This window comes from Oncorhynchus gorbuscha, unplaced genomic scaffold, assembly GCF_021184085.1.
Source record: "Oncorhynchus gorbuscha isolate QuinsamMale2020 ecotype Even-year unplaced genomic scaffold, OgorEven_v1.0 Un_scaffold_167:::fragment_2:::debris, whole genome shotgun sequence".
NCBI lineage: Eukaryota > Metazoa > Chordata > Actinopteri > Salmoniformes > Salmonidae > Oncorhynchus > Oncorhynchus gorbuscha.
The window spans coordinates 53,937-125,000 of NW_025744845.1; the positions used below are offsets into that span (position 1 = coordinate 53,937).

The window sequence follows — 71,064 nt, forward strand, 5'->3', positions numbered from 1 at the left end:
TGTGTTGTGTGTGTGTGTCAGGAGTGTCTGACTGTGTCAAGGGTGTGGGATAGGTGTTGTGTGTGTGTCATAGTGTGTTGTGTGTGTGTCAGGAGTGTCTGACTGTGTCAAGGGTGTGTGGGATAGTGGATAGTGTGTTGTGTGTGTTGTGTGTGTGTCAGGAGTGTCTGACTGTGTCAAGGGTCAAGTGTGTGGGATAGTGTGTTGTGTGTGTGTGTCAGGAGTGTCTGACTGTGTCAAGGGTGTGTGGGATAGTGTGTTGTGTGTGTGTGTCAGGAGTGTCTGACTGTGTCAAGGGTGTGTGGGATAGTGTGTTGTGTGTGTGTGTCAGGAGTGTCTGACTGTGTCAAGGGTGTGTGGGATAGTGTGTTGTGTGTGTGTGTCAGGAGTGTCTGACTGTGTCACGGGTGTGTGGGATAGTGTGTTGTGTGTGTGTGTCAGGAGTGTCTGACTGTGTCACGGGTGTGGGATAGGGAGTGTCTGACTGTGTCAGGATAGTGTGTTGTGTGTGTGTGTCAGGAGTGTCTGACTGTGTCACGGGTGTGTGGGATAGTGTGTTGTGTGTGTGTGTCAGGAGTGTCTGACTGTGTCACGGGTGTGTGGGATAGTGTGTTGTGTGTGTGTGTCAGGAGTGTCTGACTGTGTCAAGGGTGTGTGGGATAGTGTGTTGTGTGTGTGTGTCAGGAGTGTCTGACTGTGTCAAGGGTGTGTGGGATAGTGTGTTGTGTGTGTGTGTAAGCTAAGGGCTGAGAGATACCCTGGAGCTGAGGGATACCCTTGAAGTCACAGTCACACCCCACCAAGTAGAGAAGGCCAGTTGTATTGCGGCCAGGGACTATCTCATCCAAAATCTGCATGTTTCAGCAGTAGTGGGACACCCATCTGGTTACACATCAGTAAACAAAGAAAATAGGCAGACAGTTCACGGGTGTCCTATTCCAAAATTACAACGAGAGCTTGGATCATAGAACTGTGATGTTGCTGACAGGGCATAGCCGAATAGTAGAGCTCAGTCATGCATAGTTGTATGAAAGGAGAATAGTGAATGCATGTACAGTATAATCTTCTAGACTCTTGCCCTGGATCCACACGTTAACAACACTGTCAAATCTTAATGTGACAGGTCAAATGAGGGTTAGATGGACCTTATTTGGACAGACTTTTTAAGACATTTAAAATGACAAAGATTGATCACGGGCAGGTTTGTGTTTTAGTCTAAGTTTCTGGAAAGTTTTGACAGCAGAGCCTCACAATAATTTAAATTCACCCTCCCCCTTGCAAACTTCCAGGAAGAAAAACAACATTTGTCTTATTCCCAAGCCTCAAGCCCCTCTAGTCTCAAAGAGAGAGAGAGAGAGAGAGAGAGAGAGAGAGAGAGAGAGAGAGAGAGAAAGGTGGCGAGAGAGGGAAAGAGAGAAGGGAGAGAAAGAGAGAGAGGGAACCCCACTAGGTCATCAGGCAGATGTTCACAATTACATGGCACCTTCATGGTATCCATATCACAATGCTCAGGGGACATGGGAGGTCAAAGTTCAGCCTGCCTGCTGCCATTTATTGTACCTTTCAAGTGTAGTGTTGCTAATGCTTTGTGTGAGGCGCAACTCCCAGTCGCTGCACGATAGCCCAATGTGATTATGCAGAGTCTGGGTAGGGGAAGGTTAAATGAGCTGCTACATCGGAATATTCAAGATTTGGAAAGGAAATAGTCCTTCGGAGCCATGTGGGGGAGTTCAAAATAACTCAGGTGGGACGATGGTTTGGTTTGCCAGTGACTAACAGGAGACTATAATTCCCTTAGTGTGCAGTGAGCTAATCTGCCAACAAGCAAAGTGAATTTATGCCCATTGTAACCGCCACATGACCAAAATCAAATGGAATTTGCTCTCCTGTTATATAAAATATGCTTGTGAAAGCATTCAGATGTTGTTCATTGGAAATTCAATCCCCTTAAAAAAAACTTAACATGGAATATGCTGATCATACTGGGAAAAAAACCTTACTGTAATTCCCCTTTGTCATACCTGATATCATGTGATGCTGTCACGCCCTGACCATAGTAAACTGTTTATTCTCTGTGTTGGTTGGGGCACGATCGTGACTGGGCTGGGTCATCTAGGTGAATTGTATTTCCATGGTGGCCTGATACGGTTCCCAATCAGAGGCAGCTGTTTATCATTGTCTCTGATTGGGGATCATATTTAGGTAGCCATTTCTCCGTTGTTATTCGTGGGATCTTGTCTACCGTTCGATACTTTTGTGCGCAACAGTAGCGGCACGTTTAGTTTGTGCTTTGTTGTTTTTTTGTTTGCGTTTCGATTTATTAAAAATATGTGGAACTCTACGCAGGCTGCGCCTTGGTCTACTCGTTACGACGAGCGTGACAGATGCCTTGTTTAGCTACTGTTCAGTCAGGTTTGAAGAATGCAGGGGGTAATTCTGAGACAGACAGATTCTCCTAGCTACCCGCCCATTCACCCGTGGCAAACGCTGCTCCTCTCTGGCAGCCTCTGTATCGTTGGCCCTAGTTATGATGCCATTCTGGCTCTTCTCCCAGTGTCTGGGAGGCACAGCCCTCATAGACTCACCCTCCTCGGTGGAGTATTACGCCTGTCAATACCACTTCAATTCTTGTCAATTCAGGAAGCACACTGAAGCACACTGAAGCATACGTCCAATTCTCTTTTATGCAATTCAAAGATGAACATTTGGAATTGGAATTTTGGTTTACTTTCTGAATTGACTGGAACTGAAATGGAATTGACCCCCAACCTTGACTTATCTGCCCCAACCCCGTAGAAACATAGTATTGTTATGGAAGTTGTTTAGGGCATAGGTAGACGTCCACTCTACACTTCCACTACACGCATCCCAACCCTAGAAGGTGGCAGCAACTGGGCCAGGTACTGAGAGTGATAAGCAAGTGATTGCTCACAGCTCACAGCTAATCATAGAGAAGTGGATTAAGTAGCCTTCCCGAGGTTGTTTGACATGCATTTTTCATGTCTTTCCATTGTTAGTTTGTGTCATTAGCCTCAACATTAATGATCTGCTTGGGTTGGCTGACGACCGAGTCAAGAGAGAGCTCGCCCTGGATCCTGGTATGAATGCTGTCACCTCGGCACGCGTATCTAACAGAATGAGTTACAGTGAGATGGATCCTGGTAAGAAAGCTGTCACATCGGCACGTGTATCTAACAGAATGTGTGACAGTGAGAGAGGAACACTGTGTGCTAATGTGTGTATTAATATACAAACCAATAGATTTTTGTTTAGTTTAGTTCATTAGGTCCATTAGTCCATTAGCTATTTCACATGCAGCAGCTACTCTTCCTGAGGTCCTCCTAAAACGTACAAATACATGATAATGTACAGAACAATAATAGACTAGAACAACATAAGATATTACATTCAATTCCAAATAAACACATTTTTACTCCAAGAGACAACAAAAATACTATTTATACACTATTCATATATACATATTCCTATTCCTATATAAAACACAGTAAAATTAGATATTTGGAAAGAGGAGAGGCGCAGTGATACGAGATGTTTTTTATCCCAAAAATGTTTTACTTGCTTTTTGTCTGAGTAACCTCTGGTGGCAGAGCATTCCACAATGACATGGCTGTATACATAACTTAGCAACGCATTGTCATTTGGGTAACGTGAAGAAACCCATGGTGGCGTATGTATGTCTGTTTGATGTGTATGCAAAATGATTATACAAGTGGTTAGGCATTTTCAACACAGAACCAATTGTGCACCACTCTATGGGACTCCCAATCATGGCCAGATGTGATGCAGTCTGGATTTGAACCGGGGACTGCAGTGATCCCCTCTTGCACTGAGATCCAGTGCCTCAGACCGCTGCGCCACTCTGGAGCCCAGATATCACAGACTATCATGTTGTTGTTAGGTCTGTGTGTGTTAGTCATAATGCTCCATTGTTCTTGTCCTGATCCAATGCCACCCAGAGACCAGGGTGGCACAGTTGGCATTCCAAGCACAAAGCCAAGACATATTTTGTCAATGGTTGGCAGTGACCAGTACCTCCAGAATGCTACAGCATTGTATGATCCGATCCCCAAAGTGCAAACACAAAGAATAACCCTGGTGATAAAATGTGTAATTCCAAATAGGCTGTGAGGCCCATGCTATTGTACCTACTGTAAATCCCCTAGCATTGAAGTAAGAACTGCTGGAAAACAAAGCCACGGGAGCTGTTGCTGTTGTTTTGCTATTACCACCAGTCCCTGTGCATTCTCCTGAAAATAACCCCAATGTCACTCATTGTGTCATTGTGTCATGTGTGACTCTTCGTTGGATGACGTCATTCCAGAGTCATTTCTAGAATTCATCTATTTTTTTCACTTTTTCCGGTATTTCCTCATTCCGTCTTCCCTGTCGCCAAAATGTAGCCCGTAGGTCTATTCCGTGGACTGAATGGAGGCATAGGTTGACCACAGGAGATTGGTGGCTCCTTAACTGGGGAGGACGTGCTCGTGGTTAATGGCTGATGCAGAATGGGTGGAACGGTAGCAAATACATCAAACACATGGTTTCCATGAGTTTGAACGCCGTTCCATTTCCTCTGTTCCACCCATTGTTATGAGCCGTCCTCCCCTCAGCAGCCTCCACTGACATAGATCTAAATGTTTGTGGACATCAAAGCACTTAGAGTAGGAATAACAGAGTAAAACCATGTGTTACATGGCATTTAGAATTTGTTTTCTGCATTCCTTGCGTAGCAACACGTCATACTGCATCACACGTTCATATTAAAGCCATACATGTAGGCCTATCCACACAATGTGAGTTGTATTATCTCTTCAATATGAGTGATTGAATGCGCTTTCCATTTGTTCCCCTCAAATCAAACACATGTAAGTGCACACGTTCTCCCCAGTCCACATACTGTCTGTCATGTATGTCTACTTCTCTCTCCTCCACTCCTTGTTTTGTTGCCAGTGTTTTTCCATATCAGTCGATCTCTGTTGTGTGGTACCAGGAACCCAGACATCCAGTTGTAGGCGTTGGGATTCATTTCCGTCCTGGCAGCCGCCCCGCGTTTCTGTTCTGTTACATGGAGATGTTAATAATCAAGCACAACAATGGGCCGAGTTCATTTCCAGCAAGTCAGTCAGTCAACCTGTCAGCCAGCCAGTCAGTCAGTCAGTCAACCAGCTAGCCAGCCAGCCAGCCAACCAGCCGGCCAGCCAGCCAGCCAGCCAGCCAGCCAGTCAGTCAACCTGCCAGCCAGTCAGTCAGTCAACCAGCCAGGCAGCTAGCCAGCCAGCCAGTCAACGAGCCAGCCAGCCAGCCAGCCAGTCAGTCAGTCAGTCAGTCATTCAACCAGCCAGCCAGCCAGCCAGCCAGCCAGCCAGCCAGCCAGCCAGCCAGCCAGCCAGCCAGCCAGCCAGCCATTCAACCAGTCATCCTGTCAGTCAGTCAACCAGCCAGCCAGCATCAAAGGCAGGCAGCACTGAGAGTGTTTTCCCTTCCACTCACCTGAAGACACCCACCATAGTCGGGGTAATGGTGTGAGGAGGGACTCCTTACCTTGAGTTTTACAGCCAACTTGACTCAGTAAAGTGAAGTAGACCCCTTGCCTTGAGTTATACTGCCAACTTGACTCAGTAAAGTGAAGTAGACCCCTTGCTTTGAGTTTTACAGCCAACTTGACTCAGTAAAGTGAAGTAGTTATTAAACCGCCACAAGGGTCTACAGGAAATTAGGCCAGATGTATAAAGTGGTATGATGGGCTGGTGCTCACATTGTAAAGTCCTGACAGAGATATCAGGTTAAGTAGAGAGCAGTAGACCCACATGCCATCTTTGTATTAGCGAGGCTTATATCGCTGACCCTTTTCCTTAGTTAGTAGACTACCTGCACGAGGCCTCTGTCTGGAACCTGTGTGATGTTTATTAGCACAGAGGAACATTTTAAAATCATTATTAAATCAGAATTTAATTTAGAACAATTTAAATACATGGTTTTCCATTTCATAGCTTTTTCATGAATTGTGTTTTCTTCACCGCCAGTCCATTGGACAGACGGTGCCAAAAGAACAGTCTTTCGTGCCAGACTTCAGCTACATTCACAAACCTGGGCTACATTCCAAATTACACCCTATTCCCTATACAATGCACTACGTTTGAACAGGTCTCAAAGGGCTTCTGGTCAAATGTAGGGAACTATGTAGGGAAAAGGGTTCCATTTGGGAGGGTTCTCTTGTCCAGTTTGAATCTCTTCCTCTTATTAAGGGCTTCTAAAAGCACTATAAATATCCAGTATCAAATTAATTTGCACCATTATGACTGTGATATTTACACAAATGATCAGATTATGACGTGAACATAACTGAAACCTCCATCTTTAAGTGTTTTTGACATAAAACAATATTTCTCAAACACAATCACATTTACTTTGTATTATATCTCATTCAGCTTTTGATTATTTTCTTGGCGTTTCTGCTGTGGACACGGGTAACAAACCACAGTTTGTTTTGGATAGGCAGCCAACAGTTCTAGTTTTGAACTGACAGATTTGAGTTTGTGTTCTACAGTCTACCAAATGTCACTCAGTACTTTATGGAGCTACAAGTAACTGAAATAACATAGAAACAAGTCAACATTTTCAAGCACATACATGGCAACTACTGGCTTCTGAATGCAAAGGCTTTGTGAGGGCTGTGAATTTATACCCCTCCACCCTTACACCCACCCTCTCCATTGTTGTTCGCTGAGTCAAGGACACACCCCGTTCCTATAATAGGAATCCACACCCCTACACCTCCACCCCTTCACAGAGGTCATAAGTCTTCCACAATTTCAATAGCAGGAAGAGCGCATCATAGTAAATAATGGGCACAATGATGTAATATACGGTGTAAACGCTTCGACTGTGCCACAAACGCTTATCTGACCATCAGTAAGACCAAGGCAATTGACACGGTTTCCTTCCCTTGGCGGAGGATATTGATCATCGTTTTAAGAACCTTTTTCGGTGGTTAAGGCGTTTGTTATTGTGAAACCGTATCCAAGGGGACAACCCAGACAACAAACTATGTTCCAAAGACATCCTGTGAAGTTAGATGTGTTCATTGGTTTCAGGATGTGGGTTGGTTAGTTGTAATGGTGGTTATCTCACATTTGATAAGTTCTGCTTTGTTTTATATATTATAATTTTAATTTGAGACTGGTGTATTTTTCTTCAGGACCTCTGTGTAACCTACAAGGTTCTTGCAAAATATTGAAGTTGAGCATTGAAATTTAAAGCAAAACATCTGGATTGGCCAAACTTAATATTCAGCCAATTATACAAGTCATCAAATGTATTATTTTTGTCGATGCAGCCTAATTTTGCAGCTCTTCTGTGGCAAAGGTCTACTGTCAAATAACGAAACTAAGAATGTTGTTTTTTCAATTATGGACTGTAAGGTTCAATGCTGTACTGCCCATTCTCGTTTGAAATGCAATGATGCGCCAAAAGATTGAATAGCACTGAAAAACAAACTGCAGGCTTAATTGGTAACTAAGAGGACTTAGAGACATACAGTGGCTTGTGAAAGTATTCACCCCCTTGACATGCCTACCACTTTGAAGATGCAAAACATTTTTTTATTGCGAAACAAACAAATAAGACAAAAAAACTGAAAACTTGAGCGTGCATAACTATTCAACCCCCCAAGTCAACACTTTGTAGAGCCACCTTTTTGCAGCAATTACAGCTACAAGTGTCTTGGAGTATGTCTCTATAAGCTTGGCACATCTAGCCACTGGGATTTTTGTTCATTCTTCAAGGCAAAACTGCTCCAGCTCCTTCAAGTTGAATGGGTTCCGCTGGTGTACAGCAATCTTTAAGTCATACCACATATTCTCAATTGGAATGAGGTCTGGGCTTTGACTAGGCCATTCCAAGACATTTAAATGTTTCCCCTTAAACAACTTGAGTGTTTCTTTAGCAGTATGCTTAGGGTCATTGTCCTGCTGGAAGGTGAACCTCCGTCCCTGTCTTAAATATCTGGAAAACTGAAACATTTTCCTTGATGGCCAAAAAGCGCAATATTAGTTTAATCTGACCAGAGTACCTTCTTCCACCTTTTTTGGGATTCTCCTACATACCTTTTGGCAAACACCAAACATGAGAAATGAATGCTCTCTGATTAATGCCTTCCTTGCCTGGTCCTTGAGTTTTGGTGGGTGGCCCTCTCTTGGCAGTGTTATTGTGGTGTCATATTCTTTTCATTTTTCAGTAATATATTTAATGTTGCTCTGTGTGATGTTCAAAGTTTTGGATATTTTTTTATAACCCCACCCTGATCTGTACTTCTCAAAAACTTTGTCCCTGACCTGTTTGGAGAGCTCCTTGGTCTTCATAGTGCCACTTGCTTGGTGGTGCCTCTTGCTTAGTGGTGTTCCAGAACATTTCAGAACATTTGTATATATACTGAGATCATGTGACAGAGAACATGTGACACTTAGATTGCACACAGGTGGACTTTATTCAACTAATTATGTGACTGTTGAAGGTAATTGATTGCACCAGATCTTATTCAGGGGCTTCATAGCAAAGGCAGTGAATACATACATTGAGGTAAAAACGTATTTGATCCCCTGCTGATTTTGTACGTGTCATGCAGGTGAAAGAGGACCCAAACGCGACTTAACAGAAACAGAGTTTATTAATGTTCAAAACGGAATAACTGAAATCCTCTAGATTTGTAGAGGGAAAAACAACTGGAGAAGCGGCCACAGACTGCAGGTCGCTTCGGGTTGGCGCAGGCCGTAGTCGACTGAGACACCTGCTCACACGCAGCGTCTGATGAAGGCACAAAACACGACAGGACAGGGTGATACACAATCACGGCAAAAAACACGACAGGACAGGGCGAAACGCAATCACAGCATGGAGAATACAATACAAGGAACCGACGGCACAGGAACGGATCACAAAGGAATAAATAGGGACTCTAATCAGGGGAAAGGATCGGGAACAGGTGTGGGAAGACTAAATGATGATTAGGGGAATAGGAACAGCTGGGAGCAGGAACGGAACGACAGAGAGAAGAGAGAGCGAGAGAGTGAGAGAGGGAGGGGGAGAGAGAGGGATAGAACCAAACAAGACCAGCAGAGGGAAACGAATAGCATGGGGAGCACAGGGACAAGACATGACAATAAATGACAAACATGACAGTACCCCCCACTCACCGAGCGCCTCCTGGCGCACTCGAGGAGGAATCCTGGCGGCAACGGAGGAAATCATCGATGAGCGAACGGTCCAGCACGTCCCGAGACGGAACCCAACTCCTCTCCTCAGGACCGTAACCCTCCCAATCCACTAGGTATTGGTGACCCCGTCCCCGAGAACGCATGTCCATAATTTTATGTACCTTGTAAATAGGTGCGCTCTCGACAAGGACGGGAGGGGGGAGGGAAGACGAACGGGGGTGCGAAGAAAGGGCTTAACACAGGAGACATGGAAGACAGGATGGACGCGACGAAGATGTCGCGGAAGAAGCAGTCGCACAGCGACAGGATTGACGACCTGGGAGACACGGAACGGACCAATGAACCGCGGAGTCAACTTACGAGAAGCTGTCGTAAGAGGAAGGTTGCGAGTGGAAAGCCACACTCTCTGGCCGCAACAATACCTTGGACTCTTAATCCTGCGTTTATTGGCAGCTCTCACCGTCTGTGCCCTGTAACGGCAAAGTGCAGACCTCACCCTCCTCCAGGTGCGCTCACAACGTTGGACAAACGCTTGAGCGGAGGGAACGCTGGACTCGGCAAGCTGGGATGAGAACAGAGGAGGCTGGTAACCCAGACTACTCTGAAACGGAGATAACCCGGTAGCAGACGAAGGAAGCGAATTGTGAGCGTATTCTGCCCAGGGGAGCTGTTCTGCCCAAGACGCAGGGTTTCTGAAAGAAAGGCTGCGTAGTATGCGACCAATCGTCTGATTGGCCCTCTCTGCTTGACCGTTAGACTGGGGATGAAACCCGGAAGAGAGACTGACGGACGCACCAATCAAACGACAGAACTCCCTCCAAAACTGTGACGTGAATTGCGGACCTCTGTCTGAAACGGCGTCTAACGGGAGGCCATGAATTCTGAATACATTCTCAATAATGATTTGTGCCGTCTCCTTAGCGGAAGGAAGTTTAGCGAGGGGAATGAAATGTGCCGCCTTAGAGAACCTATCGACAACCGTCAGAATCACAGTCTTCCCCGCAGACAAAGGCAGACCGGTAATGAAGTCTAAGGCAATGTGAGACCATGGTCGAGAAGGAATGGGGAGCGGTCTGAGACGACCGGCAGGAGGAGAGTTACCCGACTTAGTCTGCGCGCAGTCCGAACAGGCAGCCACGAAACGGCGCGTGTCACGCTCCTGAGTCGGCCACCAAAAGCGCTGGCGAATAGACGCAAGAGTGCCTCGAACACCGGGATGACCCGCTAACTTGGCAGAGTGAGCCCACTGAAGAACGGCCAGACGAGTGGAAACAGGAACGAAAAGGAGGTTACTAGGACAAGCGCGCGGCGACGCAGTGTGCGTGAGTGCTTGCTTAACCTGTCTTTCAATTCCCCAGACTGTTAACCCGACAACACGCCCATAAGGAAGAATCCCCTCGGGATCAGTAGAAGCCACAGAAGAACTAAACAGACGGGATAAGGCATCAGGCTTGGTGTTCTTGCTACCCGGACGGTAAGAAATCACAAACTCGAAACGAGCGAAAAACAACGCCCAACGAGCTTGACGGGCATTAAGTCGTTTGGCAGAACGGATGTACTCAAGGTTCTTATGGTCTGTCCAAACGACAAAAGGAACGGTCGCCCCTCCAACCACTGTCGCCATTCGCCTAGGGCTAAGCGGATGGCGAGCAGTTCACGGTTACCCACATCATAGTTGCGCTCAGATGGCGACAGGCGATGAGAAAAATAAGCGCAAGGATGAACCTTATCGTCAGACTGGAAGCGCTGGGATAGAATGGCTCCCACGCCTACCTCTGAAGCGTCAACCTCGACAATGAATTGTCTAGTGACGTCAGGAGTAACGAGGATAGGAGCGGACGTAAAACGTTCTTTTAGAAGATCAAAAGCTCCCTGGGCGGAACCGGACCACTTAAAACACGTCTTGACAGAAGTAAGAGCTGTGAGAGGGGCAGCAACTTGACCGAAATTACGAATGAAACGCCGATAGAAATTAGCGAAACCTAAAAAGCGCTGCAACTCGACACGTGACCTTGGAACGGGCCAATCACTGACAGCTTGGACCTTAGCGGAATCCATCTGAATGCCTTCAGCGGAAATAACGGAACCGAGAAAAGTAACGGAGGAGACATGAAAAGAGCACTTCTCAGCCTTTACGTAGAGACAATTCTCTAAAAGGCGCTGTAGAACACGTCGAACGTGCTGAACATGAATCTCGAGTGACGGAGAAAAAATCAGGATATCGTCAAGATAGACAAAAACAAAAATGTTCAGCATGTCTCTCAGAACATCATTAACTAATGCCTGAAAAACAGCTGGCGCATTGGCGAGACCGAACGGCAGAACCCGGTACTCAAAATGCCCTAACGGAGTATTAAACGCCGTTTTCCACTCGTCCCCCTCTCTGATGCGCACGAGATGGTAAGCGTTACGAAGGTCCAACTTAGTAAAGCACCTGGCTCCCTGCAGAATCTCGAAGGCTGATGACATAAGGGGAAGCGGATAACGATTCTTAACCGTTATGTCATTCAGCCCTCGATAATCCACGCAGGGGCGCAGAGTACCGTCCTTCTTCTTAACAAAAGAACCCCGCCCCGGCCGGAGAGGAAGAAGGCACTATGGTACCGGCGTCAAGAGACACAGACAAATAATCCTCGAGAGCCTTACGTTCGGGAGCCGACAGAGAGTATAGTCTACCTCGAGGAGGAGTGGTCCCCGGAAGGAGATCAATACTACAATCATACGACCGGTGAGGAGGAAGGGAGTTGGCTCGGGACCGACTGAAGACCGTGCGCAGATCATGATATTCCTCCGGCACTCCTGTCAAATCGCCAGGTTCCTCCTGAGAAGTAGGGACAGAAGAAACGGGAGGGATGGCAGACATTAAACACTTCACATGACAAGAAACGTTCCAGGATAGGATAGAATTACTAGACCAATTAATAGAAGGATTATGACATACTAGCCAGGGATGACCCAAAACAACAGGTGTAAACGGTGAACGGAAAATCAAAAAGAAATAGTCTCACTGTGGTTACCAGATACTGTGAGGGTTAAAGGTAGTGTCTCAAATCTGATACTGGGAAGATGACTACCATCTAAGGCGAACATGGGCGTAGGCTTATCTAACTCTCTGAAAGGAATGTCATGTTTCCGAACCCATGCTTCGTCCATGAAACAACCCTCAGCCCCAGAGTCTATCAAGGCACTACATGTAGCGCCCGAACCGGTCCAGCGTAGGTGGACCGACAAAGTAGTACAGGACTTTGATGGAGAGACTTGAGTAGTTGCGCTCACCTGTAGCCCTCCGCTTACAGATGAGCTCTGGCTTTTACTGGACATGAATTAACAAAATGTCCAGCAACTCCACAATAGAGGCACAGGCGGTTGGTGATCCTCCGTTCCCTCTCCTTATTCGAGATGCGAATCCCTCCCAGCTGCATGGGCTCAGTCTCAAAGCCAGAGGGGGAGATGGTTGCGATGCGGAGCAGGGAAACACCGTTGATGCGAGCTCTCTTCCACGAGCCCGGTGACGAAGATCTACCCGTCGTTCTATGCGGATGGCGAGAGCAATCAAAGAGTCCACATCTGAAGGAACCTCCCGGGAGAGAATCTCATCCTTAACCACAGCGTGGAGTCCCTCCAGAAAACGAGCGAGCAGCGCCGGCTCGTTCCACTCACTAGAGGCAGCAAGAGTGCGAAACTCAATGGAATAATCCGTTATGGACCGTTCACCTTGGCATAAGGAAGCCAGGGCCCTAGAAGCCTCCTCACCAAAAACTGAACGGTCAAAAACCCGAATCATCTCCTCTTTAAAGTTCTGGAAATAGTTAGAGCAAACAGCCCTTGCCTCCCAGATAGCTGTGCCCCATTCTCGAGCCCGGCCAGTAAGGAGTGAAATGACGTAAGCAACCCGAGCTCTCTCTCTAGAGTATGTGTTGGGTTGGAGAGAGAACACAATCTCACACTGCGTGAGAAAGGAGCGGCATTCAGTGGGCTGCCCGGAGTAGCAAGGTGGGTTATTAACCCTAGGTTCTGGAGGCTCGGCAGGCCAGGAAGTAACAGGTGGCACGAGACGTAGACTCTGGAACTGTCCAGAGAGGTCGGAAACCTGAGCAGCCAGGTTTTCCACGGCCTGGCGAGCAGCAGACAATTCCTGCTCGTGTCTGCCGAGCATGGCTCCTTGGATCTCGACAGCAGTGTAACGAGCGTCTGAAGTCGCTGGGTCCATTCCTTGGTCGGTTCCTTCTGTCATGCAGGTGAAAGAGGACCCAAACGCGACTTAACAGAAACAGAGTTTATTAATGTTCAAAACGGAATAACTGAAATCCTCTAGATTTGTAGAGGGAAAACAACTGGAGAAGCGGCCACAGACTGCAGGTCGCTTCGGGTTGGCGCAGGCCGTAGTCGACTGAGACACCTGCTCACACGCAGCGTCTGATGAAGGCACAAAACACGACAGGACAGGGTGATACACAATCACGGCAAAAAAACACGACAGGACAGGGCGAAACGCAATCACAGCATGGAGAATACAATACAAGGAACCGACGGCACAGGAACGGATCACAAAGGAATAAATAGGGACTCTAATCAGGGGAAAGGATCGGGAACAGGTGTGGGAAGACTAAATGATGATTAGGGGAATAGGAACAGCTGGGAGCAGGAACGGAACGACAGAGAGAAGAGAGAGCGAGAGAGTGAGAGAGGGAGGGGGAGAGAGAGGGATAGAACCAAACAAGACCAGCAGAGGGAAACGAATAGCATGGGGAGCACAGGGACAAGACATGACAATAAATGACAAACATGACAGTACGTTTGCCCACTGACAAAGAAATTATCAGTCTATCATTTTAATGGTAGGTTTATTTGAACAGTGAGAGACAGAATAACCACAAAAGAAATCCAGAAAAACACATGTCAAACATGTTTGACCCCTCTGCAAAACATGACTTAGTACTTGGTAGGAAAACCCTTGTTGGCAATCACTGAGATCAGATGTTTCTTGTAGTTGGCCAGCAGGTTTGCACACATCTCAGGAGGAATTTTGTCCCACTCCTCTTTGCAGATCTTCTCCAAGTCATTAAGGTTTCAAGGTTGACGTTTGGCAACTCAAACTTTCAGCTCCCTCCACATATTTTCTATGGGATTAAGGTCTGGAGACTGGCTAGGCCACTCCAGGACCTTATTATGCTTCTTCTTGAGCCACTCCTTTGTTGCCTTGGCCGTGTGTTTTGGGTCATTGTCATGCTGGAATACCCATCCACAACCCATTTTCAATGCCCTGGCTGAGGGAAGGAGGTTCTACCCCAAGATTTGACAGTACATGGCCCCGTCCATCGTCCCTTTGATGCGGTGAGGTTGTCCTGTCTCCTCAGCAGAAAAACACCCCCAGAGCATAATGTTTCCACCTCCATGTTTGACAGTGGGGATGGTGTTCTTGGGGTCATAGGCAGCATTCCTTCTCCTCCACACACGGCGAGTTGAGTTGATGCCAAAGAGCTCCATTTTGGTCTCATCTGACCACAACACTTTCACCCAGTTGTCCTCTGTATCATTCAGATGTTTATTGGCAATCTTCAGACGGGCATGTATATGTGCTTTCTTGAGCAGGGGGACATTGCAGGCGCTGCAGGATTTCAGTCCTTCACGGCATAGTGTGTTACCAATTGTTTTCTTGGTGACTATGGTCCCAGCTGCCTTGAGATCATTGACAAGATCCTCCCAAGTAGTTCTGTGCTGATTCCTCACTGTTCTCATGAGCATTGCAACTCCACGAGGTGAGATCTTGCGTGGAGCCCCAGGCCGAGGGAGATTGACAGGGCTTTTGCGTTTCTTTCATTTGCGAATAATCGTACCCCCCTGTAGTCACTTTCTCACCAAGCTGCTTGGCGATGGTCTTGTAGCCCATTTCAGCCTTTTGTAGGTCTACAGTCTTGTCCCTGACATCCTTGGAGAGCTCTTTGTTCTTGGCCATGGTGGAGAGTTTGGAATCTGATTGATTGATTGCTTCTGTGGACAGGTGTCTTTTATTTTTCCCTCACTATATACACACACCACTTTTCCGTTTTTTTTATTTTTTTTATTTAAAAAAAAAAAGTATTTTTTTTCATTTCACTTCACCAATTTGGACTATTTTGTGTACGTCCATTACATTAAATCCCAAAAAATCTATTTAAATTACAAGTTGTAATGCAACAAAATATGAAAAATTCCAAGGGGGGGTGAATACTTTTGCAAGGCACTGTAGACCACCTGGCACACCATACACCAATTGTCTCATGGGATTTGTATTTGTGTCTGTTCTCAATGCCACAACCCTAATGGGCTCAGGATTCAGGAGTATTGTGAACATGTGACCTCGCCAGGGAAAACTCAGGCCCTAGTTAAGGTCGTTACCCATTTCTCTTCTTAAAATCAGATTTTAAACCTTAACCCTAACCTTAACCACACTGTTAACCTTATGCCTAACCAAAACCTTAAATTAAGGTTATAGCCAATTTTTACTTAGTGGCTGTGGTTACTAGGGACAACCCCTTGTTAACATGTCTTTCCTGGTCAAGTCACGTAGTCAGGAAGAGCTCCTGGCTCATACACACGATCACGTTTTGATGTCGTCTGAGGAAGTTTAAAACGGTGCTGTAGAAATTATGTCCCATCGAGAAAGTATGGCAACTGTCTATTGGCTGGAGAGAGAGAGACCTGTGAAACATAAAGGAACATGGATGACAAAGCTTCTTGTCGGTGGGTGGTGTGTTCCCCTTGATTAGAATGGATGGCCCTCTTCTGCAGCGTGGAAAGGAGCAAAGGGAGAAAAATATAAAGTTAGGAAGTACAGATGTAAGATCTTAATTAGATCACCCTTTTACAGGAGAACTTTCCTGCAATGCAGGAAATGTAAAACGTGTAGTGTATTTGAGGTTTAAATTGGCTAGGAATGGAAATCCGACCTATGCCTGTGGCATACACAAAGTCGTCAAAGGTAACTCAGTTAGATAGTTGGAGGCAGTTAGCTGTGCCAAGCTTCTTGTCTTCCTCTCTTGAGCTGGAAGTTCAAATTCTCACACAGCCCAGCAGTATTGTTTTGGGTGTTGCAGTTTGTGGTCGTGATGAATAGAAATGCGTTTGTGTCTCCCCGTGGCGATATTGGCACGCCGAGGCCTATTCAGGCTTTCATGGTTTGCAGAAGGAGTGTGAGAATGAGATTTTACACTCTGTAGCGAATCAGTCTACAACATAGTGGACCTCTCCACAGTTCCCAACAAAAATACATTTATGCGTGCTGCCCGTAACTTAATAGGGTGCTCATAAACCTCTTATAAGAACCTAAAATCACTATTGCTTAAGCTTACCATGAACTGTATAAGGGGAGACATAGTAAAACTCGTGTTTTGTTTAAAAAAAAGCAAGTTAAAGCATTTTTCCCTTTTCAAAAACCGCATACCAACAAGTGTCTGTGACAATTACGCAGTTCTAAAACGTGAGAGAAGCCATCGTTAGGCAGAGACACAAGAGCCTTTCCTTTCTAAGTAGTGTTCCGTGTTGGTGGCTTAAATAGGACTTACAAGGAAATGAGGCGCATGCCATTGATTCTGTTTGAATTTCTTTCTCAAGTGTAAAAAAGATCATCCTTGATGGGGTGCAGAGAGGGCCAAAAAAGGAGCGTCGGTGTTGTGGACAGATGGAAGCTATCAGATTGATGTGGAAACGCTGGGTCATAACTCAGCTAGAGAGGACTACGATGCACCCCAACGTCTACAAGCGCTTGAGTTATGGAACGAGGCGAAATCAGAGGGAAAATATTCACTTTTTGGAGCGCTTTTCTTTTTCATCCTAAAAGGGTGCCAGTGAATTTTGTATGCATGTAGTTGAAAGAAAATGTTTGGAGGACATGTTTATTTTGGACTTTGACTGTCAATTACTGATAAGATCATGTGCAACTGATACTCGGAGCTAAGCCTCAATCTCTAAACTCATGTTCATACCCTCTTGCTTTAGAGAGTGACGTTACTGATATAATGGAAGAACTATACAATAGAACCTACTACTGTGTAGTCTTACTTTATGGATAGGATTAGGATTCATGTATTCTAATTGGTGTCCATTCTTTGGATGAATTGTTGCTTATATCAGAGTTTTTTCCCCCCAGTCTTGTAGTATTGGTTAAAGCTGGATCCTCACTAGTTCCTCACTGTCGTCTGGCAGGCACACTGCTGGAGTTGACCTAGAAGTCAGGGGTCAGGGATCCATTGCTGAGAAGGTCACCTCAGTTAGCGTCACCAGTGTGTGGCCTATGAGAACGTAGAGCTACAAACCACCCATAAACACAGCGGAGTCTGTTGGGTATAACTCCGTCTGCATGATCTATGGACCACTTGAGGATATGGTCAGATGGCTTTACACCCTGAGAGGAAGTAAGACTGAATCATAGCTGAGTGGACAGAAGATTTGGGGATTTGATGAAAGATGTGTGTTTGGGAAGAAAACGGAATGTTTGCGGTGATTGTCGAGCCGTGCCACAAATACACTTTCTCGTAATCTGTTTTAACTGCTCGGTGCTGTTTTTCTCTCTCCTATGAAAACATTGGTTGATTAAATTCATCCCTATATTTGTTTTACACGGACACAAACAAGAATTGTAAGTGAAAATAAAAACATGTTCAGTTCCAACTTTGTCTGCTTAACTTGTGTTACTTACAGTGTACCGAAATTGGGCTCCAGTGACTTTAGTGCCTGTGAGAAACAGTATGAGTAATAAGGTTGGAACAGTATAACGTCTCTGTCTCTATTCTTCTTCCAGTTGGTCTAAACAATCAGTGGGTTTCCTCAGCTGTCTCTTGGAGCCATTTACGTTGATGAGCAACATCACCGCATCGTTTAAATGGACAGAAACTCTGAGAAAACGGTTAACTTGTAGTGCAACTTCAGCGGACGTCTCGTTTAAAAAGCTATCCATGGTGTAAAATACTAAACAGATGTATTGTATTTTTCTATAGTGGAAACGTAACGGTACACACAGTGAATATTGGATCAGTAACGATGCATTTCAATACTCATCCTTTTCCCCATGACTAATTGCTAGACAACTTTTTGATTCCACTTATGGTTTCCAATGAAAAAGGTCAGTTTTTCAGCTTACACAGCATAGCAAGATGTAATGTATTTAAGTGAAGGGCATTCTAAGAAGATAAAGAAAGACTCATTTGAAAAATGTCCAATTGTATTATATCGTTATCATTGAAAGCTCCAAGTCTACAAAGGAAAAATGTACAAGATTAAAACAACCAATTACAGCCAAATCAAACAATCCAACAGTTGGGAAAAAATATGTCAAGACAGGACAGAAGAACTACTGTTACACAAAAGTAGATGAATTCTGTAGCTCGATTGGTAGAGCATGGCGCTTGTAACGCCAGGGTAGTGGGTTCGATCCCCGGGACCACCCATACGTAGAATGTATGCACACATGACTGTAAGTCGCTTTGGATAAAAGCGTCTGCTAAATGGCATATATATTATTATTATTATTATTACTCCGTTTACTTTTTCTTTTACTTGTTTCAACAGTGTTCTGTGTGCCTTGTGGGTTGAATTTGGTGCTGCCTCTCTTCGCCTTGAAGTGACGAGTGTTTTTGTTTACTCTGTAACCCGACTATTGGCTCATGCTTGGTGGACCACCAACCATCTCTCTCTGTCCATTCCTCACACGCTGGACCTTTCCTTCTCAGCATAACAACACATCCCTGTGGGTTTTAGAGAGACTAGCATGCCTAGTCCGTTACTCAGTCCACCAGTCACCATAACAGTGTCCCAAATTAAGGTCCTTGAATATCCCTCTGTCGGTTTTACTAGCCATCTCCGATTTGGTTTCTCTGTCGAGACTCTCTACCTATTCAACTGTTTCTGAGAGACCCACATCTGACATCAGTCACTGTCATATATATTACCACTAAATTAACAATAATTATCAATTTTACACAGCGTATTTTCGAGATATATGGAGCAAGAAACGGAGCACCAACTGTGGGTCAAGGGTCTAAATTGTCAGGGCGATTTGTGCAGTTTCAGTTTCTGTTGGATGCTGTCTTTTCACAGTGAAATTGAGTCATAATTTACTGCAGGTTTTAAATGTTATAATCACAACATGACCGAGTTACCAAAGGAAACTGTGTCTCTTTGAGATTTTAACAACCAAGCAGCGTTGACGTGAACATAAGGAATACGGCAAGCTCACTGAGAATTCTGCATATGACACATAACCACATACAGATCCACCAGGCACATCATGTAGGAATGGACCCCGAGCAGTAGGCTTTCTGAGGTCCAGTAATCAGAGAATGTGTGCTGGTGGGAGGGAGTGTATTGCAATTATTGACTTTTCTTTACAGGTGGAGGCATGAATGTTTTCATTGCAGAGAGAAAAACACACCCAGTCTCCCACTTGGCAATTTCCACATCCTCCCTTTCTTGCCTTTAGATCAATTTTTCATTACTACTTAATGGTTTCCCTTTCCTACAGCCTAAACAAACACCAACCATTAGAAAAACCTTATGTTCACCCTGGCTGGCCTCAACACGCACGCGTACACACACACACACACACACACACACGCACGCACGCACGCACGCACGCACGCGCGCACACGCATGCGCACGCACGCGCGCGCACGCACGCACGCACGCACGCACGCACGCACGCACACACACACACACACACACACACACACACACACACACACACACGCACGCACGCACGCACGCACGCACGCACGCACGCACGCACACACACACACACCCTCTGATAGGGCTCAAGGTACTCTGACTCTCAGGGTGTTGGGACTCTCCCACAAGGTTCTCTCTTCATTTGATTTTACTTTTACCCGTTAGCGTTCAACATATATCTTTCTTTCAATTGATTTCAATCCAAGTTATTTTATGACTCTGTCAGATATATGGGATTGTAAAAAGGCAGGGGATGGGAAAATATAGTGTTTTTGTTATGAGGTGTGTGTGAGAAAGAATGATGGTGGTTTTAGTTCTACAGTAGAATGTCATGCGGTCATAGCTTTCTTTCGCCTGGGAACCTCTTGGTAGGCGATTGTAGCTCGTATAGACTGGTACATTTCTCTTGTTGATTGTTGCGTGGGTGTAGAAGAAAAGGACTGTGGTCAGAGTACTAAGGCAGGAAGAGGGTGAGGTCCAGAGGCAGGAGTAGTCAGACCGCTGGAGAGTGGAGGAAACTTTGACTTGATCTAGGATCAGTTTAGCCTTTTAGAGCATAATAAATAAGATTATATGGAAAGGGGGGACCTGATCCTAAATCAGCACTCCTACGCTATTAGAATACAGGCCCAGGACTATTCAACAGAGACAGAAAGAGGAGAAGTGAGGGCCGGGCATTGTTCCTCATAACGTACGATTCATTTGAATTCCAAACTCTTTCTATAAGACCCCTGTGGATATTGCTGACTAATTGTGGTAGGCCCAGTTCCACATGAAATGTACCGTTTCATACAATAATAACACAAAAGTCCCATTTTTCCAAAATCCAACAGCTATCAGCTTGAGAGAGATCAATATTACAGCAACCTTATGAGTCATTTATGTCACTCATTTTCTAAAGGAAGAACGTGAACCATAAAACAATAGCAGAACTACACAGCCCGGCCAGATCCATAAACCTACGGTAAGACAGAGGATGCGTCCCAAAGGGAATTCTATTCCCTAGGTAATGCGCTAAAGCTCTACGCGCCCTGGTCAAAAGTAGTGCACTATATAGGAAATAGGGTGCCGTTTGGTATGCACACATAGAGAACAATGGTATTTTCCAACACATCACATAACAGCCAAACACTGACATGATTTATAGGTTCTGAGAAGACAGAAAGACACAGAGTCTGTTTCCCATACCTGTTACTCAGTCTATATCTGATTCCAAGTATATGTTATAGGGATACACGTTCACACCAGCGCTTTGTAGTGGACGATACCAAATGGCAGGATTGTTGTTGTAACTGGAATGCAGTCAATGTGGCTAATGTGTGTGTTTGTGTATGCCTTTGCTTTGCTTTGCTTTGCTTTGCTTTGCTTTGCTTTGCTATGCTTTGCTTTGTGTGTGTGTGTGTATGTGTGTGTGTGTATCAAATCAAATCAAATCTAATGTATTTATATAGCCCTTCGTACATCAGCTGATATCTCAAAGTGCTGTACAGAAACCCAGCCTAAAACCCCAAACAGCAAGCAATGCAGGTGTAGAAGCATGGTGGCTAGGAAAAACTCCCTAGAAAGGCCAAAACCTAGAAAGAAACCTAGAGAGGAACCAGGCTATGTGGGGTGGCCAGTCCTCTTCTGGCTGTGCCGGGTGGAGATTATAACAGAACATGGCCAAGATGTTCAAATATTCATAAATGACCAGCATGGTCAAATAATAACAAGGCAGAACAGTTGAAACTGGAGCAGCAGCACGGCCAGGTGGACTGAGGACAGCAAGGAGTCATCATGTCAGGTAGTCCTGAGGCATGGTTATAGGGCTCAGGTCCTCTGAGAGAGAGAAAGAAAGAGAGAAAGAGAGAATTAGAGAGAGGAAACTTAAATTCACACAGGACACCGAATAGGACAGGAGAAGTACTCCAGATATAACAAACTGACCCTAGCCCCCCGACACATAAACTACTGCAGCATAAATACTGGAGGCTGAGACATGTATCTGTGTGTGTGTGTGTGTATCTGTGTGTGTATCTGTGCGTGTATCTGTGCGTGTGTGTGCGCGTGTGTGTGCGTGTGTGTGTGTGTGTGTGTGTGTGTGCGTGTGTGCGTGTGTGTGTGTGTGTGTGTGTGTGTGTGTGTGTGTGTGTGTGTGTGTGTGTGTGTGTGTGTGTGTGTGTGTGTGTGTGTGTGTGTGTGTGTGTGTGTGTGTGTGTGTGTGTGTGTGTGTGCGTGTGTTGTAGACAGGACAATCCTCTAGAAAAATAAAATATAAGGATAGACCACAGAGTTTGGACTGAGGTGATAACCAGACCTCTCTGGTGAGCTGAGCCGGAGGTGTGTTCCCTAATCAACTCAACAGCTGTTTTAAAGGCAAACAGTACAGACAACAGACTCCTTAGATGCCATAATAACACCATAACCATAATCCAGTTTGTTTTACGGTAATCTGAGAATGTTACTTAAGAAGTAAATGGATATATGTGTGGACATCAACTCTCATACAGTATGTTACTGGCTACGGGCCGTACAGTTTTGACAGTGTTCCATCTGGCCTCAGTAATGCACCAGAGGTTAGTTATCAGTGCATTACAAAGATGAATAATCATTTTTCGGATCATTTCTAGTTGATTGTTGAATTAAGATAAATTTTGAGGAACACATCCCCTTACGACCAAAATACTTTTTGGTTGAACTATTTGCTGGCTTAACAATGTAGCCTGAAACATTAGCCAGGTGGAAGATCTGCCGGTGATTGATAGAAGTTTAGGGTAACAGAAGAAGTACAAGGTGGAAGACCCATAAGGTAGACCAGACCTTAACAGACCTTGGCTAAAGCTCAGCAGTTCCTTTGGAACCATTATTCCAGTAGCAGAACTTTTACAAGGTTCTATTGCTATATAACATACTGGCAACTTGACAGACATGATGTATGTAATATTACACCACACCTGAAAGACATGATATACAGTATATAGTATTAAAAACTGGGTGGTTCGAGCCCTGAATGCTGATTAGCTGACAGCCATGGTATATCAGACCCATATACCACGGGTATGACAAAACACTTATTTTTACTGCTCTAATTACGTTGGTAACCAGTTTATAATAGCAATAATGCACCTCAAGGGGTTGTGGTATATGGTCAATATACCACAGCTAAGGGCTGTGTCCAGGCCCTCTGTGTTGCGTCGCGCAAAAGAACAGCCCTTAGCCACGGTATATTGGCCATATATCACGAACCCGAGGTGTCTTATTGCTATTTTAAACTGGTTACCAACGTAATTAGAGCAGTAAAGAAAAATGCATGTTTTGTCATACCCGTGGTGTACGGTGTGATATACTACGGCTGTCAGCCAATCAGCATTCAGGACTGGAACCACACCGTTTATATATAGTGGTATACACCACAGTGCACCACACCTGACAGCCATGTACCATACATTACACTGGATTAGTGAGAGTGGCTAAATAGAGCAACAATAAATAACATGACTAACACAGGCCTTGTTCACCACAGGAGACCTGGCCCTGGGACTAATAGCAGACAGACACAGAACACATAACTCAGCCCAGATGTAGCCAGGTCACTCAGGTGTGTTATAACTACTGCACAGCCAGACAATGAGACTGGAACGAAAATCATAATGATTTTAGGCCATGAGCACTGCACTTTCACACAGACCACCCAAGAGAGAGACCTCGATGTAGACGGTGTCACATATCACATGCTTGTATAAATGCTCTTAGTTTTTTAAGACTACCCCAAGATGTTTTTATTCTGAATGTTAATCACATTTTTGAATATAATTTTTTTAAACAATTTTATAATACAATTTTATAATTTTTTTCCCACAGTTTTAGTCATTTTTCTACCTAAACAAATCGTGTTCAATGTCTGGAACTGTAGAACAAACCGACGAAACAAGACCCTGGTTTGTTTAGACTGTTGTCTGTTCCATCCTGCAAAGTGTTTGTGTTTCCCGCTCGGCGGATCACACCAATACCAAACAAAGGCCTGATCCCGTTCCCGTGGCGACCCACTTTATTACAGTGGAACGTAAACTTTAATTGTTGACCACAAAAGTCAAGAAGGGTTAAATCAGTGAGACAATGTTTTTTCTCTTTCAGCTTTCTTTCTTTCCTCTGTTGATGCGATGGCTGTTTCTGGATTTCTGTCTGTTTCACGGTCCACAGTCTCACATGTTCTGTCCGACTCCTTCTGAGGTGAACCAATGGGAAAACCATTTGGACGGAATTCAGAGACAGAGCGTGTTCTACCATGTCATTGGAAAGCCCTGTTTCTGGAAAGGAAGGAACTTACTTTGAGCATACAGGTATACTTTGAACAGACATATGTACAGTAGCAGTCAAAAGTTTGGACACACCTACTCATTCCAGGGTTTTTCTTTATTTACATTGTAGAATAATAGTGAAGACGTCAAAACTATGAAATAACACATATGGAATCATGTAGTAAACAAAAAAGTGTTAAACAAATCAAAATATATTTTACATTTTAGATTTTTCAAAGTAGCTACCCTTTGCCTTGATCACAGCTTGCACACTCTTGGCATTCTCTCCACCAGCGTCTGGATTAAGATCAAATCAAATCAAATGTATTTATATAGCCCTTCGTACATTAGCTGATATCTCAAAGTGCTGTACAGAAACCCAGCCTAAAACCCCAAACAGCAAGCAATGCAGGTGTAGAAGCACGGTGGCTAGGAAAAACTCCCTAGAAAGGCCAAAACCTAGGAAGAAACCTAGAGAGGAACCAGGCTATGTGGGGTGGCCAGTCCTCTTCTGGCTGTGCCGGGTGGAGATTATAACAGAACATGGCCAAGATGTTCAAATGTTCATAAATGACCAGCATGGTCCAATAATAATAAGGCAGAACAGTTGAAACTGGAGCAGCAGCACGGCCAGGTGGACTGGGGACAACAAGGAGTCATCATGTCATGTAGTCCTGGGGCATGGTCCTAGGGCTCAGGTCCTCCGAGAGAGAGAAAGAAAGAGAGAAGGAGAGAATTAGAGAACGCACACTTAGATTCACACAGGACACCGAATAGGACAGGAGAAGTACTCCAGATATAACAAACTAACCCTAGCCCCCCCGACACATAAACTACTGCAGCATAAATACTGGAGGCTGAGACAGGAGGGGTCAGGAGACACTGTGGCCCCATCCGAGGACACCCCCGGACAGGGCCAAACAGGAAGGATATAACCCCACCCACTTTTCCAAAGCACAGCCCCCACACCACTAGAGGGATATTGTCAACCACCAACTTACCATCCTGAGACAAGGCCGAGTATAGCCCACAAAGATCTCCACCACGGCACAACCCAAGGGGGGGGGGGGGGCAACCCAGACAGGAAGATCACATCAGTGACTCAACCCACTCAGGTGACGCACCCCTCCCAGGGACAGTATGAGAGAGCCCCAGTAAGCCAGTGACTCAGCCCCTGTAATAGGGTTAGAGGCAGAGAATCCCAGTGGAAAGAGGGGAACCGGCCAGGCAGAGACAGCAAGGGCGGTTCGTTGCTCCAGAGCCTTTCCGTTCACCTTCCCACTCCTGGGCCAGACTACACTCAATCATATGACCCACTGAAGCGATGAGTCTTCAGTAAAGACTTTTTGAGACCGAGTTTGCGTCTCTTACATGGGTAGGCAGACCGTTCCATAAAAATGGAGCTCTATAGGAGAAAGCCCTGCCTCCAGCTGTTTGCATAGAAATTCTAGGGACAATTAGGAGGCCTGCGTCTTGTGACAGTAGCGTACGTGTAGGTATGTACGGCAGGACCAAATCAGAGAGATAGGTAGGAGCAAGCCCATTTAATGCTTTGTAGGTTAGCAGTAAAACCTTGAAATCAGCCCTTGCCTTGACAGGAAGCGAGTGTAGGGAGGCTAGCACTGGAGTAATATGATTTAAAAAATTGGTTCTAGTCAGGATTCTAGCAGCCGTATTTAGCACCAACTGAAGTTTATTTAGTGCTTTATCCGGGTAAAACATGGATTCATTTTTCTGCATCATTTTTGGACAGAAAGTTTCTGATTTTTGCAATGTTACGTAGATGGAAAAAAGCTGTCCTTGAAATGGTCTTGATATGTTCTTCAAAAGAGAGATCAGGGTCCAGAGTAACGCCGAGGTCCTTCACAGTTGTATTTGAGATGACTGTACAACCATTAAGATTAATTGTCAGATTCAACAGAAGATCTTCTTTGTTTCTTGGGACCTAGAACAAGCATCTCTGTTTTGTCCGAGTTTAAAAGTAGAACGTTTGAAGCCATCCACCTCCTTATGTCTGAAACACATGCTTCTAGAGAGAGACATTTTGGGGCTTCACCATGTTTCATTGAAATGTACAGCTGTGTGTCATCCGCATAGCAGTGAAAGTTAACATTATGTTTTCGAATGACATCCCCAAGAGGTAAAATATATAGTGAAAACAATAGTGGTCCTAAAACGGAACCTTGAGGAACACTGAAATTTACAGTTGATTTGTCAGAGGACAAACCATTCACAGAGACAAACTGATATATTTCTGACAGATAAGATCTAAACCAGGCCAGAACTTGTCTGTGTAGACCAATTTGGGTTTCCAATCTCTCCAAAAGAATGTGGTGATCGATGGTATCATAAGCAGCACTAAGGTCTAGGAGCACGAGGACAGATGCAGAGTCTCGGTCTGATGCCATTAAAAGGTAATTTACCACCTTCACAAGTGCAGTCTCAGTGCTATGATGGGGTCTAAAACCAGACTGAAGCATTTCGTATACATTGTCTTCAGGAATGCAGTGAGTTGCTGTGCAACAGCCTTTTCTAAAATTTTGGAATGGAAGATTCGATATAGGCCGATAGTTTTTTTTATATTTTCTGGTCAAGGTTTGGCTTTTTCAAGAGAGGCTTTATTACTGCCACTTTTAGCGAGTTTGGTACACATCCGGTGGATAGAGAGCCGTTTATTATGTTCAACATAGGAGGGCCAAGCACAGGAAGCAGCTCTTTCAGTAGTTTAGTTGGAATAGGGTCCAGTATGCAGCTTGAAGGTTTAGAGGCCATGATTATTTTCATCATTGTGTCAAGAGATATAGTGCTAAAACACTTGAGCGTCTCTCTTGATCCTAGGTCCTAGCAGAGTTGTGCAGACTCAGGAACACTGAGCTTTGAAGGAATTAGCAGATTTAAAGAGGAGTCCGTAATTTGCTTTCTAACAATCATGATCTTTTCCTCAAAGAAGTTCATTAATTTATCACTGCTGAAGTGAAAGCCATCCTCTCTTGGGGAATGCTGCTTTTTAGTTAGCTTTGCGACAGTATCAAAAAGGAATTTCGGATTGTTCTTATTTTCCTAAATTAAGTTAGAAAAATAGGATGATCGAGCAGCAGTAAGGGCTCTTCGGTACTGCACGGTACTGTCTTTCCAAGCTAGTCGGAAGACTTCCAGTTTGGTGTGGCGCCATTTCCTTTCCAATTTTCTGGAAGCTTGCTTCAGAGCTCGGGTATTTTCTGTGTACCAGGGAGCTAGTTTCTTATGAGAAATGTTTTTAGTTTTTAGGGGTGCAACTGCATCTAGGGTATCGCGCAAGGTTAAATTGAGTTCCTCAGTTAGGTGGTTAACTGATTTTTGTCCTCTGGCGTCCTTGGGTAGACAGAGGGAATCTGGAAGGACATCAAGGAATCTTTGTGTTGTCTGTGAATTTATAGCACGACTTTTGATGTTCCTTGGTTGCGGTCTGAGCAGATTATTTGTTGCAATTGCAAACGTAATAAAATGGTGGTCCGATAGTCCAGGATTATGAGGAAAAACATCCACAACATTTAGTCCATGGGACAAAACTAGGTCCAGATGACTGTGACAGTGAGTGGGTCCAGAGACATGTTGGACAAAACCCACTGAGTCGATGATGGCTCCGAAAGCCTTTTGGAGTGGTTCTGTGGACTTTTCCATGTGAATATTAAAGTCACCAAAGATTAGAATAATATCTGCTATGACTACAAGGTCCGTTAGGAATTCAGGGAACTCAATGAGGAATGCTGTATATGGCCCAGGAGGCCTGTAAACAGTAGCTATAACAAGTGATTGAGTAGGCTGCATAGATTTCATGACTAGAAGCTCAAAAGAAAACGTCTTTTTATTTTTTTTTTATTGAAATTTGCTTTCATAAATGTTAGCAACACCTCCGCCTTTGCGGAATGCACGGGGGATATGGTCACTAGTGTAGCCAGGAGGTGAGGCCTCATTTAACACAGTAAATTCATCGGGCTTAAGCAATGTTTCAGTCAGGCCAATCACATCAAGATTATGATCAGTGATTAGTTAATTGACTATAATTGCCTTTGAAGTAAGGGATCTAAACATTAAGTAGCCCTATTTTGAGATGTGAGGTATCATGATGAGATAACGAGTCTTGATTAATATAAAGAGTATGGATTAAGATGAGGAGTCTGGATAAAGATTAAGAGTCTGGATAAAGATTAAGAGTCTGGATAAAGATAAGGAGTCTGGATAAAGATAAGGAGTCTGGATTAAGATAAAGAGTCTGGATTAAGATAAAGAGTCTGGATCTGTTATGCTGGTGAATGAGGACCCAAAAGCGATTTAGCAGAAACAGAGTCTTTATTCCAGTCTATAACAAAAACGATAATCCTGGATAATAATCTCAGGTAAAGTCAAACAGGAAAACTGAATTCCTCTAGGCAGTAGAGGGGAACAACTGGAGACGCGACCACAGACTGCAGGTCGCTTCGGGAGGGCGCAGGCCGTAGCTGATATAGATACCTGCTCACACGCAGCATCTGAAGAAGGCAGAAACACGACAGGGCGGAACAAGGACACAGAACAGCAAACATCAAACAAGGATCCGACAAGGACAGAAGCGGAAAACAGAGGGAGAAATAGGGACTCTAATCAGAGGGCAAAATAGGGGACAGGTGTGAAAGAGTAAATGAGGTAGTTAGGAGAATGAGGAACAGCTGGGAGCAGGAACGGAACGATAGAGAGCGAGAGGGAGAGAGGGAGAGAGGGAGAGAGGGAGGGGGAGAAAGAGGGATAGAAAGAGGGAAAGAACCTAATAAGACCAGCAGAGGGAAACGAATAGAAGGGGAAGCACAGGGACAAGACATGATAATCAATGACAAAACATGACAGGATTACGATAAAGAGTCTGGATAAAGATTAAGAGTCTGGATAAAGATAAGGAGTCTGGATAAAGATAAGGAGTCTGGATTAAGATAAAGAGTCTGGATTACGATAAAGAGTATGGATTAAGATAAGGAGTCTGGATAAAGATAAAGAGTCTGGATTAAGATAAAGAGTATGGATTAAGATAAGGAGTCTGGATAAAGATAACAAGTCTGGAAGGAAAATGAATAGTCTAGATAAAGATACATTTGGATGGAAGATAAAGAGTCTGGATAAAGATAAAGAGTATGGGTGGAAGATAATGAGTCTGGATTCAGATAAAGAGTATGGATAAAGATAAAGGGTCTGGGTGGAAGATAAAGAGTCTGGGTGGAAGATTAAGGGTATGGGTGGAAGATAAATAGTCTGGGTGGATGATAAAGGGTCTGGGTGGAAGATACAGAGTCTGGGTGGAAGATAAAGGGTCTGGGTGGAAGATAGAGACAGGATGGAAGATAAAGAGTCTGGGTGGAAGATAAAGAGTCTGGGTGGAAGATAACGGGTCTGGGTGGAAGATAAAGAGTCTGGATAAAGCTAAAGGGTCTGGGTGGAAGATAACGGGTCTGGGTGGAAGATAAAGAGTCTGGATAAAGCTAAAGGGTCTGGGTGGAAGATAAAGGGTCTGGGTGGAAGATAAAGGGTCTGGGTGGAAGATAAAGAGTCTGGGTGGAAGATAAAGGGTCTGGGTGGAAGATAAAGGGTCTGGGTGGAAGATAAAGGGTCTGGGTGGAAGATAAAGAGTCTGGGTGGAAGATAAAGGGTCTGGGTGGAAAATAAAGGGTCTGGGTGGAAGATAAAGAGTTTGGGTGGAAGATAAAGAGTATGTAGAAGATAAAGAGTCTGGGTGGAAGATAAAGGGTCTGGGTGGACCATAAAGAGTCTGGGTGGAAAATAAAGGGTCTGGGTGGAAGATAAAGAGTTTGGGTGGAAGATAAAGAGTATGTATGGAAGACAAAGGGTCTGGGTGGAAGATAAAGAGTCTGGGTGAAGATAAAGGGTCTGGGTGGAAGATAAAGGGTCTGGGTGGAAGATAAAGGGTCTGGGTGGAAAATAAAGAGTCTGGGTGGAAGATAAATGGTCTGGGTGGAAGATAAAGAGTCTGGGTGGAAGATAAAGGGTCTGGGTGGAAGATAAAGAGTCTGAGTGGAAGATAAAGGGGCTGGGTGGAAGCTAAATGGTCTGGGTGGAAGATAAAGGGTCTGGGTGGAAGATAAAGGGTCTGGGTAGACCATAAAGAGTCTGGGTGGAAGATAAAGGGTCTGGGTGGAAACTAAAGGGTCTGGGTGGAAGATAAAGGGTCTGGGTGGAAGATAGAGTCTGGGTGGAAGATAAAGGGTCTGGGTGGAAGATAAAGGGTCTGGGTGGAAGATAAAGAGTCTGGATAAAGATAAAGGGTCTGGGTGGAAGATAAAGAGTCTGGATAAAGATAAAGGGTCTGGGTGGAAGATAAAGAGTCTGAATAAAGATAAAGAGTATGGGTGGAAGATAAAGGGTCTGGGTGGAAGATAAAGGGTCTGGATGGAAGATAAAGAGTCTGGGTGGAAGTTATAGGGTCTGGGTGGAAGATAAAGAGTCTGGGTGGAAGATAAAGGGTCTGGGTGGAAGATAAAGAGTCTGGATAAAGAAGATCAAGAGTCTGGGTGGAAGATATAGGGTCTGAGTGGAAGATAAAGAGTCTGGGTGGAAGATAAAGGGTCTGGGTGGAAGATAAAGGGTCTGGGTGGAAGATAGACTGGATGGAAGATAAAGAGTCTAGGTGGAAGATAAAGGGTCTGGGTGGAAAATAAAGGGTCTGGGTGGAAGATAGACTGGATGGAAGATAAAGAGTCTAGGTGGAAGATAAAGGGTCTGGGTGGAAGATAAAGGGTCTGGGTGGAAGATAAAGAGTCTGGGTGGAAGATAAATGGTCTGGGTGGAAAATAAAGAGTCTGGGTGGAAGATAAAGAGTCTGGATGGAAGATAAAGTGTCTGGGTGGAAGATAAAGAGTCTGGATAAAGATAAAGGGTATGGGTGGAAGATAAAGTGTCTGGGTGGAAGATAAAGAGTCTGGGTGGAAGATAAAGGGTCTGGGTGGAAAATAAAGAGTCTGGGTGGAAGATAAAGAGTCTGGGTGGAAGATAAAGAGTCTGGATAAAGATAAAGTGTCTGGGTGGAAGATAAAGTGTCTGGGTGGAAGATAATGAGTCTGGGTGGAAGATAAAGAGTCTGGGTGGAAGATAAAGAGTTTGGGTGGAAGATAAAGAGTCTGGGTGGAAGATAAAGGGTCTGGGTGGAAGATAAAGGATCTGGGTGGAAGATAAAGAATCTGGGTGGAAGATAAAGAGTCTGGATAAAGACAAAGAGTCTGGGTGGAAGATAAAGGGTCTGGGTGGAAGATAAATGGTCTGGGTGGAAGATAAAAAGTCTGGATAAAGATAAAGAGTATGGGTGGAAGATTAAGGGTCTGGAGAAAGATAAAGGGTCTCGGTGGAAGATAAAGGGTCTGGGTGGAAGATAAAGGATCTGGGTGGAAGATAAAGAATCTGGGTGGAAGATAAAGAGTCTGGATAAAGACAAAGAGTCTGTGTGGAAGATAAAGAGTCTGTGTGGAAGATTAAGGGTCTGGAGAAAGATAAAGGGTCTGGGTGGAAGATAAAGAGTCTGGATAAAGATAACGAGTCTGTGTGGAAGATAAAGGGTCTGGATGGAATATAAAGAGTATGGGTGAAGTGTAACAGATTGTGAATAGGTGGAGGTAATGGAGGTAATGTCTCCAGATGCATTGCACTGGTGAAGTGAGCAATGGTTAAGGGGTGAGGGTTGGGGGTTCAGGAGGACCAGGCCCACCTGGTGTGTAAATAAGAAAGAGGTGGAGCTCTGTTTAACTGGGGAGACCAGCAATAACCCCCTTTATACCTCTCACAACTCCCCTCTCAATGGAACTATGAATTTACAACATTATTGGGGGGCTATGAAATACTTTATACCGTAATGAGCGGTCTCTCTAGTAGTTGAGGCAGGCCCAAAACGGGAATGTCCTGTCCAGGAATATGGCAGACACACACACACACACACACACACACACACACACACACACACACACACACACACACACACACACACACACACACACACACACACACACACACACACACACACACACACACACACACACACACACACACACACACACACACACACACACACACACACACACTGATGCATTGGTGTGGGACAAGAGCAGCAAATGATTTACTATATTTACAGTGCTCAGAAGAAAAGTGTGTGTGAATATCAGGTGGAACCAGGCCAGTTCCAAAGCTCATAAATACACATTTATTAAGTGCCATCTGTGGTCTTTCACGTACCAACCGGGTGGCTAGCTTGCATATCCATGTCAAGATTAAAGCGTTCCAACTCTCCAGTTAAAAAATAAGCCAAAACCCACAGTCCATCTATCTTGCCTCCTTTCATTGCCCTTCCGCCCAGACGCTTTTCTACGTCCATTTCTAGTTTCTCTGCACACAAGACAAAAGACAGGACAAGTAAAAATCTGTTGAAATAATCTTTCAACAGTCAGTTCCATCAGTCCAATCACTGACTCAGAGTAGCTGTGCGTCTTGCGAAATTGGTGATTTATTTTCTAGTAGAAAAACATAGGAACAATACAAACACAGTTGACGTAGAAAATGACCATGAAATACTTCAGCACTATGACAAGAACTCGACCTGCTCTTGTTTAAACCCATACGGAGTGAGCACCTTCCAAACATCTTAGTAACCATTTGTCCCGATGTGTCATTCATGGTAGACTTTGAAACATCCATTCACTTGTCCAATGAGTTTTGGTCAGAGAATTAGGAGCATTCTCATACTGGTCTTCATTCTGCTGTACTGTAGATTAGATATCCTTGTCCATTTGGCTGATTAGGGTTTTCTATAGTAGTAGTATTCATTCATTGACAAGGCAGGATTCATGTATTAGTTCACCGTATCCCTTCCTTGGAGGTTTACTACTGGTGACTTGGATTCATAGGATATCCTCATCATGTCATAAAATGGTTCAAACCTGGAAAAACGTATGGCCCTGATCCTAGAACTGAGAGTCCAATGTTAGTATGGCTGGTGAGGTGGTTGACCAAAGATAAAAGTGATATATAGTATATTTTCAAGTATCTAACATAAATGTGTATGCTGTGGATGGCAGTTCAGAAATGACATACTATTTTGTGTTAATTCATATGGAAATTTGAATGACATTTTTTGTTGTGTAAATATAGCCTGCCTTATGATCATAATTGTAAGATATGTGTGTACATTAGTTATTTACAATCAGTAACTCCAATTCAATATGATAAACTAGATTAGAAATATGTTAACAATATTCAGCTTTTATTTTAAAGAGGCATCACATGATGCACACATATTGATCACAGTGTATTTTCTTGGAAAGATTGAAATTGCAATAAACAAAGAGGTTGCAAACATTTAGTGGCAATAAATTATATCATCAATATCTGACATACGAATAACAAACAAATACAAAATAACAAAAATAAGGCTTCGCCTTCAATTTCTCCCCATCCTTCAGTCTTTTCATTAGATCCTCTCGTGATATTTGGGGTTCACATCAATATGTCCATAATATTTCCCAAGTGTCACTTTATAATTCCAAAGTAGCCCACAAACTATGTGTCCTTTCAACCATTTCCCGACCTAGGTCCAGGCTAGGTACTTCTCCACACGATTGCGGCTCGCGTAGCAATAGCAATAGATTCTAATCATTATAACCGGGTAGAAGGTCAGCTGCATAATGTGAACTCAAAGTTAATCCTGTCCTCTCCAGTATGTTGGTACGCACCGGCAGACCTCCTCACTGAAGTAAAAACCTGATGCACAGCGTCGACTCCTCCGCACGTCACAAGGTGGTCTGTGGCAGCTAGGGGAAGACAAAAGACGATTCATGTTAAAGGTACATTTCCATTTTTTTTAACTTGATATTCATCATCTCCAGCATCACCCCAACATCAACATATGGGAAAATGGCGCGTTTCAATGACATCATCAACTAATTAGTTGTAAGGGGTGCGTAACTGGTGGCAGTAAAGTCAGACGCAGGAGAGCAGAACTAGGCAATAGCCGGAGCAGTTTAATTTCAAAACCAACGGCATAAAGAAAATACCAACATGGGTACAAAACCCGACACGCACCAGTAACCATGTGCACAAGCACTTACAACAAACAATACCACACAAAGACATGGGGGGAACAGAGGGTTAAATACACAACACTTAATGAGGGAAATGAGAACCAGGTGTGTCGGAAAACAAGACAAAACAAATGGAAAATGAAAAGTGGATCGACGATGGCTAGAAGACCGGTACCGCCGAACGCCACCCGAACAAGGAGAGGAACTGACTTCGGTGGAAGTTGTGACATTAGTAGACAAATAGTAGGCAAATAGTAGCCAATGCTCATAGTTGGTTAAATTCACGATGCACACCGATGATGTCATCAGGAACACTTATTTTCCTCTGTATTTTTTACTACAAAACACAGAACGTGCCATTTTCACATATATTTTCAAATATATTGATGTTGGGTTGGGCAGAAGGTGATGAATATGAAGTAGCATTTTTTGTAAATTTCCCTTTAAATCATGTAACGTGCAGGAGTTTTAACCATATACATAACCACAGGTTTAGTAGTCCATTCTGGTATACTCTTTCTTTTAATATTTGTCCTACGAGGTACAACCTCTTACTCAGTATATGTCAATTGTATGGCATCGATATCAGGAAGTCCCTCAGGCTTCTTCAGGAAATTAACCTTTTCTAGTAAGTTTGGTATCAAATAAAAACTGGAAGAAACGAAAGCTGATTCTATTCTATCGGCCGTGTTCCAGACATTGGATCCTTACTGCAGATGGATAGTCATAAATCATATTAACGTGGGGCTACAAAGGGTCACCGTAGTGGGTTGTGGGTTGTTCCTTCAGGCAGGGGGAACTAGCAGTTAACTGACAGCAGTAAGGCAGTGAAACCTTTTATTTGCAAGTGAAATATGTTGTACTATGACCAATGAACACCAAGCCCTTAACGAGGGCTCATATTGACTAACTGGGTATAGTTTATCACCCTGGCACTGGTTTTAGACCACAGGAGCAGAACTGGCAACATCACCTGAAGAGTGAGATCACTGGTAAATGGGCAGCCCTTATGTCAGTGTTTTTATCGCAGTGTAATGTGCAAGACTTGCAAGTTCATTTACAACTCTGGGCGGATTTGTATTCACAGGATTTCTCTCCTTGCAGACTTCTAAAAAATAAAGGGGCTGTCAGCTTTGAAATGAAAATGATTTATGTCTAATTTGTGTGTGAGGGCATCTGGAAAGTGAACATGTATGTCTTGCTGAAACAGGAAAGTGCCTTCCCCAAACTGTTGCCACAAAGTTGGAAGCACAGAATCATCTAGAAAGTCATTGTATGTTGAAGCGTTAAGATTTCTCTTCACTGGAACAAAAGGGCAAACCATGATAAACAGCCCCAGACCTCCACCATACTTTACAGTTGGCACTATCAATTCGTGCAGGTTGCATTTCCTGGCATCCGCCAAACCCAGATTTATCCGTCGGACTGTCAGATGGTTAAATGTGATTCATCACTCCAGAGAACGCGTTTCCACTCCTCCAGAGTCCAATGGCGGCGAGTTTAACACCACTCCAGCCGACGCTTGGCATTGCACATGGTGATCTTAGGCTTGTGTGTGGCTGCTCGGCCATGGAAGCACATTTCATGAAGCTCCCGATGAACAGTTGTTCTGACATTGCTTCCAGAGGCAGTTTGGAACTCGGTAGTGAGGGCAACCAGGGACAGACGATTTTTACTTGGTACGTGCTTCACCACTTGGCAGTCCTGTTCTGTGAGCTTATGTGGCCTACCACTTTTCTTCTAGATGTTTCCACTTCACAATAACAGCACTTACTGTTGACCAGGGCAGAAATTTGAGGAACTGACTTGTAGGAAAGGTGGCATCCTTTGACAGTGCCACGTTGAAAGTCGCTGAGCTCTTAAGTACGGCCCATTCCACTGCCAATGTTTGTCTTTGGAGATTGCATGGCTGTGTGCTCATTTTTATACACCTGTTAGCAACAGGTGTGGCTGAAATAGCCAAATCCAGAAATGTGAAGGGGTGTCCACATACATTTGGCCATGTAGGGTATATGGTACAGCAGGTCATATGAGTTTCTCTGTGTGCCAATACACATGTTTTTGAGTCCTCAATTGTACTCATCAGTTAATATAATTCATATATTCCATTGGTTCGCTGACACAATAACACTTCACTTTCTATTTGAGTCCGTCATTCTCGCTTTGTTGGCGTTCTCAATGATAGAACACGCCACAGCTCTGGATGTGCGGCCGTATACATTCTCTCCGTTACCCAGAATCTGGACGCTGGATGTCCTGAATCAAGAACATTTAGCATGGCTCTGATAGACACCAGCTGGAGAGGGTTAGTCTTACACAGGCCATGTCATTTTAGGGTTTGGCAAACACAGCTGTGGTACAGCCTTGGGGCTTTGCGGCGTGGATCTAACAGGACTTATACCTAGGTTTGCGTCCCAAATGGCACCCTGTTCCCTATTTAGTGCACTACTTTGACCAAGAGCCCTATGCCCTGGTCTCGTCTCCAGCAGATTACTGGGTTCAACTGGAACTGGAATTCCATTAATAAGTCAGGAACGCTCCAAACCACACTCTCCTCTAAGTCACTTAGTCTCTTCTTTCCACATTGATCAACAGAGAGAGGTTCTCATCCCCCCCTTCAGTCCTTCGTCTTGACTGGCTGCCTGAAATTACCAATGACTACGCTAATGTATACGGTCTGCGATGGAAATATGCGTTTGAAAAGATCTGAAAAGGTTGTCACGCTAGCAATTTGGAATGTCATCATCAGACTTATCCCTATCCTCCACTCTTTCCCTTTCTCCATGTCGTCCTCCTCCTCCTTTTCAACAATCCTTCTCATCATCATCATCATCATCATCAAGCTGCATTTACCTGCAGGTGGCCTGGTGGAACCTTTTGCCTTTCAGGAAGCACCTGTTGGGTGACTCGTTGCACTCGCAGGCACACTTGGTGCGGTTGAGCGGCTGGTGCCTGGGGCACGTCCTGGCGCAGGAGCACTGGCACGTGTCTTTATTGAAAAGCTGGTGCGGCCCACAGGACGAGGGGAGCGTCTTACACACACACTGGCACGTGTTCTTATCCAGGTAGCGGTGGGGTCCGCATGCGCCCGAGGCCCGGAGCTGTCGCCTGCAAACACACTGGCACGTCTCCTCGTCCAACTCCTTATCTGACCCGCAGACATCCGCTTCAAACGAGTCTAGAGAGATACAGGGGAGGAGATTAGATTGGAATTATACTGAACAAAAATATAAACGCAACATGCAACCATTTCAAAGTTTTACTGAGTTACTGTCCATAGGAAATTAGTCAATTGAAATAAATTAATTAGGTCCTAACCTATGGATTTCACATGACTGGGGATACAGATATGCATCTGTTGGTCACAGACGTAAAAAAAAAGGGTAGGGGCGTGGATCAGAAAACCAGTCAGTAACTGGTAACCACCATTTGCCTCATGCAGCGCGACACATATCCTTCACATAGAGTTGATCAGGCTGTTGATTGTGTCCTGTGGAATGTTATCCCACTCCTCTTCAATGGCTGTGAGAAGTTGCTGGATATTGGCGGGAACTGGAACACGCTCTCGTACATGTCAATCCACAGCATCCCAAACATGCTCAATGGGTGACATGTCTGGTGAGTAGGCAGGCCATGGAAGAACTGGGACACTTTCAGCTTCCAGGAATTATGTACAGATCATGCTGAAACACGAGGTGATGGAGGTGGATGAATGGCATGACAGGATCTCATCACGGCATCTCTGTGCATTCAAATTGCCATTGATAAAATGCAATTGTGTTCATCGTCCGTAGCTTATGCCTGTCCATACCATAACCCCACCGCCACCATGGGACACTGTTGAGCAAACCGCTCGCCCACACGACACCATACACGTGGTCTGCGGTTGTGAGCCCCGGTTGAACGTACTGCCAAATTCTCTAAAACGACATTGGAGGTGGATAATGGTAGAGAGATTAACATTAAATTCTCTGACAACAGCTCTGGTGAACAGAGCTGAAAAATGTAGCAACCTCTATATTTGTGATTGCTGCAAGATTCTTTTCCTGCTGTGAGAAACTGATCAAATTAAGATCCTACATCTGTACATAAGAAGTATATACCAATATCCTGCAGACTCAAAAGTTAGCTAGAGTTTTTGTTTGACATCACAGCAGCAAACTATTTGAGATAGATTGAATAGATTCCTGCCCTAAATTCCTCACAATATATTTTTCCCCCCAGTGGAGCAAACAGATGTTTTCTTTACAACACGGGCGAATAAACGAGAGAGAGAGAGAGAGAGAGGAGAGAGAGAGAGAGAGAGAGAGAGAGAGAGAGAGAGAGAGAGAGAGAGAGAGAGAGAGAGAGAGAGAGAGAGAGAGAGAGAGAGAGAGAGAGAGAGAGAGAGAGAGAGAGAGAGAGAGATTTGGCTGCAGTCAGGATCTAAATTCCTGTCGTTACTGTGTTTATGTGTTTGCTGATGAACAGACCCAGATTGCGATGGCAACGCATGGAGATGTTTACCACAGTGAGGTTTTCTAACCCTAACACATTAATGGACTGTTTGCTTGTATATGGGGCTGTTGTGGTGCTTCAGACAAAGAGAAAATACATTTTCACTTTGAACAAACTATCAATTCATAATATGCTTGAATATGCATAATGTTGGTTTATCATGAATCAATGTCAGTTGTCAGTTATTGAGTTGAATTTACAGTAAATCATAAATCAAGTTTGGCTTGATTTGGAACGGTCCAACAACTTTGCAATCTGAAAACAATCACAACTTTTTTTATTTTGTATTTTTGTATTTTTTTTACAGTTTTACACAAAAGATTGACACTGTGCCCGCTGACGTCGACCATAATTAACGATGTGTCGACGGTGTCTCTATGATTTTTGTCATCGTAAGGGAGGTAGTGTACTATAGTTAATGGAGCTAGAAAGGTCTCTCACGGATCTCCAGCTCCTCTGTCTTGTGTAGAGATCATTATAAGCCAATGTTCTGCTTATCTGAAGAGAGAGAGAGAGACAGGAGGGAGTAAGGATCTAGCTGCAGAGGGAGTCACCCATAACTACCATTACTTATGTGACTTGGGGCGGCAGGGTAGCCTAGTGGTTAGATCGTTGGACTAGTAACCGGAAGGTTGTGAGTTCAAACCCCCGAACTGACAAGGTACAAATCTGTCGTTCTGCCCCTGAACAGGCAGCTAACCCACTGTTCCTAGGCTGTCATTGAAAATAAGAATGTGTTCTTAACTGACTTGCCTGGTTAAATAAAGGTCAAATTAAAATTAAATTATGAGATCCCCACAAACCTTGAGACGTGGTAGAAAAAAATGTTATGTTAATTACCTCGAACACGCTCGCTCTTTCTTTCTTTCTCGCGCTAATGTCTCTTTCTCTCCCTCTCTCACGCTCTCTCTCTCGCTCTATCACTTTATGCAAGAGGATGTGATCGCAGAGATTAGGAGCGAGAGCAGTGGCAACCCTGATGCAGTCGAACCAATGAAAAACAAAACCCAGGTCTAGCTACCTCACCCGCTGTGAATGATACCGCACTCTAGATGATGGTTAAACCCGGACTGACCATAACCACGGCACAATGACATATCTGTCTCCCTAAATCAAAGTCCTAATTCCCTAGAGGAGTAATGACCCCAACTGTATATTACACAGGCGCTATAACTGTCCAGCTCTAGGGTTTTGGTGTCTGTTCCTCTGAAGACTTCAGTTGGTGTTTCATACTAACCTGGGGAGCCACTGACTGCATAGTGGATATATTCTATTCCATGGTTGCATCCCAAATGGCACCCTATATTCCCTTTAGTGTGCTTATTTTCAACTGGGCCCATAGGGCTCTGGTCAAAAGTAGTGCACAATCTAGATAATGGGGTGGCCATTTGGGATACACTGTCCCTGTGAGCAGAGCACGCATCTCTAAGCTTCTAGGTCTACCTTCTGATTGGGCCTGTCAAAGCTGGTTCGTGTGAAGAGGAAACCCAAATCAGCTCTGCTGCTCTCATATGGCTATTGCTATCGAGTCCTCTCGATGAATTATTAGTCTGTAATGTGGAAGATATAAGCCTCCCGTTGAATTATTCGTCTGTAATGTGGAAGATATAAGCCTAGCTAAATGTTTCTTTGGGTTCCAACAAATTGTAGAACATGGCAATGGGGTTGAATGATAATCAATGAGAAATTCAATGAATTGTCAGCCAGTAAATGTCATCGGATGACTGGACAATCAACCTACAGATGACCAACACCTTCTTTAATCTGGTAACTGCAGGAGAAAGCTATGCTTCGATCATGAAGTCAATATCAGCTGATGAAAAGGGGTGATCCCCATTCAACCAAATGTTGATGGCTCGATGTCCCCAATTCACCCAGATGCTTTTCAACATGAGTGAGTAAACTTTGAAGCCAAGTCTGTTAAGAGAGATTAACTTTCATGAGACAACAGAGTGATTGGCTTCCTGCTTTCAGTGCTTCATAAACATTGTGTGGCTGGGGTAGAGTGGAGTGAGGCATGGGCTTCGTTCCAAAGGGCACCCTATTCCCTACATAGTCCACTATGGGTTCTGGTCAAAAGTAGTGCACTATAAAGGGAATAGGGTTGCATTTGGGACGAAGCCATGGAATCCAGAGCTCTGGGATTCTTTCTGAATTCGTTGTTCACTCAGAGTTCTCTCTACTGCGTAGCCACATCTGCTGAAAAACAACTGCCATGTTGTGTTTTCATAGTGACAACTCACTGAGACATGCCATAGAAGATTTCAACATCTGTCTTAGAAAGAAAGTGGACTCGGGTTGTAAATAGTGTATGGGGATCACGGGTACGTTCTCGCGTGGAGTGGAATGAGTTGTTCTCTTGTTGGTGAGCTGTTGAAGAGACTCAAGTGCTGGTCTGTGTTTCTGTGAGGATTTTGAGGGCTGTTGTAGAAAACCAAGAGCACATTGTCCTTCTCTGTGTCTGTTTTTAAAAATGTATTATACTCCAGCATGTTGCTTCACTTTGTCACAGTCTTGCCATCAAAATGCCATTAATCATGCTCAACACGTTCTCTTGATTCCACATTTCAATCCACACCACAACTAGGACACCCTCAGAACAGCATAAACCTAATAATTGATAATAATATTGAACTCAAAGAGAAACATAATTCACCACATTAAGTGGTAATTCAGACTAATAAGCGGTAATTCAGTCTAATAAACTGTAATTCAGTCTAATCAGTGCTAATTCAGTCTAATAAGTGCTAATTCAGTCTAATAGACTGTAATTCAGTCTAATAAGGGGTAATTCAGTCTCATAAGTGGTAATTCAGTCTAATAAGATGTAATTCAGTATAATAAGCGGCAATTCAGTCTAATAAACTGTAATTCAGTCTAATAAACTGTAATTCAGTATAATAAGCTGTAATTCAGTCTAATAAGCGGTAATTCAGTCTAATAAGCAGTAATTCAGTCTAATAAACTGTAATTCAGTTTTATAAGCTGTAATTCAGTCTACTAAACTGTAATTCAGTATAATACGTGGTAATTCAGTCTAGTAAGCCGTAGCTAATTCAGTCTAATAAGCGGTAATTCAGTCTAATAAGTGGAAATTCTGTCTAATAAGCTGTAATTCTGTCTAATAAACTGTAATTTAGTATAATAAGCAGTAGCTCATTCAGTCTAATAAGGGGCAATTCAGTCTAATAAGATGTAATTCAGTCTAATAAGATGTAATTCAGTCTAATAAGCGATAGCTAATTCAGTCTAATAAGCGGTAATTCAGTCTAATAAACTGTAATTCAGTTTTATAAGCTGTAATTCAGTCTAATAAGCTGTAATTCAGTATAATACGCGGTAATTCAGTCTAGTAAGCAGTAGTTAATTCAGTCTAATAAGCGGTAATTCAGTCTAATAAGTGGAAATTCTGTCTAATAAGCTGTAATTCAGTCTAATAAACTGTAATTTAGTATAATAAGCGGTAGCTCATTCAGTCTAATAAGCGGCAATTCAGTCTAATAAGATGTAATTCAGTCTAATAAGCGATAGCTAATTCAGTCTAATAAGCGATAATTCAGTCTAATAAGTGGTAATTCAGTCTAATAAGCTGTAATTCAGTCTATTAAGTGTTAATTCAGTCTAATAAGCGGTAATTCAGTCTAATAAGCTGTAATTCAGTCTATTAAGTGTTAATTCAGTCTAATAAGTGGTAATTCAGTCTAATAAGCTGTAATTCAGTCTATTAAGTGTTAATTCAGTCTAATAAGCGGTAATTCAGTCTAATAAGTTGTGCAGCAGGTGCAGTATCAGCATCAGTACGAGGGCCTACTCACCCGAGTGTTGTATCTGGAGCGGGGGAGGGGTGTCGCGTTGCACCGCCATACATCTGCACAAGCGGTTGCTCCAGCTGTGGTTCTTTGGGCAGGTTTTATTGGCTACCAGACATCTGTAAGGGGAAAACAGTTATTAGCATTAGAAGAGGAGAAAACCGACAGACAGAGGCTGCTGACCAGAGCCATATGGGCCCTGGTCAAAAGTAGTGCACTATATAGGGAATAGGGTGCCATTTGGGTGGCAGTAGCTGGAGAGGAAATTCCTCACTTCGTCGACATTCATTAACCTGGCCCAAACAAAGCTATGTAGCATTTGATGTTGTTTTGGTTGTTGGATGAAATGTGACAGGGCTGGACTGGCTATTTTAAGATATATTTTGACAACTCCCACCCAGTACATCAAAGTTGGGTTTAGCAGCCCATCTAATCGCAGAGTGAGAATGAATAAGCCAATTGGCTCTGATGACATGAAACATTTCTGTCCCCTTAAAGATAAGAGGGATGCTGATTGAGTTTAGACAAACAACCATCAAAGAGAGAGGACTCTTGGGAAGACATCAATGGACAGCAATGGAAAAAAAGTCAGAAGAATATATTTGGTAGTCTAGTAAATATTGGTTAACATTGGTAAGACCCTTCACTTTAGCTTAGAGCTGTATTCATGTCTTGCGCTTCCTTTCCGTTCCACATTACACGTCCTAGAATAGAACACTTTGATTGTGAATCACTGCATAGTTCCCAGACAGAAGTCATACTTCAGAACGTGGCACTTCTTTCGCCCTTGGATCTGTCAACGCGGATGATCATTTAGGGGGAGGAAAGTGAAAAGGATCAAAACCGGAGACACTGTTTGTCGCTCTAACTCAAAGCACATGGTGTGGCTAGCACACACGTCACATGACTCTGACCCTCTTCATCTCTCTCTCTCTCTCTCTCTCTCTCTCTCTCTCTCTCTCTCTCTCTCTCTCTCTCTCTCTCTCTCTCTCTCTCTCTCTCTCTCTCTCTCTCTCTCTCTCTCTCTCAGAGTTCAGCGATCATCATCGTCTCTGTCTTCACAACCTCCACAATAATATCCTACTCACACACTTTCCATTGGCTTTCCATTGACAAAACACATTGGACAAATGACTGACCGTCGTGACACTTGCCAGACCAATATGGGTCTATTTAGTTTTTGACATTCCTGATATCATCCATTTCGGAGCCCAGTGCTCTGCTTTTTCTCATACTGTTACACATTAGGCTAGACCACTGCTGAGAATCCAGTTGAAATCACATACTGACTTTATCAGAGCCAGTGTCATGCTCCATCCATCTGTCTTTTTGCTCCGAGACAAACGCGCGGCTCGTGCTACAGTGCAACCGCCAGTGAAAGCACGGCCGCATCCCGAGCTGAACTCGATTCTGGCTGCTTTAACTGCTGTGAAAGAAAAGGGAGGGTGGAGCAGCAGGGTGGAGTTGAAATGTGTGTTATATCCAAGATGTAGTGGGGTGCATTTAAAACACGTCAACTCTACATAAACTTCACGCGGAGAAGGACAGTTGTAAGCAACATCTGATCCACGTGAATGAAACAGCAGTAGAATTGCAAGAGATTTGACACAAAAGTAAAAGGGCAATAAATCCAATGAAAATGTATTGAAGTGAATTGGTATTTACACTGAACATACTGAGGAGTATTTCTGTCTGTTTTTACAGCCCTTTTGTGGGGAAAAACTCATCCTGATTGGCTGGGCCTGGCTCCCCAGTGGGTTGGCCTATGCTCTGCCAGGCCCATCCATGGCTGCACCCCTGCCCAGTCATGTGAAATCCATAGATTATGGCCTAATGCATTTATTTCAATTGATTGATTTCCTTTTAGGAATTGTACAACTCCGTAAAGTATTTCAGCATAGTCCAACTTATCAGGTTCTTTGTAAACACACGGCAGTTTCTTCTTTTAATTAACCCCCGGAAAAAAGCAACCCTACCTCCTAAGACAATAAGCTGCATTTCAGCAGAACCAGAGATATTACATAACCTGTATACTCTAGTCAGTAGTTCCTGCCAGGCTGAGTTTATCACCACTAAGGAAAATGCACTGAAAAGAGAGCCACACTAGCTCCATTCTGCCTCTGAAGAGGGAGCCAACAAATAGCACTTAGCGCCTCTATGGAGGTTCGCTGTTGTATTCCTGTCAAGAGGGGGGAGAATATGAATGGAGCAGGTGGGAAGTTTATGGTAAAGAAAACTAGTGCATGAAATGAATTCCTGCGTTGACTTTCCGTTGTGCTACACACCAGGGTAGGTGCTGTGCTATGGAGCTGAGGCTTCCGCTGTAGCTCCTGGAACTCACACTCGAAGCTTCATGTGTTTAGGTGCAAAAATGCTAACAAACTCTACTACCCCCAGCACGGAACATTCCTAAACAGCTTGATAAGGCTGTGTTCAACGCACACTTGTGTAACTAGCCACTGTACTGTGAGTGCATGCAGGTCTAAGGCTTCATTCGACATGCAGTACAACTGTGTAAAGTGTCACAGTGCATTCAGCTGGTCAGTGAAAGGCATCCATCCGTAAGGGCAAACCCACTGTTAAAAAATGGGCCTCTGGTTAAGTAATGAGGAAATGCCAACCATACACGAGCTCCGCGAGAGGCAAACTAACGGATTGACAGGGGAGCTTAAACATTTTTTTTTCTTGATAACGTAGACCGTTTGTTTCCTCACGGTAGTGAAAAAGCAGGTCTTACCCTTCTCTGGCAGTGATTTATGACTCTCCCCCTCCAACTCAACCTCCATCTCCCCCTCAGTCTCTACATCCGTTTCCTCCTCTGTCTCCCCGTCTGCTCTGGCAGTTTGATTTAAATGGTCCAGTCATGGCAGGCAGCTCCATGAAGGACCAGGGCATCACCCCAATATCAGACCTGACCTCTAATATATCACCCCAATATCAGACCGGATCTCTAATATATCACCACAATATCAGACCTGATCTCTAATATATCACCCCAATATCAGACCCGATCTCTAATATATCACCCCAATATCAGACCTGACCTCTAATATATCACCCCAATATCAGACCTGACCTCTAATATATCACCCCAATATCAGACCTGATCTCTAATATATCACCCCAATATCAGACCTGATCTCTAATATATCACCCCAATATCAGACCTGATCTCTAATATATCACCCCAATATCAGACCCGATCTCTAATATATCACCCCAATATCAGACCTGATCTCTAATATATCACCCCAATATCAGACCCGATCTCTAATATATCACCCCAATATCAGACCCGATCTCTAATATATCACCCCAATATCAGACCTGATCTCTAATATATCACCCCAATATCAGACCTGATCTCTAATATATCACCCCAATATCAGACCCGATCTCTAATATATCACCCCAATATCAGACCTGATCTCTAATATATCACCCCAATATCAGACCTGATCTCTAATATATCACCCCAATATCAGACCCGATCTCTAATATATCACCCCAATATCAGACCTGATCTCTAATATATCACCCCAATATCAGACCTGATCTCTAATATATCACCCCAATATCAGACCTGATCTCTAATATACCACCCCAATATCAGACCAGATCTCTTATATATCACCCCAATAGCAGACCTGATCTCTAATTTACTGTATCACCCCAATAGCAGACCTGATCTCTAAAATATCACCCCAATATCAGCCCCAGCAGGCAGGGGTGCAGGGGTTCAGCCTCAGGCTGACTGTCCACTATAAAGGACAGGAGGACCCAGACCCATGCCCCTCTCCATGCCTCCAATCCATGCCCCGAGGAGCACCCCCCCACCTTTGCACCGAGCCCCACTGAGAAAGTGGACGGATGTAACAGTTAAGGTTACCCCCTCTCTGCGATTGATTGAGCCCCCTTTGTCGGGGGGTGATGGGGTGAGAGGGGTGAGGGAGTGAGACGCAGGGGTTTATCAGACACAGACGTTCAGGGAGGCCTGGGACTCAGGTAGGGAGGCATGAAGCCTCCTTCACCTCCCCCATCTCACATCCGTGCCCTCTCACCACTTCCCTTCTCTCTGCCTTCTTCTCCCCAGGTCTAAGATCATCCTGTCTTCAAATGGAGGTCCTGTCTGATATATGACCCTGGTACAACATTCTGTCATTGGAGGGCGTTGGGGTGAGTAAGGGGGACGGGCAGGCACTTTTATTATGGAAATCCCGGCAACAACAAAATTAATCAGGCCTCTTTGAGGTCAGAACCTCTGAGCCTCCGAAAACATATCTGAGACATTCCACAATTGGTGTGCTAATCACAGAAAGCATCCATATGCTTGAAAGCAGGGGTGCTACTTTCGTTTAAGAAGTGGAGGGGACATAATTCATTTAAAAAATGTATCCAGTCGGATAAACACTCCAAACAGCCTACCCGACTGCTCAGAGGCATCCACATGGTCCTAAAGCACAATGTTGCCTCGTTCTGTATCACATTCCAATGATAAAACTGTGGGGGACAAAAATGCAATTTCAGAACATGTCCCCCCCCGTACCCAGTGAAAGTTGTGCCCCTGATTGAAAGTGAAGAGTGAGCTTAGTCGACCTGATAACAAATTACAGTTAGTGGTTAGAGCACTTCAGAAAAAATCAACTGTTTTGAAATCACAAAGCATTCGTTTCAAATGCCACAATGCAAACAGATGTTGGCTTAATTAACATTTTGGGTTGATTATCTATGGAAAACAAAAACATACCCTTTCGACTATTTATTTGAAATAAAAGCTGCCATGAAACGACCCAGTGGCAGCTCTACACGTTTGAGGGACTGTCAATGTGCTTTCAATTACCATACACACAGTGGCTTAAGCAGACAACACATTCCAAAGGTCTGAACAAAGAACGAAAATCACCCTCCTCCTTCGTAGGAAGCCACGTAATCTGATTAACAACACGTGCCCTGTGCACCTTTCATAACACACAACAGACGTGTCCGTTTAGACAGCCAAGGTGTCACCCCCCTTGATAATACATAGGCTGGGGTAATCCCAGGAACATGTTAGTTCTTCTTCAGCCGGGAAACTTTGCTGCATGTGATTTGATTAACAGAGTACAACTACTGTCTATAATTCACATCAGGATAGGATTTGCATATGGTATGTGAAGGCCTCTCTTGGTATGTGTTGTTTTGATTCATATAGCAAATCAACTACTGTCTATATTTCCTATGAGGAATGGATTGGTATGTACAGGGCTTCCTCTGGAATGTGATGGATTGAAATGAATAATAACTGTGTGCATACAATAGAAGGTAGACTATGCGTTAAGGGGCCATCCACCTGATTTAGTAGCTTTTCTTATGTTAAATTGGTCTGGCGATATAGAGCATCACTGTACATAATGTTATATTTTATAGCTCTGCAGTCTTGGCGGTACCTGCTGTAATGTCATTTCCTGCTCCAATTTATGGCAGAGGTCTACAGAGTACGCACGTCAGCATTCCATATGCCAAACGTCCTCTTCTTGAATAGGTCCCCCATTAAATGTTCATCTGTAAAACTAGCTACGCATCTGTTGCAACAAAACAAATGCAATCTTTCGGAGTAGGAAGACTAGCCTCACTCAACATTTTACCCACACATACTCTACAAGCTCAAGCAAAGATATGTATATTTTAAAATTGGAGAAGCAAAGCTTCAGCAGCACATCTGTGCTGCGTCTCTTGACATCAAGCGTTTTACTGGCACTGAGGTTTTTTCTCCCCTGCCTGACTGACTGCCGCACGCCAGGATCAATGTCATCTTAGGTAACGGCTGGGGTGCCCTTTGAGCTCCTCCTTGCTCCTCTCGCTCGGCTAACGGCTAACTGTGTGCCCTGCGGTATCCCAGAGAGAGATTTGATTTTCATTTGCGCCTGTGAGTAACTCACAAAACCTCCACCCCAAAGAACAAGCAAGCGAGCGTGAAACTCTTAGCCAACTTGTCATAGTTATTACCCGTCCTTCCACCTCACTGCGGTAGCTGCCCGAGAACAGATCGGGACAACACACTCTAATATTTGACATTTGAGGAATTACACTCTCAAGTTGAAAGCATTTCTCTTCACTCTGAAGAGTAGCTCATCGCTCTCATGGTTTATTATGTCCAGTATGTGTGAGGGCAGAGAGCTCCTTCTTTGGCACTTTGTGTTAACGCTGGCAGCCTACAGACTATGTGATCAGTAGATGTTGCCATTTAGACAACAGCATTCTCCGTACGTGTATATTTATATCATGACAGAACTGGCCAACATGTATCAGACTACCATGCCGTAGCATCTCCTCGTGACTTTTCTACTGATATCAATAGGTGAGATCCTCACACATGTTGAAAGACCTGTGCTTGTAATGGTCTGTGTGTTCTGAGCATTCACAACAGTTAAGTTGTAATGGTCCGCAGAGAAACAGACCAGAGAAAGATCAGAGCTCTACTACTGGACCCACGGGTCTGTTTCAGTCTTTAGCAGCTAGCTGAATCCGCAGCCCAAACTGATAAATTATTATTAGCCCTCGCAGCTTAATTCGGTCCTATTTCTGTAATCCTGAATCATTCTGGGGATGGATTGGTCTAGACTAGACTCCATTAGGTCACTTTTAGATGTTGTGTACAGTTTTAATGCCTCTGTGTCTGCAATCAGAACATAAACTGTTGCTGCTATGTAACCACACCGCCACTGGAGCTACAGGCAGAAAGGAATGGTGGAAAGAGACACCCCTTAGTGTCAAGGCAAAGAAGAAAAACACAAGGGATGCATCCCAAATGGCACCCTATTCCCTACATAGTGCACTACTTTTGTTTGGAGCCAAATGGGCCCTGGTCGAAAGTAGTGCACTGTAAAGGGAAAAAGGGTGCAATTTGGGATGCATGCTAGCAGAACAAAGTTCTGCTCGCCGTAGGAACACATCTGCTTTTTCTTACGCGAGGAGCTGAGCGAAGCCTGGCGATGTATGAGAGAGAGAGTAGCTCACTCGCCGAGGGATGATGCATTTTCCTGCTATTGAAAATCACTCTGACAGAAGAGCAGGCAGAAAAAATGCTGTTGTAAAATATCACATAATAATAAACAGGTCTGCTGTCTCTCTCTGGAAGGTTCTGACAACTCCAGGACCAACTCGGGGTCTTAGGGGACGAACGCTGATCATTTGTCAACTTCACTCCCTCTGAAATAAGACCTTTATTCCATCATTTGATATGTGGTGATGTCACAGCCAGATAAGTCATAACTTCATAGACATCCTGAACATGGACTCTCAGCCTCTAACATATTTATTTAATTTGACTTCATCTTTATTTTACCAGGTAAATTGGCTGACAACACATTCTCATTTACGGCAACGCCATAAAGAGGACCAGGCATTTCAATCACGTCAGGTAAGATTCTATCCATTAACCACACATCGTTAAACGTTACTGCTGAACTCAAGCATTATACCATGAATAAACTTTTCCGTACCAAAAAACACTCAGTCACCTACATTGTAATTCATCGTGCTTCAACCTATCCTATTGATTGGCCCCTATGAAACGGCTTGTGCAAAACAGCCTTGTAGCATGGCTCATATCCTGCCATAGATCTTTGAGCCAGGTAGTCATGACCTGGACCTCTGGTCTCCATCCCAAATTGCGCCCTATTCCCTATGGGCCCTGGTCAAAAATAGAGCACTATAAAAGGAACAGGGTACCATTTGGAACGCAACCTTGGATCTGACTGTAGCAGGCCTCTCATCTGGGATCGATCTGCAGCTCTCTCTTGGCAATACTGTCCTCCCTGGTCGGTCACAACAACACCACAGCTTTAGGACATGGAGAACATTAGGGCATACAGATCAATGGTGTTCCAATTGCCATTGCATTGCTAGAGGAGAGTTTTTCACCTTGGGGAGTGAGTCATTTCTCGGCTTGCCGGCACATGTCAAGAACGGGCAAAAGGCTAATCCTTCAGTCTGTGGGGTTGACACAAGGGCAATAAACATTTACACTAGTCGCACTGAAACAGAGCAATGCTGAGCAGAAATAGAGAGCAAGATCCCTTGTTAGTATACTAAGAGCATGTATGAGACTTACTATTGTTCTAAACATTGTGTCACATTGTGTGTGTGTGTGTGTGTGTGTGTGTGTGTGTGTGTGTGTGTGTGTGTGTGTGTGTGTGTGTGCGTGCGTGCGTGCGTGCGTGCGTGCGTGCGTGCGTGCGTGCGTGCGTGCGTGCGTGCGTGCGTGTGTGTGGGTAAGTAAAAAAATAAAGAAATAAGAGTAGCAAGGCTATATACAGACACCGGTTAGTCAGGCTTATTGAGGTAGTATGTACATGTAGGTATGGTTGAAGTGACTATGCATATATGATGAACAGAGAGTAGCAGAAGCATAAAAAGAGGGGTTGGCGGGTGGTGGGACACAATGCAGATAGCCCGGTTAGCCAATGTGCGGGAGCACTGGTTGGTCGGGCCAATTGAGGTATTATGTACATGAACGTATAGTTAAAGTGACTATGGATATAAGATAAACAGAGAGTAGCAGCAGCGTAAAAGAGGCGTTGGGGACACACACAATACAAATAGTCCAGGTAACCATTTTGTTACCTGTTCAGGAGTCTTATGGCTTGCGGGTTAAAACAGTTGAGAAGCCTTTTTGTCCTAGACTTGGCACTCCGGTACCGCTTGCCTTGCGGTAGTAGAGAAAACAGTCTATGACTGGGGTGGGTGGGGTCTTTGACAATTTTTAGGGCCTTCCTCTGGCACCGCCTAGTGTAGAGGTCCTGGATGGCAGAAAGCTTTGCCCGAGTGATGTACTGGGCCGTACGCACTACCCTCTGAAGTGCCTTCCGGTCGGAGGCCGAGCAATTGTCATACCAGGCAGTGATGCAACCGGTCAGGATGCTCTCGATGTTGCAGCTGTAGAACCTTTTGAGGATCTCAGGACCCATGCCAAATATTTTTAGTTTCCTGAGGGGGGAATAGGCTTCATGTCTTGGTGTGTTTGGACCATTCTAGTTTGTTGCTGAAGTGGACACCAAGCAACTTGAAGCTCTCAACCTGCTCCGATACAGCACCGTCGATGAGAATGTGGGCGTGCTCGGTGCTCCTTTTCCTGTAGTCCACAATCATCTCCTTCGTCTTGGTTACGTTGAGGGATAGGTTGTTATTCTGGCACCACACAGCCAGGTCTCTGACCTCCTCCCTATAGGCTGTCTCGTTGTTGTCGGTGATCAGGCCTACCACCGTTGTATCATCTGCAAATTTAATGAAGGTGTTGGAGTCATGCCTGGCCATGCAGTCATGGGTGAACAGGGAGTACAGGAGGGGACTGAGCACGCACCCCTGGGGAGCTCCAGTGTTGAGGATCATGGTGGCAGATGTTGCTACCTACCTTCACCACCTGGTGGCGGCCTGTCAGGAAGTCCATAATTCAGTTGCAATGTTGCCTGTAATCCATGGCTTCTGGATGGGGTATGTACATACAGTCACTGTGGGGATGACATCCTCAATGCACTTATTGATAAAGCCAGTGACTGATGTGGTGTATTCCTCAATGTAATCGGAAGAAACCCAGAACATGTTCCAGTCTGTGATAGCAAAACAGTCCTGAAGTTTAGCAACTGCTTCATCTGACCACTTTTTTATAGACGGAGTCACTGGTGCTTCCTGCTTTCATTTTCGCTTGTAAGCAGGAATCAGGAGGATAGAGTTGTGGTCGGATTTACCAAATGGAGGACGAGGGACAGCTTTGTACACATCTCTGTGTGTGGAGTAGAGGTGATCTAGATTTTTTTCCCCTCTGGTTGCACATTTAACATGTTGGTAGAGATTTGGTAGAACTGATTTAAGTTTCCCTGCATTAAAGTCTCCGGCCACTAGGAGCGCCGCCTCTGGGTGAGCGGTTTCCTGTTTGCTTATTTCCTTATTCAGCTGACTGAGTGCGGTGTTAGTGCCCATATCTCTTTGTGGTGGGAAATAAACAGCTACGAAAAGTATAGCTGAGAACTCTCTAGGCAAGTAGTGTGGCCTGCAATTCATCACAAAATACTCTACTTCATGCGAGCAAAATTTAGAGACTTCCTTAGATTTCGTGCACCAGCTGTCGTTTACAAATATGCACAGACCGCCCCCCTTCGTCTTACCGGAGTGTGCTGTACTGTCCTGCCGGTGCAGCGTATATCCCGCTAGCTGAATATCCATGTCGTCATTCAGCCACGATTCCGTGAAACATAGGATATTACCGTTTTTGATGTCCCGTTGGTAGGATATTCGTGATCGTACCTCGTCTAGTTTATTGTCCAATGATTGCACGTTGGTCGAGTAATATTGACAGTAACGGCAGCTTTCCTAGTTGTCTTCTGCAGGTCTGGACGAGGCATCCGGCTCTTCTTCCACTGCGTCGCTTCCTTTTGCAAATAATTGAGATGTCTTTCCTGTGGGGTGTTTGGAGACTATCGTGTAAGTCCTTCTTGTTGTTGAAAAAATCTTTGTCTAATCTGAGGTGAGTGATCGCTGTCCTGATATCCAGAAGCTCTTTTCTGCCGTAAGATACTGTGGCAGAAACATTATGTACAAAATAATGAACAAATATCGCGAAAAAAACACATAATAACACAAATAGTTAGGAGACCGTAAAACGGCAGCCATCTCCTCCGGCGCCATCTTAGAGACTATGAATTGACAGTACATGACATGACAAGGCCAGTGAACACGTCAGTTGGCGTAGCGTTTCTTATTTCGGTTTGAAATGAGCCATTCAATTTTGGGGGCGAGGACTTTTTCCTGAACACGTGAACTGAAGCAGGTCAAACTCTGGGCCCTTGTTGATTAATCCTTAGGCTCCAGAGTTATAAATATGGCCTGAGGTTTTACCTATGAGCTCATTGTCTATAGTAAATTATAAGTATTTATGGAGTGTTGCTCTTAAGCCTGTTTGCTTGCCTTGTTCCCTGGTCTTGCTTTCCTCTCCATGGGGTGTTGACAGGCCGTCCCCACCCTGCTGCTCCTTATATCACCACTGCTACTGCTACTGTTAGTGTTACTGCTACTACTAGTCCTACTGCTACTTCTACTACTAGTGCTACTGCTAGTGTTACTGCCACTACTACTGCTACTGCTATTACTACTGCTACTACTGCTACTACTACAAATACTGCTACTGCTATTACCACTGATACTACTAGTGCTACTGCTACTGCTAGTGCTATTGCTACTACTAATGCTACTACTACAACTGCTGCTACTTCTACTGTTACTGCTTCTACTACTGCTACTGCTTCTACTACTGCTACTGCTACTATTACTACTACTGCTATTACTATTGATACTACTAGTGCTACTGCTACAACTACTGCTACAGCTACTGCTATTACTACTGATATTACTAGTACTACTGCTACTGTTACTGCTACTGCTTCTACTATTGCTACTGCTAGTGCTACTACTATTGCTATTGCTACTACTGCTGCTACTGCTATTACTACTGCAATTGCTACTGCTTGGTGGTAAACCTCTAGATACATGTACCCTACTGTAGAAGAACGACTGCTCTGGTGGAGGCTCTGGAAACAATATTGTCCCCTGACATGTTCTGGTTAGGCTAAACAGTTAACACCCCAGCTAACTCTCCTACCGCTCCCAGAAAACTACTGTATGTAAACACAGCTTAATGTACAGTACATGTGGGGGCATGAGACTGGGGGCCGGGCTAGGTGTTCGGGTCCGGGGCCAAGTCTACACTCCTCTGCTCCTCTGACGTAAACACAGCAGACAGACAAGGCTGTCTGTAGATACATCTCCCGTGTAACCTCTTGCTCACGATATACTGCAGTTTTCATAAGTTGAGGCAGGTTAAGTTATGCTTCTGGACGTTTACTGCAGGAGTAGCAACATCTCATCTTTACATCACCCAAGTGGGTGCTGCACAGGTGTGTGTATGATGGAGGAAATTACACTAACTTTAATTATGTCAAATTGATTTCAGGTCTGGTGACAGAAACGCCATCCGTTTAACTGTCCTCACTACACGTAGTGACGATGGACTCAGTCCATAATGCTCCACAGTGCACTGCCCTGCCTAGATGGAAAGTTAATCAATGTTCACTGCTGGGATTTCCTATAGTAGCACCTCTTATATCAACACACTGACAGGAAGCCTTCACAGCACAGGAACAATAGGTGTCCACATTAAATTGGCCAATATGAACCTCTATATCCGTTCAAGGGAAAATACTGTTGCTGTACAACATAAGGCAACCTCCCACTGTATTCAAAACACACACAACCCTTTCGCCACATATACTCCCAATAAAGAGAACCAGAATCCAGGAACTGACTGGAAAAACTGAGTGAGTTTGTTGGAACTGAAGACTTTTGGTTAGCATGCTGACAGCAGAGACGCTATCCTAAGTTTCTTGGTGCGAGAACGAGCTCTTTGCAGGCTTAAATAAATCCGCAACATCTTGCAAACTGTTCTTGAAGTGTATTTCCTGTCCTGTGGTGGACAATGCTTCCTTCTCACTTTCTGGGCATTTGGAAAAGTCCCTGTGACAGATATCTGTTATAATGCTTTTAGCAGTTAATTTAACAGATCCAATGTACTGGATCTGAAAACACAATGGGTAGACTGGATTGAGAATCCAGAAAAAGCCACTAGAATAGGCCTATATAATGCAGAGAAGATACTTTACAGAACTACTCCTACTATTACTATTAACCCTAACTCCTACAGGGCTAGGAGCAGATCAACATAGCTAACTTAACTATTACTATTATCCCTAATTCCTACAGGGCTAGGAGCAGATCAACATAGCTAACTTAACTATTACTATTAACCCTAATTCCTACAGGGCTAGGAGCAGATCAACATAGCTAACTTAACTATTACTATTAACCCTAATTCCTACAGGAGTAGAAGCAGATCAACATAGCTAACTTAACTATTACTATTAACCCTAATTCCTACAGGGATAGGAGCAGATCAACATAGCTAACTTAACTATTACTATTACCCCTAATTCCTACAGGGCTAGGAGCAGATCAACATAGCTAATTTAACTATTACTATTAACCCTAATTCCTACAGGAGTAGAAGCAGATCAACATAGCTAACTTAACTATTACTATTAACCCTAATTCCTACAGGGGTAGGAGCAGATCAACATAGCTAACTTAACTATTACTATTAACCCTAATTCCTACAGGAGTAGGAGCACATCAACATAGCTCAGTTAGAGGACTGGATTAAGAAAAGGAACACTTACTCTGGTAGAGATCGTCGTATGATGGAGTGTACTTGTCTGTAGGCATCCAGTTTGGACAGACAGTTGCACACGGTGTGGTTGGCAAAGCTGATCGTCACTAGGTTGTTATTTGTACTGCTGGAAACTGTGATTTCAAACAGCTAGGAGAAACAGAGAAAGAAAATTAGTCAAGTAACAGATAGTAGGACTTTCAGACAGTTTTCTTTAGTCAACATAATGGTGAAACCTACAATGAATAGTGGTTTTCAGACAGTTATGAGAGAAAATAAAACTATTATCAAGCAACTGTCAGAGATAATAGTACTTTGTAGGACCTGTATTTGTCTAGTTGATGTCTCGGCGCAACCAAACTTGATGATCAACCTTTTTGCCACAGTTTCTTTGCAGCATTCTAGTAGGGACCATTTGAGGGTTGAAGATGAAATCTAAAATCAACCAGATAAGTGGGGCTAAGAATGGGGCATGTTGTGCAACTCTAAATTCACAGACCACTGACACACAACCACACTGTGTGTAAACTCTGTAACCACAACGACAGACAACATTGAAGTGGACAGGATAGCAGCCATGGAAGAGGGAATGAGGCAAAGGGAGCTTGTTGTTATTAGTGTTGGCAGGAGCTTTCTGTATCACGCCTTGATCAATTAAAAACTACTCATTGAGGTTACTCTGTTCTAGGGCCGCATAGGGAGGAATGGAGTGGACTCAAGCAGTGATTGAGAGTGAGTCTGTGAATGGCCATTGGCCCCCAAAGCATGAATAGCAAACAAATGTCTCTGTGACTTGAATCCAGACTTTTCTTCCCTTCAATGAAACAGGTCAGTCCACATTCACTCAAAGAAAATAACAGACCACTCAATGAGGACTATAGTCCTTTAGGATGATTAAAAACTGACCTAAGCAATCACCCCGATCCACCACCTGGCAGACATGTTACCAAGACAGCAGCCAAGTCTGATTAGTCTCAGCACCTTGACATGTTCTTTGGCAGAGGCCATTCCAGCTTCCTTTTAAGAAAGAGGTAAAACCTGACAAATGCACCGGCAATAAATACTGCAACCCTTATCCCAATACATTGATGAGGTTGGGAATGGTTTATAAGTGAGGGGAATACCAAAAATACTGTAATAACGGGATGATCTGACCCCCATGCCCTAACGTCGCCCCAGAAAGTCCTCCCCGGTGACAGGGAGGGGCGCTTCCCTACCTTCCCCTACCCGCCCCTCCTTCCCATCCACACCCGGCTCCTTACAGCCGTGCTTACGCACTTATACTGCATCACACATCCCCCTCAACACACTAACCCCTCGTTAGGCTGGCAACGTACACGAGAGAGATTCCTCAAGGCGTCTTGATGTACTGTACCTGACAATGGACACTACTCGCATCTGGGGAAAGCAAGTGAGCACTACCAAAGAGCTGTCTTAAAGAACACTCCCACTGTACCCACAGAATAGTTCATTGAGGGCAGAGGAAAGAAATGCTTAAAAGATCCGTAAAATCAACTAGCGATGCTCAAATGAAATGTTATTGGTCACATACACATGGTTAGCAGATGTTAATGCGAGTGTAGCAAAATGCTTGTGCCTCTAGTACCGACCGTTCAATAATATCTAACAAGTAATCTAACAAATTTTACAACGACTAACTTACACACACAAATGGAAAGGGATGAATAAGAATATGCACAGTTGAAGTCGGAAGTTTACACACACCTTAGCCAAATACAGTTAAACTCAGTTTCTCACAATTCCAGACATTCAATCCTCGTAAAAATTCACAGTCTTACTTAGGTCAGTTAGGATCACCACTTTATTTTAAGAATGTGAAATGTCAGAATAATAGTAGAGGGAATTATTTATTTCAGCTTTTATTTCTTTCATCACATTCTCTGTGGGTCAGATGTTTACATACACTCAATTAGTATTTGGTAGCATTGCCTTTAAATGGTTTAACTTGGGTCAAATGTTTCGGGTAGCTTTCCACAAGCTTCCCACAATAAGTTGGGTGAATTTTTTGGCCCATTCCGTTTTTTGCCCACACTATTTTCTATAGACTTGAGGTCAGGTTTTGTGATGGCCACTCCAATACCTTGACTTTGTTGTCCTTAAGCCATTTGCCACAACTTTGGAAGTATGCTTGGGGTCATTGTCCATTTGGAAGACCCATTTGCAACCAAGCTTTAACTTCCTGACTGATGTCTTGAGATGTTGCTTCAACATATCCACATCATTTTCCTCCCTCATGATTCCATCTATTTTGTGAAGTGTATCAGTCCCTCATGCAGCAAAGCACTCCCACAGCATGATGCTGCCACCCCCTTCCTTCACAGTTGGGATTGTGTTCTTAGGCTTGCAAGCCTCCCCCTTTTTCCTCCAAACATAACGATGGTCATTATGGCCAAACAGTCATATTTCTGTTTCATTAGACCAGAGGGCATTTCTCCAAAAAGTATGATCTTTGTCCCCATGTGCAGTAGCAAACCATGCAGTTTTGGAGCAGTAGATTATTCTTTGCTGAGAAGCCTTTCATGTTATGTCGATATATAATTTTACTGTGGATATAGATACTTCTGTACCTGTTTCCTCCAGCATCTTCACAAGGTCCATTGCTGTTGTTCTGGGATTGATTTGCACTTTTCGCACCAAAGTACGTTCATCACTAGGAGACAGAACGCGTCTCCTTCCTGAGTGGTATGACGGCTGCGTGGTCCCATGGTGTTTATATTTGCGTACTATTGTTTGTACAGATGAACATGGTACCTTCAGGCATTTGGAAATTGCTCCCAAGGATGAGCTAGACTTGTGGAGGTCTAAAAAAAAATCTGAGGTCTTGGCTGATTTCTTTTCATTTTCCCATGATGTCAAGCAAAGAGGCACTGAGTTTGAAGGTAGGCCTTGAATAACATCCACAGGTACACCTCCAATTGACTCAAATTATGTCAATTCGCCTATCAGAAGCTTCTAAAGCCATGACATCATATTCTGAAATTTTCCAAGCTGTTTAAAGGCACAGTCAACTTAGTGTATGTAAACTTCTGATCCACTGGAATTGTGATACAGTGAATTATAAGTAACCTGTCTGTAAACAATTGTTGGAAAAATGACTTGTGTCATGCACAAAGTAGATGTCCTAACCGACTTGCCAAAACTATAGTTTGTTTACAAGAAATTTATGGAGTGGCTGAAAAACGAGTTTTAATGACTCCAACCTAAGTGTATGTAAACTTCCAACTTCAACTGTACATATAAATAAATGGATGAGCGATGGCCGTACGGGATAGGCAAGATGCAGTAGATGGTATTGAATACAGTATATACATATGAGATGAGTAATGTAGGATATGTAGTGACTAGTGATACCTTTATTAAATCCATTTATTAAATTAATTTAAGTGGCAAGAGATTTGAGTATGTATGTTGGTAGAAGCTACTCTATGTTAGTGGTGGCTGTTTAACAGTCTGAGGGCCTTGAGATAGAAGCTGTTTTTCAGTCTCTTGGTCCCAGCTTTGATGCACCTGTACTGACCTCGACTTCTGGATGATAGCGGGGTGAGCAGGCAGTGGCTTGGGTGGTTGTTAACCTTGATGATCTTTTTGGCCTTCCTGTGACATCGGGTGGTGTAGGTGTCCTGGAGGGCAGGTAGTTTGCCTCCGGTAATGCGTTGTGAAAACCGCCCTGCGGTTTGAGCCTTGTGGTTGTGGGAGGAGCAGTTGCCATACCAGGTGGTGATACAGCCCGCCAGGATGCTCTCGATTGAGCATTTGTAAAAGTTTGTGTTGTGTTTTCGGTGACAAACCAAATTACTTCAGCCTCCTGAGGTTCAAAAGGCGCTGCTGCGCCTTCTTCACCACACTGTCTGTGTGGGTGGACTATTTCAATTTATCTGTGATGTGTACGCCGAGGAACTTGAAACTTTCCACCTTCTCCACTACTGTCCTGTCGATGTGGAGGGGGGATGCTTCCTTTGCTGTTTCCTGAAGTCCACAATCATCTCCTTTGTTTTTTTGAAGTTGAGTTAGAGGTTATTGTCCTGACACCACACTGACAGGGCCCTCACCTCCTCCCTGTAGGCTGTCTCACCATTGTTGGTAATCAAGCCTACCACTGTAGTGTCGTCTGCAAACTTAATGATTGAGTTGGAGGCGTGCATGGCCACGCAGTCATGGGTGAACAGCGAGTACAGGAAAGGGCTGAGAACGCACTGTTGTGGGGCCCCAGTGTTGAGGATCAGCGGGCTGGAGATGTTGTTTCCTACCCTCACCACCTGGGGGTGGCCCGTCAGAAAGTCCAGGACCCAGTTGCACAGGGCGGGGTCGAGACCCAGGGTCTCTAGCTTAATGATGAGTTTGGAGGGTACTATGGTGTTAAATGCTGAGCTGTAGTCTATGAACAGCATTCTTACATAGGTATTCCTCTTGTCCAGATGGAATAGGGCAATGTGCAGTGTGGTGGCGATTGCGTCGTCTGTGGACCTATTGAGGCGGTAAGCAAATTGGAGTGGATCTAGGGTATCAGGTAGGGTGGAGGTGACATGATCCATGACTAGTCTCTCAAAGCACTTCATGATGACAGAAGTGAGTGTTACAGGGCGGTAGTCATTCAGCTCAGTTACCTTTGCTTTCGTGGGAACAGGAACCATGCTGGCCATCTTGAAGCATGTGGGCACAGCAGACTGGGATAGGGATTGATTGAATATGTCTGTAAACACATCAGCCAGCTGGTCTGCGCATGCTCTGAGGATGCGGCTAGGGATGCCATCTGGGCCGGCAGCTTTTCCGAGGGTTAACACATTTAAATGTTTTACTCACGTTGGCCACGGTGAAGGATAGCCCACAGGCTTTGGTAGCAGGCCGTGTCAGTGGCACTGTATTGTCCTCAAAGCTAGCAAAGAAGTTGTTTAATTTGTCTGGGAGCAAGACGTCAATGTCCGCGACGAGGCTGGTTTTCTTTTGTAGTCTGTGATTGACTGTAGACTCTGCCACATACGTCTAGTGTCTGAGCCGTTGAATTGCGACTCTACTTTGTCTCTATACTGACGCTTTGTTTGTTTGATTGCCTTGCAGAGGGAATAGCTACACTGTTTGTATTCGGTCATGTTTCCAGTTGCCTTGCCATGATTAAATTGGGTGGTTCGTGCTTTCAGCTTTGCGCGAATGCTGCCATCAATTCACGGTTTCTGGTTAGGGAATGTTTTAATAGTCACAGTGGGTACAACATCACCAATGCATTTGCTAATTAACTCGCTCACTGAGTCAGCGTTTACATCAATTTTATTTTCTGAGGCTACCCGGAACATATTCCAGGACACGTGATCGAAGCAATCTTGAAGCATGGAATACGATAAGCCAGACGAGTATTGGATAGACCTGATTATGAGTGTTTCCTGTTTTAGCTTCTGTCTATAGGCTGGGATCAACAAAATGGAGTCATGGTCAGAATTGCCGAAAGGAGGGCGGGGGAGAGCGGGGGAGGGCTCTGTATGCATCGCGGAAGATAGAGTAGCAATGGTCGAGAATGCTACCAGCCCGTGTCGCACATTTAATATGCTGATATAATTTAGGAAGCCTTGTTCTCATATTAGCTTTGTTAAAATCCCCAGCTACAATAAATGCAGCCTCAGGATGTATGGTTTCCAGTTTACATAGAGTCCAGTGAAGTTCTTTCAGGGCCGTCGGGGTATCTGCTTGGGGGGATATACACGGCTGTGACTATAATCAAAATAATTATTTTGGTAGATAATGAGGTCGCATTTGATTGTAAGGAATTCTAGGTCAAGTGAACAAAATGACTTAAGTACCTGTATGTTGTTATGATCGCACCGTGAGTCATAAGGCATACACCCCCACCCTTCTTCTTACCAGAGAGTTGTTTGTTTCTGTTACAATCTCTGATGTTTTTCTGGAAGGCAACTCGTGCCCTAATTTCATCCACCTTGTTGTCCAGAGATTGGACATTGGCGAGTAATATGCTCGGAAGCAGTGTATGGTGTGCTTGCCTTCTAAGTCTTCGGGAAAGTCGTATTCCTGGTCGTAATGTTGGTAAGTTGACGTCGCTTTTATATCAAATAGTTCTTCCAAGCTGTATGTCATAATGCTTGAGATTTTCTGGGCTAACAATGTAAGTACTGCATAGTTTCCCAAGGACCTGAAGCAACCATCTCTGTTGGCGCCATGATACTGCAGGTCATGTAAAGCAAAAGTCAGGGAAACTGTTTACTAATTATTACTATTCAGCGAGTCAATCTGTCTGACTGCCAGCCCTGTCAAACACATGAGTTCGTTGAGTCATTTACAATCCACTGAGCCTGCACATTGTCTGGGATCAGGTGGGCATAAAGCCAGATAAGAGGTAACTGGAGAAACTTTTGATTGGCCATTAGTTCTGGTAGTGGAAACCAAGCAGTAGGCCTACAGACCAACCTGCCTGGCCACAGACCAACCTGCCTGGCCACAGACCAGCCTGCCTGGCTACAGACTGACAAGTAATCCAAAGGTTGTGGGTGAAGACATATCCAAGATGGCGTAGCAGTCAGACGTATTTGTCCTGTCGTGTCCCTTGTATATATCGTTTTACATATTTTTCGTCGCATATCCTTTAAAATATTTTGCTAAACCTCATCATCTAAATACTCTCCTGCAACACGCGTCACCCAATGTGGCGTGGATCTGCTTTTTTTCCCTAAAGTATTTATATTTACTTCGGATCTGGAATCCCTCAACTGAAGCTAGCCAGCTAACTACCAGCTATCAGTCAGCAAACCATTGCCAGCGGTCATCAGCTAACCTTCAGCTCAGAAAGTTCTCGCCAGAGCATAACGGACCTGTTATTTTTATCCCCGGATTCCTACTGCAAACTGAACATTTTCATCTGGATCTTCACAACTAGCTAACCGCAATCCCGGATGACTACTCCTGGCTAGTGTTTCCAACCCAGGGCAAGCACCAATTAGCTTGAAGCTAGCCCGGCCAGGGCTCCTGTGAGCCGAAGCATACTCCTGGGCTACAATATCGGCCTGCTAGCTACCTAGAGCTACTTGGAACCCTACTAATTCCACGACTGGTCTATCGACGTCACCGCACGAAGAGGCAAAAACAGACTTACCCCCATCACGACGTCCCCCCCAAAGGCTAACTTTCTAGCCCCTGCTATCTGCTTGCTTGCTAACCCGGTCTACTAACTGCTAAACTGCCGGGCCCTGGTCTGCTAACTGCTAGCTTGCATGCCCAGTCTGCTAACTGCTAGCCCTTGATAACTGCTTGCTTGCTAACCCGGTCTGCTAACTGCTAGCTTTCCCTGGTCTACTAGCTGCTAGCTTGTTTAGCTCCGGCCTACTAACTGTTAGCTTGTTAGCCTGCTAACTGTCTGAATCGCCGTGTCCCCAGCCAACCCAACTACTCACTGGACCCATATGTTCACTTGGCTATGCATGCCTCTCTCTAATATCAATATGCCTCGTCTATTACTGTCCTGGTTAGTGATTACTGTCTTATTTCACTGTAGAGCCTCTAGCCCTGCTCAATATGCCTTACTCAACCATGTTGTTCCACCTCCCTATATATGCGATGACATCACCTGGTTTAAACGTCTCTAGAGACTATATCTCTCTCATCATTACTCAATGCCTAGGTTTACCTCCAATGTACTCACTTTCCTACCTTACCTTTGTCTGTACACTATGCCTTGAATCTATGCTATCGTGCCCAGAAACCTGCTCCTTTTACTCTGTTCTGAACGTGCTAGACGGCCAGTTCGTATATTCTTTAGCCGTACCCTTATCCTACTTCTCCTCTGTTCCTCTGGTGATGTCGAGGTTAATCCAGGTCCCGCAGTGCCTAGCTCCACTCCCACCCCCCAGGTGCTCTCATTTGTTGACTTCTGTAAACGTAAAAGCCTTGGTTTCATGCATGTTAACATTAGAAGTCTACTCCCTAAGTTTGTTTTACTCACTGCTTTAGCACACTCTGCCAACCCAGATGTCTTAGCCGTGTCTGAATCCTGGCTTAGGAAAACCACCAAAAACCCTGAAATCTCCATTGCTAACTATAACGTTTTCCGCCAAGATAGAACTGCCAAAGGGTGCAGTGCTGCAATCTACTGCAAAGATAGCCTGCAGAGTTCTGTATTACTTTCTAAGTCTGTACCCAAACAATTTGAGCTTCTACTTCTAAAAATTCACCTTTCCAGAAACAAGTCTCTCACTGTTGCCGCTTGCTATAGATCTCCCTCTGCCCCCAGCTGTGCCCTCGATACTATATGTGAACTGATTGCCCCCCATCTATCTTCTGAGCTCGTGCTACTAGGTGACCTAAACTGCTTAACACCCCCCGGCCATCCTACAAACTAAGCTTGATGCCCTCAATCTCACACAAATTATCAATGAACCTACCAGGTACAACCCCAAATCAGTAAACACGGGCACCCTCATAGATGTCATCCTAACTAATTCACCCTCCAAATACATCTCTGCTGTTTTCAATCAAGATCTCAGCGATTATTGCCTCATTGCCTGCATCCGTAATGGGTCTGCGACCAAACGACTACACCTCATCACTGTCAAACGCTCCCTGAAACACTTCTGCGAGCAGGCCTTTCTAATCGACCTGGCCGGGGTATCCTGGAATAACATTGACCTCATCTTGTCAGTAGATGATGCCTGGCTATTCTTTAAAAGTGCCTTCCTCACCATCTTAAATAAGCACACCCCTCTCAAAAAATGTTGAACTAGGAATAGATATAGTCCTTGGTTCACGCCAGACCTGTCTGCCCTTGACCAGCACAAAAACATCCTGTGGCGTTCTGCATTAGCATCGAATAGCTCCCGTGAGATGCAACTTTTCAGGGAAGTTAGGAACAAATATACACAGGCAGTTAGAAAAGCTAAGGCAAGCTTTTTCAAACAGAAATTTGCATCCTGTAGTACTAACTTAAAAATGTTCTGGGACACTAAAGTTCATGGAGAATAAGACCATCTCCTCCCAGCTGCCCACTGCACTGACGATAGGAAATACTGTCACCACCGATAAATCCATTATAATTGAGAATTTCAATAAGCATTTCTCTATGGCTGACCATGCTTTCCACATGGCTACCCCTACCCCAGTCAACTGCCCGGCACCCTCCACAGCAACCCGCCAAAGTCCCCACCATTTCTATTTTACCCAAATCCAGATAGTTGATGTTCTGAAAGAGCTGCAAAATCTGGACCCCTAAAAATCAGCCGGGCTAGACAATCTGGACCCTCTCTTTCTTAAATGATCAGCCAAAATTGTTGCAACCCCTATTACTAGCCTGTTCAACCTCTCTTTCGTATCGTCTGAGATTCCCAAAGATTGGAAAGCTGCCGCAGTCATCCCCCTCTTCAAAGGGGGTGACACTCTAGACCCAAACTGCTACAGACCTATATCTATCCTACCCTGTCTTTCTAGGGTTTTCGAAAGCCAAGTTATCAAACAGATTACTGACCATTTCGAATCCCACCATACCTTCTCCGCTATGCAATCTGGTTTCAAAGCTGGTCATGGGTGCACCTCAGCCACGCTCAAGGTTCTAAATGACACCATAACCGCCATCGATAAGAGACATTACTGTGCAGCCGTATTCATTGACCTGGCCAAGGCTTTTGAATCTGTCAATCAAAACATTCTTATTGGCAGACTCGACGCCTTGGTTTCTCAAATGATTGCCTCGCCTGGTTTACCAACTACTTCTCTGATAGAATTCAGTGTGTCAAATCGGAGGGCCTGTTGTCTGGACCTCTGGCAGTCTCTATGGGTGTGCCACAGGGTTCAATTCTCGGGCTGACTCTCTTTTTTGTATACATCAATGATGTTGTTCTTGCTGCTGGTGATTCTCTGATCCACTTCTACGCAGACGACACCATTCTGTATACTTCTGGCCCCTCCTTGGACACCTCCTTGTGTTAACTAACCTCCAGACGAGCTTCAATGCCATACAACTCTCCTTCCGTGGCCTCCAACTGCTCTTAAACGCAAGTAAAACTAAATGCATCACTACTCTGGACGGCTCTGACTTAGAATACGTGGACAACTACAAATACCTGGGTGTCTGGTTAGACTGTAAACTCTCCTTCCAGACTCACATTAAGCATCTACAATCCAAAATTAAATCTAGAATCGGCTTCCTATATCGCAACAAAGCATCCTTCACTCATGCTGCTACTGAATATAAGATCAGCGTCAACTCACCATTAGTACGACCAAGAATATGTTTTCCGCGACGTGGATCCTGTGTTCTGCCTTACAAACAGGACAACGGAATGGATCGCATGCAGCGACCCAAGAAAACGACTCCGAAAAAGAGGGAAACGAGGAGGTCTTCTGGTCAGACTCAGGACACGGGCACATCGCGCACCACTCCCCAGCATTCTTCTTGCCAATGTCCAGTCTCTTGACAACAAGGTTGACGAAATCCGAGCAAGGGTGGCATTCCAGAGGGACATCAGAGACTGCAACGTTCTCTGCTTCACGGAAACATGGCTCACTGGGAAGACGCTATCCGATGCGGTGCAGCCAACGGGTTTCTCCATGCATCGCGCCGACAGAAACAAACATCTTTCTGGTAAGAAGAGTGGCGGGGGCGTATGCCTCATGACTAACGAGACATGGTGTGATGAAGGAAACATACAGGAACTCAAATCCTTCTGTTCACCTGATTTAGAATTCCTCACAATCAAATGTTGACCGCATTATCTTCCAAGAGAATTCTCTTCGATTATAATCACAGCCGTATATATCCCCCCCAAGCAGACACATCGATGGCTCTGAACAAATTTTATTTAACTCTTTGCAAACTGGAAACCATTTATCCGGAGGCTGCATTCATTGTAGCTGGGGATTTTAACAAAGCTAATCTGAAAACAAGACTCCCTAAATTTTATCAGCATATCGACTGCGCAACCACGGGTGGTAAAACCTTGGATCATTGTTACTCTAACTTCCGCGATGCATATAAGGCCCTGCCTCGCCCCCCTTTCGGAAAAGCTGACCACGACTCCATTTTGCTGATCCCTGCCTACAGGCAGAAACTCAAACAAGAGGCTCCCACGCAGAGGTCTGTCCAACGCTGGTCAGACCAAGCTGACTCCACACTCCAAGACTGCTTCCATCACGTGGACTGGGACATGTTTCGTATTGTGTCAGTATTGCGAGTTCATTAGAACGTGCGTTGAAGATGTCGTTCCCATAGCAACGATAAAAACATTCCCTAACCAGAAACCGTGGATTGATGGCAGCATTCGCGTGAAACTGAAAGCGCGAACCACTGCTTTTAATCAGGGCAAGGTGTCTGGCAACATGACCGAATACAAACAGTGCACTATTCCCTCCGCAAGGCTATTAAACAAGCTAAGCGTCAGTACAGAGACAAAGTGGAATCTCAATTCAATGGCTCAGACACAAGAGGCATGTGGCAGGGTCTACAGTCAATCACGGACTACAAGAAGAAACCCAGCCCAGTCACGGACCAGGATGTCTTGCTCCCAGGCAGACTAAATAACTTTTTTGCCCGCTTTGAGGACAATACAGTGCCACTGACACGGCCTGCAACGAAAACATGCGGTCTCTCCTTCACTGCAGCCGAGGTGAGTAAGACATTTAAACGTGTTAACCCTCGCAAGGCTGCAGGCCCAGACGGCATCCCCAGCCGCGCCCTCAGAGCATGCGCAGACCAGCTGGCCGGTGTGTTTACGGACATATTCAATCAATCCCTATACCAGTCTGCTGTTCCCACATGCTTCAAGAGGGCCACCATTGTTCCTGTTCCCAAGAAAGCTAAGGTAACTGAGCTAAACGACTACTGCCCCGTAGCACTCACTTCCGTCATCATGAAGTGCTTTGAGAGACTAGTCAAGGACCATATCACCTCCACCCTACCTGACACCCTAGACCCACTCCAATTTGCTTACTGCCCAAATAGGTCCACAGACGATGCAATCTCAACCACACTGCACACTGCCCTAACCCACCTAGACAAGAGGAATACCTATGTGAGAATGCTGTTCATCGACTACAGCTCGGCATTCAACACCATAGTACCCTCCAAGCTCGTCATCAAGCTTGTGCAACTGGGTAGTCTCGACCCCGCCCTGTGCAACTGGGTACTGGACTTCCTGACGGGCCGCCGCCAGGTGGTGAGGGTAGAAAACAACATCTCCTCCCCGCTGATCCTCAACACGGGGGCCCCACAAGGGTGCGTTCTGAGCCCTCTCCTGTACTCCCTGTTCACCCACGACTGCGTGGCCACGCACGCCTCCAACTCAATCATCAAGTTTGCGGACGACACAACAGTGGTAGGCTTGATTACCAACAACGACGAGACGGCCTACAGCACATATGTCAGAGTCAAGGCCCGCGGGCCACATCCGGCCCGCGAGAAGGTTTTTTACGGCCCCTGGGATGATCTTGATTTATTATTAGAACCGGCCCGCAGACCGCAGCAAGCCGGCAGCCCGCAGATCTTTTACACGCACCAATACTACATTTCCCACAATGCAACGGTGACGCACCGAGCAGTAGGCTGCTTCATTTCAATATTTATTGGCACAGCAGTTGTCAGCATCACAGTAAAATTAACTTTCAGATACCCATCAAAAATGGCCAAACGGAAGGTGGACACTGAGAACCGGGGGTTTCAAACAAGGTGGGAGTCGGAGTATTTGTTCACGGAGGTAGCTGGAAAACCTGTGTGTCTTCTGTGTGGAGAAAGTGTGGCGGTACTGAAAGAGTATAATCTGAGACGACATTATGAAACGAAACACGCGGACAAAAACAAGAATATGGACATGGAACAAAGGCTACAAAAGGCAGAGGAATTAAAACGAGGCCTCAAATCTCGACAGGCTCTGTTCAAAAAAGCCAAATCACAAGGCCAGGCTGCTGTCAAGGCCAGTTTTATTTTGGCAGAAGAGATCGCTAAATCAGCCCGGCCATTTACGGAGGGGGATTTCATCAAAAACTGCATGATTAAAGTTTGTGACGAAGTTTGCCCAGAAAAAAGGCAACTCTTTTTAAATGTGAGTCTGAGCAGAAACACCATTGCCGAGAGAGTAGACCAGTTGTCCATCAATCTAAAAGAGCAGCTTGTGAAAAAGGGAAAAGATTTCATTGCATATTCCTTGGCTGTGGATGAGAGCACCGACATTTCTGACATTGCCCAGTTGTCAATTTTCATCCGCGGAGTGGACTCCAGCCTAAGCGTGACAGAGGAGTTTTTGGCTTTACGTCCTATGCATGGCACAACTACGGGGCATGATTTGTATGAAGAGGTGTCAAGATGTGTAAATGAGATGGAGCTGCCTTGGGAAAAACTCGTGGGTTTGACAACCGACGGAGCACCTGCGATGTGTGGACACAGGAGCGGACTGGTGACGAAGATACGGGAAAAGATGCAAGAGGAAAACGCGACAGGTGAGCTGACACCAGGAAGCGTTGTGCGGTAAAGCCTTGAAAATGGAGCATGTAATGAGCATCATCACGCGCACAGTTAACTTTATCAGAGCCAAAGGTTTGAATCACCGCCAGTTCAAGGCATTTCTGACGGAGTTAGAAACGGAGCATGGTGATTTGCCTTATCACACAGAGGTGCGATGGCTAAGCCAGGGAAAGGTGCTTTATAAGGTGCAATTATATTTTAAAAATATTTCAGTTGAGTGGATGATAGAAAATTGCTATTATTGTTTTTTTCTTTGAAGTAAATTTAGCCCACTTTTGCTAAAATAGAAAATATAGGCTACTGATGGTGCCTTGAATACCGGTTTCTTTCATTTAATGTTCATGTTATGGGGATTTTTATATAAAGGAAATTTGTCTTTTGTGTCTGTTGAAAATTAAAGATTACTGACAGAGCCATAAGAAAATATTGCTTTATTTATCTGATCATATTGGAATATATTTGTTAGGTTTTCAGTAGGTTCAATTAGGTTCACTAGACTATATGCGTCATTTAAACATTTTTCAATGAACATTCGAACAGTCCGGCCCTCGGCTTGTAGCTAAATTTTTTATTTGGCCCTCCGTCCATTTGACTTTGACACCCCTGGCCTACAGGGAGGAGGTGAGGGCCCTCGGAGTGTGGTGTCAGGAAAATAACCTCACACTCAAGGTCAACAAAACTAAGGAGATGATTGTGGACTTCAGGAAACAGCAGAGGGAACACCCCCCTATCCACATCGATGGAACAGTAGTGGAGAGGGTAGCAAGTTTTAAGTTCCTCAGCATACACATCACAGACAAACTGAATTGGTCCAATCACACTGACAGCATCGTGAAGAAGGCGCAGCAGCGCCTCTTCAACCTCAGGAGGCTGAAGAAATTCGGCTTGTCACCAAAAGCACTCACAAACTTCTACAGATGCACAATCGAGAGCATCCTGGCGGGCTGTATCACCGCCTGGTACGGCAACTGCTCCGCCCTCAACCGTAAGGCTCTCCAGAGGGTAGTGAGGTCTGCACAACGCATGACCGGGGGCAAACTACCTGCCCTCCAGGACACCTACACCACCCGATGTTACAGGAAGGCCATAAAGATCATCAAGGACATCAACCACCCGAACCACTGCCTGTTCACCCCGCTATCATCCAGAAGGCGAGGTCAGTACAGGTGCATCAAAGCTGGGACCGAGAGACTGAAAAACAGCTTCTATCTCAAGGCCATCAGACTGTTAAACAGCCACCACAAACATTGAGTGGCTGCTGCCAACACACTGTCATTGACACTGACCCAACTCCAGCCACTTTAATGATGGGAATTGATGGGAAATGATGTAAATATATCACTAGCAACTTTAAACAATGCTACCTTATATAATGTTACTTACCCTACATTATTCATCTCATATGCATACGTATATACTGTACTCTACATCATCGACTGCATCCTTATGTAATACATGTATCACTAGCCACTTTAACTATGCCACTTTGTTTACTTTGTCTACATACTCATCTCATATGTATATACTGTACTCGATACCATCTACTGTATGCTGCTTTGTACCATCACTCATTCATATATCCTTATGTACATATTCTTTATCCCCTTACACTTAGTTTTGGAATTGTTAGTTAGATTACTTGTTGGTTATCACTGCATTGTCGGAACTAGAAGCACAAGCATTTCGCTACACTCGCATTAACATCTGCTAACCATGTGTATGTGACAAATAAAATTAGATTTGATTTGATT

At 44.5% G+C, this 71,064-nt stretch overlaps 1 protein-coding gene across 1 annotated transcript; it reads right to left on the reverse strand.

Moving 5' to 3' along the window:
• Positions 1-32,698: 32,698 nt before the first annotated feature.
• LOC124017135 (vascular endothelial growth factor C-like) lies at positions 32,699-60,512 on the reverse strand. Its single transcript, XM_046332529.1, has 5 exons — positions 60,477-60,512; positions 55,862-56,001; positions 42,606-42,718; positions 37,147-37,471; positions 32,699-34,023 (listed from the first exon to the last, which is right to left on the reverse strand). Exons 1-5 carry the CDS (start codon positions 60,510-60,512, stop codon positions 33,912-33,914), a joined length of 726 nt encoding a protein of 241 aa, XP_046188485.1. The 3' UTR covers positions 32,699-33,911.
• Between the last annotated feature and the right edge of the window lie 10,552 nt (positions 60,513-71,064).

Excerpts from the sequence above, each read along its gene's own strand:
- LOC124017135 (XM_046332529.1), bottom strand. The coding sequence starts at position 60,512 with ATGGCCAGCATGGTTCCTGTTCCCACGAAAGCAAAG. Across the intron at positions 56,002-60,476 it reads CTGTTCCCACGAAAGCAAAG|CTGTTTGAAATCACAGTTTC; the intron begins GTAACTGAGCTG and ends TGTTTCTCCTAG. Across the intron at positions 37,472-42,605 it reads GCTCCAGATACAACACTCGG|ACTCGTTTGAAGCGGATGTC; the intron begins GTGAGTAGGCCC and ends GTATCTCTCTAG.